The following is a 60,948-nucleotide window of genomic DNA, read 5'->3' on the forward strand; positions in this document are numbered from 1 at the left end:
AAAATTTTTTTTAATTTTTTAAAAGATTTATTTATTTATTTGAGAGCGAGAAAGAGCATGAGCGGGGGGGCGGGCAGCATGAGCAGGGAGAGGGAGAGAGAGAATACTCAAGCAGACTCCCCATTGAGCACGGAGCCCAACATGGGGCTCGATCCCAGGACCCTGAGATCATGACCTGAGCCGAAATCGAGTCAGATGCTTAACCAACTGAGCCACCTAGGTGCCCCTCATTTGCCCACTTTTTTTTTTTGTCATTTGCCTACTTTTAAATGAGTTATTGAATTGCTTTTTTTGTATTGATTTACAAAAGTTCTTTTTATATTCTAGATACAAGCCCCTCATCAGATATGTGACTTGCAAATCTTTTCTCCCCTTCTATGGGTGTCTTTTCACTTTCTTGATGATACCCTTTGAAGCACAAACATTTTTAAATGTTTATGAAGTTTTTTTTTTTTTTATGAAGACTATCTTCAAGGAATGATTTTATGGTATGATTTAATGTTTCATATGGGTGTGCCATGAATTTCTTACCTAATACCTGTTGTTGAACCCTCGAAATGTTTTCAGCTTCTTTGCTATTATCCATCATGTGAAGCTATATATCTGTAGGAATAAATCTTTTTTTTTTTTAATTTTTTATTCTTATGTTAATCCCCATACATTACATCATTAGTTTTAGATGAAGTGTTCCATGATTCATTGTTTGTGCATAACACCCAGTGCTCCATGCAGAATGTGCCCTCCTCAATACCCACCACCAGGCTAACCCGTCCTCCCACCCCCCTCCCCTCTAGAACCCTGCCTGCCCTTCAGAGTCCATCATCTCTCATGGTTCGTCTCCCCCTCCGATTTCCTCCGCTTCATTCTTCCCCTCCCGCTACCTTCCTCTTCTTCTTCTTCTTTTTTTTTTCTCAACATATATTGCATTATTTGTTTCAGAGGTACAGATCTGAGATTCAACAGTCTTGCACAATTCACAGCGCTTACCAGAGCACATACCCTCCCCAGTGTCTATCACCCAGTCACCCCATCCCTCCCACTCCACCCCCCACTCCAACAACCCTCAGTTTGATTCCTGCGATTAAGAATTCCTCATATCAGTGAGATCATATGATACATGTCTTTCTCTTTTTGACTTATTTCACTCAACATAATACCCTCCAGTTCCATCCACGTCGTTGCAAATGGCAAGATCTCATTCCTTTTGATGGCTGCATAATATGTAGGAATAAATCTTTGTGCATAATTCTTATGGTCTCCTTAGAACAGACTTCTAGAAGTCTAACTACTCTGCACAAGTGAGTGCTTTTATGACTCTTGGGCAGTTTGCTTTCCAAAAACTCCTGCCCCCTCGTGCCCTCCTCTCCCCACCACCCTCCCCTATAGTGCATTTAAGTGCCTGTTCACTGTGTCCTCTGGTGCTATTATTTATGAAGGAAAACTCCTTTACTGAAGTCAACGAATGTCACTGAATTGTGAGATGTGTGTGTTTTCTAGCTGGTCTGGGCTCTGCTGTGCTTGTCTGGGGAGAGCATTTTAAGGTCTGTGAGCAGGAAGTCCAGGTAGAAGGAATCCCAGAATGTCTTCCAGGAAAAGCAGTTTCAGTCCTTTTGGGTACAGATAACAGCGGTATGGGAGAAGAAAATCTCTCCTCCATGCGGTTCCTTGGGGAGGCTGCTTCAGTGCCCACAGCAGGAAAGGCCACTGCTGGCCAGTGTGCACACCCTCCACAGCCGGCGGCCGCTCATTCTTGTTTGTACCATTCATGTACCACTCCCTTCCTGCTGACAAAAAAAAAAGAATCCATTCACGTTATCCCCAAATTCCAGATGAGTGCGTTTCAGCTGTCCAGGAAAGCTGATCATCAGGCAGCTTGGTGGTTTGTAACTTCAAATTCAGTGATCGATTCACCCAGCAAAACTTTCTTGAGGACCTCTCCCGCACCCACCATTGTATTAGGCATTGGGGACGCAGATAGGGATCAGATTTGGGGTCTCATGTTTATAAACCATTTGTGGTTCTGGAGGTCGTCTGATGAAAATGTTGGACCCCCTCCCCAGAAAACCTTGTGTGCTCACATGTATAATGTCCTGTGTTTATAGCCTCCTCACAAACCATCAGTGGATTTCCCGGGGGCGGGGGGCTCAGAATCATTGCATGTTCTTTTTTTTTTTTTTTAAAGATTTTATTTATTTATCTGAGAGAGAGAATGGGAGACAGAGAGCATGAGAGGGGAAGGGTCAGAGGGAGAAGCAGACTCCCTGCCGAGCAGGGCGCCCGATGCGGGACTCAATACCGGGACTCCAGGATCATGACCTGAGCCGAAGGCAGTCGCTTAACCAACTGAGCCACCCAGGCGCCCTCATTGCATATTCTAACAAATGAAAGAAAGATGCCATCCTCATGTTCGTGTCATTACAATTGCGTAACACCTTGGAGCTCGACTCCTAACAGGATGTCCTTCCTCCCACAGCCGCATTTGTAGACTTAGACGTTTGCGCATCACTTCCTATGTGTGGGCTGTTTGGAGATTTGCAGCTTCAGCAGAGACCCTGACAGGCCTGGTCTCAGCCCTCACGGAGCTCGCAGTCCAGGGAGGAACTGCTGTTCTCACCTGATCTGGCCTGGATCTCCCTGACGGCGTGTCGGGAAGAAACAAGAGTGAACGACCTGAAGAGACAGGGCAGGCGGTGGTGATGTCAGGGTCCCTGGACGTCACCAGTCAAGACAGGGACTATGGGGGGCTGAGTCCAGCCTGGTCTTTCAGGGGACGTCAAGGCCCAATTCGGGTTTTGGGAACCAATACTCCTGGAATAGTGGAAACCATGGGACAAAGCCAAGGAGCATGGCCACCAGGATACTTAGGATCTGGGAGGTCCATAAATACCTTTTTGTGCTGTGTTGCATCCCCACAACCCAAATCCCATTAGGCCAATAAGCCAGGGCAGATTCTCCTGCCGAAGGAGGGAGAGAACCAGATGGGAAGACATCTCTCTGGGGTGGATAATTCACAGGTTTCCTTTGCTGAATTCCCGATAAGCTCTTGGGCACACCCCCACCCCCATGGCCTTTCTCTTGCCCCAACATCACACAAAAAGAATGTGAAGCGTCCCGCACCAGGAGGCAGCCAGCTGCTGGGCGTGGGTGCTAAAGCAGCATGGAGAGAAAGCTCATCAATGACCCCTCCGTGTCTGGGGGCCCTGGAGTGAGACTGTCTGAGAGAACCAGCAAGCCCAGGAAAACAGCGGAGGGCACTGATTTGGATGCAGGCCTCCTCCAGGGTTTATGCTCCTGCGCTTGTGGACTTCTCGTGGGTCACGGGTGCCTCTGGGAAGCCAAGGAAGGCTACAGACCCCCTCTCCGCACACTACTGTCGTGAATCATTTGAGGAAGCTTTGGGACCATTGAAGCTCAACTGTGGGTTGCTAGGGCTTCCTGGAAAGCAAATCTTAACTTGTGTGGTCTCCTGAGGGAGATGAAATGTCTCTGTACTGCAATTATTGCCATTAAAGGTCAAAATGATAAAAACCAGGCAAACTTTCTCTTCAAAGGCCCAATAGTCAATATTTTAGGCTTTGCGCGCCACACAGTGACTCATCAAAACTCCTCAGCCCTGCTGTTGTAGCAAGAAAGCAGTCACGGCCAATACGTAAATGAATGGGCATGGCTGTGTTCCAATAAAACTTTATTTACAAAAACAAGCAGTGGGCCAGATTTGGCTCATGGGCTATCGTTTTCCGACCCCCGGTAATAATAACAGTCAGTGTTTAGGAACACTTACCATGAGCCCGGAGCTGAGCTATGTGTTTGTATTATTATCCTCATTTTACAGGTGAGAAATCAGCATTAGGGACGTTTTGTAACTTGCCCAAGGCCACTCAGCTGGTAATTGATGGAACCTGGATTCTGGTTTCATTGTTTTGATCGCATAAGATGGTCACCAAAAGTGTTACGAAGGATTGGGGATAGGAGATGATGATAAACCTTTATTGAGGGGCGCCTGGTTGGCTCAGATGGTTAAGCATCTGCCTTCGGCTCAGGTCATGATCCCAGGGTCCCGGGATTGAGCTTCACATCTGGCTCCTGACTCGGCGGGGAGCCTGCTTCTCCCTCACCCTCTGCCTCTCCCCTGCTCATGCTCTCGCTCTCTCTCTGTATCTCTCTGTTTCAAATGAATAAATAAAATCTTTAAAAATAAATAAATAAATAAATAAATAAATAAATAAACAAACCTTTATTGAGATTCTGCTCTGGGCCAGGGGCTATCAGAAGTGCCTCATATGGGTTAACACTAGTCATGCCCACCACAACTCATGGTTACTAATAATACTTAGGAGAGGGAGCTGAGGCACAGAGAGGTTAAGGCGCTTGCCTTAGGTCATACAGCTGGTAAGTGGTGGGGCAGGATTCGAACCCACACTATGCTCTCAAAACCACCCCCACCACAGCCACATCCAGTTGCTCTGTTGAGGCCCATGGGCTGCGGTAATATCCCCTTTATCATCTGACAGGACGTCCCCGATTAGAAAGCAGTGCTGAGTCAGACTCCTGGGCCCCCTACTTGTCGGTTGTTACTCCATTAGCCCCTGGATCATGGCATGGTCCTAGGAGAGAGTCTTGTTTAGCTGGGGTTTACCAGCTGGTTAGATATTTACAGAGCTGGTCTGAGTGCCCCAGCGGGGCCCCTATAAGGTGGGGCTGTTCTGCAGAGGCATGTCAGGTGGGAATATGTGGGTGAGCACAGAGTGGATGGCCCGCGTGGTGACCAGAAGCACCAGGCGCACCAGGGTGCCTGGAGGACATTTCAGTTGAGGGGGATCAGAAGCTTGGGACCCTTGGGTGTCACCTGCCCTCGTCTGGGGCCATGACCCCCATGCCTCCTGTCTCTCCTCAGGGGCGGCTGACTGAGTTCTGGGCTCGCCTCTGAGTCAGAGGCCCCAGCAGGAAAATAAACTTTCTGTACTAAGACGAGGAGAGAGCAGCTCACTTTTCAAAAATAGGAGAGGCAGCTCTGTTGCTATGACGAATTTCTTGTGTTGCTCCATGTTTTTGAAATTTTTTACATTTTTTTTATGACCCACATAAAAAGGTACATACAGCCTCCTTGTAAAAATACATGGAAAAATCTCCATCTTATGCCTTATCTGAGTGAGATTCAAGGGGCTTTGGGGCCAAGAGAGCTCGTCGTAAAGCCTTTGAAGGCTCCAGGATCTCTGACATTTGGGGGACCCCACCCCACATCGTGGCAAACCTCAAAATGTCCCTACAGATCCCATTACACATATGCATTTCTTATAAAAATATCTGAAAAGGTTTTAAAAGAATTCATACAACCAGGGTTTTTTTTTTTTTGTTTTTTTTTTAAGAATAAATTATTCAGCGTGTTCTTGTGATTTGGGCTTTTCTATTTCTAAACACACGAGCACTGTGGACTAGCAGCTGACTCACAGTGTACTGTAGACAGTTCATCAGACATTTATTTATTTTGAGTTCTCAGCTGCCTTTCCATGTTCTGGGGTCGGTTTGCTTGCGATTTCAGGTTCCAAATATCTCCAGAGGCCTTTGACGAACTTGTGGACCACAGGTTCTGGGCCTCAGTCTTCCTGTATGCAAAATGGGAACGGTTTAGGAAGAGGCGTGCAGAAAGGGGAGGGGCGGAGAGGAAGAGGATGATAGAGCAAATGGGACAAAAGAGCAATAATCAGTGACTTTGGGCGAAGATTTAAGAAGTTCCTTGTCCTATGGTTGCTACCTTTCTGTGAGTTTAAAATGATATCAAAATGAAAAAAGAAAACGTTCTCCCTCCATCTAAGGTGGTGGTGGTGGGTGAGGGGTCAGTGGATTAATGGGAAGTTTGCAGAGCTTGGGAGGGGCAGCAGGGGCACCAGGGGCTTAAGGGGTGTGGCACCATGTTCCCTCGTCCTCTCTAGATGAGCAGGTGCTTTTTCATATGCCTTTATATTTTGGGGATCCCTACAGATCCTTCTGGAAGAAAGGGGGCTTCTAAAAAGGAAGCTAAAGACCTGTGGCCATGGAATCTAAAGACTCTGAGTCCATTGATCTTGGAGGCCTTGGGTTTTTCTAACAACGAAGGCAAAAGAGGCCAAGTCCCTGGTTGTATTGGTGGGTGGGGCAGTGGGAGGAGAAAGAGGGCGGAGGAAGAAGTGGCCCAGATGGCGAATTCGAGTCTTCCGATGAGCACCTTGCAAGCCAGCACTCAGCATTTGCCCCCTGCTGCCCTCAGGGCTTTACAAGCACGAACGCTAATTCCATGATACCCTGCCCAGCAGGTGCTGTTGCTATCGGCATGCTACAGAGGAAGAAACAGAAACTCAGAGAAGTGAAGTCGCTTTCTCGAGGTCACACAGCCAGCGCGGTGGCAGAGCTGGGATGCCCATCTGGGCACCTGGTTAGTGGGGCTTAACTTACTCCGTGTTAACAACGCAGCCAGAACAGGGACTTCGGTGAATGATGCAGGGCCAGAGCCAGGAGGCAGGGTCCGGAGCGATGGGCTTTGAGAAATGACTCACAGAGTTAGGGCAACAATGTATATAAAGCACTTACTCTGAGCCTTGTGTCATACACCCTACATGCATCATCTCAGAGAATCCTGCAAAGCAGCTCTGCAAGGTTGAAATTAGCATCTCCATTTTGCAGAAAGGGTAAGGGAAGCCCGGAGAGGGCAAGTATCTTACTCAAGGTCACACAGCAAGGAAGTGGCAGGGCTGGGATTCAAACGCAGGTTTTTCTGACCTTGAAAGTCTGTGTTGTTGTTGTTGTTGTTTTAAGATTTTATTTATTTATTTGAGAGAGAGAGAGAGAGAGAGAGAGAGAGCACACATGAGCCAGGAAAAATGGGCAGAGGGAGAGGGAGAAGCAGACTCCCCGCTGAGCAGGGAGCCCAATGCGGGGCTCCATCCCAGGACCCAGGGATCATGACCTGAGCCAAAGGCAGATGTAAACGTCTGTGTTCTTGACCATTAGGCTACACTGCCCTAAAATGCAATGGCTTTGGTGCTTCTGATCTGTTTCCAGGAGTTCACAGTAACAGTTGGCCCTGGGAAGGGAGGTGCAGGCATGAAGGCTGGCTCAGTTCATCCAACTTTTCCAGTATGGGTCAGGTCCAGCGCTGGTAGCTGGTACAACAGCAGTCCAGGGGTGGAGACAGATGTGTACGTGACAAAATGAAGAGGCAGTGTGATTTGAGAAAGGATGAATGTGTTGGCCGAGTACAGACCCCCACCCCAGGCAGATCAACCTTCCCAGGTAGGTGGGAAGAGGACGGGCAGCCCTGGGAGACTGACTGGAGGAGAGGACGTCTGCATCTGAAAGATGACCAGGTTACTGTGGCTGGATGCATGGTGGCGAGACAGGGTATTCCGGGCAGAGAGGGCAGCTCGAGCAAAGGCGCAGAGATTTGAAACCCCATGATGGGGTCGGAGTAGAAGGAGGGGAAGGGGTGGGCCATGTAGCTGGAGAGATGGGCAGGGCAAGGGCACTGAATACATCTGTGTGTGTGTGTGTGTAGCAGGAGTGGAGGAGTTCTCTGGGAACTGCAAGGATTGGCTGCTCAGAACTTGCTGTGTGGCTTTGAGCAGCTGCTAACCCTCTCTGGGCCTCTGTTCTGGAACATGGAAGCTTTCCGAGACCCACGAACAGCTAGCTTGGGTTTGAGGAGGGGTCTCAAACATGCTCCAAGCTCCTCCCATCCCCATCCTGGAACAATGGGGTGGAACAACCCTGCTGGCACCCCCCACTCCTCTCAGGCATCCAGGGTGGTCTCCCCCTACCCCTGCAAATCTCTGTTCCAGTGGGAGGAGCTGGGCTGGATGGGCAGGGTCCTGCTCATGGGAGGCGGGGGGTAATCAATGGGCCTCATCCACCCCCACCAGGAAGCCCCATCCCCTGTTAGGGCTTCCTCACTCCTGGTCGCATCCTCCCAACACTCCCTCTCAGTGCTGTTAACCCTTCCCAGCCGGGACCAGAGGCCAGGGGCCTGGATTCTTGCCAAGCAGACAAAATCGACTGGGCTGTCAGCACCCTCCTACCTCCTACCTCTTCCTTCTCAGTCCCCAAAAGTTGACTTCTCACCTCTGTACTCCTTCCTTCCACCTTCGACCTCCAGGAGCACGAGGAATCCTCCTTCCCCTCCCTCCCTGAGCCTGGTCTGCAGGACAGTGGGGGGGTGGAATTAAGTCCCCCCACTACCTGAACACATACCGCCCAGACACACATCATGTTTCCAATAACATTTTTGGTTGCAGGAGTTACAAATGTCTGATGACGCTTGGCACGGTGTTCCATTCTCCCATCTTGGTAACCCCGCAGGCATCTCCGTGGTGAAGAGCGAGAACTTGGCCGTCAGGAAGAAGTCTTTGGGAACATGGCCCAGCTGGTCCGAGGAGGTTGGTCATCCATCTGTTCATTCATTTAACAAATATTTATGGAACAGGTACTATGGGCCTAGCAGCAGTCCCAACCCCCGGGGATAAGGGATGGATGGTATATTCACAATACGAATGATCATTGCATTACACTTGGGCTCAGTGCTGTAGCACAGGAAGGGGTGCCGTGGGGATGAATGACAGGGGCACTGACCTAGCTTGGGAGTGCAAAGAGAGTGACATTTCAATCAACCTGGGAAGGTTTGGGTCCTCCAGCCCTCTTTCAGCTTTGCCATCCCTTTAATTTTTTCCTTCCTGGGAGATGAGGTTATGTACTAGGGAGCCATGGAATGTTGTTGAGCAGTGGTGTGACCTTGAACAAAATGGAACATCAGGAAGGTGGCTCAAATAGTGCCCCGGGGATGGTTAGAGGGCCTGCATTGGGGAATGCCAACCTTCTAATGCCCAACAGGACAGGAAAGTGATCCAACATTCATTGAATGCAGTGTGTCAGACTCTGTTCCGAGCACGTTGTGGGTATCAACTTCTTTCATCTTTCCAACGGTCTGAGGTATTTATTACTGCCATGTGCGGAGGAGAAAGAAAGTCTCCCTCTCTGAGACTCAGAGAGGTTAGGAAATTGTGCAAGGTCACACAGCTAGCAGGGGAAGCAGGGACTCAAACCCAGATGTGTCCGCCACCAAGGTCAGTGTCCTGGTCTCTAGAACAGCCCTTGTGTTAATTTCCTACTTCTGCTCTACAAATCACAAATATTGTGGCTTAAAATAATACATACTTACAGTCCTTCAGTTCTGGAGCTGAGAAGTCCAAAATGAGTCTTCTGAAGGGGCTAACATCAGGATGTCGTCGGCAGGGCTGGTTCCTGTTGGAGGCTTCAGGGAGAATCCATTCCTTGCACCTTCCAAGGGTGGAGGCTGTTTGTCTTCCTTGACTTATGGCCACATCACAAATGTCTGCTTCCTTCCTCATCCTAGTGCCTTCTCCCCCCAACGCCCCTGAGTCCTTGCCTTCCCCTTCTGAGGACCCTTGGATTACCCTGGGCTCACCTGGATAATCCGGGATAATTTCCCCATCTCAAGAGGCACAATTTCATCACATCCATAACTTAATCACACGAGCATCAAATGAACCAGAGATGAGAAATGACTTGCCAAGGCCACACAGCCAGTCAGCGGCTGACATGAAGCTCTCATTCCAGGGCGGTCTGTCCACATCTTAAACAAAGTCCGAAGTGGGCACAGTTTGGATTTATAGGGAATCCTTCATGTCACAGAAAGTATCTTCCCAGGCTTCCTGTGGTTTGAGAGCCTCTCTGGTGAACCTAGTTTCGCAACTGATAATCAGGGAGAACGAGGAAACCATTTGCTTTAACTAGAGTATTGGGGATCCATGAACACTAATATACCATACATATACCATATATATCCAGACATATACCAAGGGGTGTGGGAGTTAAGATATAAGTTTATCTACACTAGGGTTGGCCAATCCATGGGACAGGATGAAGCAGAGCTGGCACCGCCCCCCCGGCCTCCTAGGCCAATGGGTTGGACTTTTGTTGGAGGACAGAGTGGGATGAGAGAGGCAAGGCTCCTCCTTTAGGTCCAAGGCAGGCATTGCTCATGGGTCACTGTGCCCTTTCCAGCCTGACCTGGATGTGGCCTCAGATTTCCTTTAACACAGAGCTCCAGGGTTCCAGAGCCAACCAACTAGATTTGGGTATAAGAGAAAGCTTGATCCACCATCTTGGAACTACATAGCATTCTCGAGGGAATAAACAGAGTCTTCTTTGCCACCACCTCTCTTGCGGGTCCCAGTACCCCAGTGTTAGGCCTCGGGTTTCAGAATCCTATTTGAAAACAACAACAAACAACTCCCCCACCCCACCTGCAACCCTTTTTATTCCAAGGGAGAAAAAGCCAAACTTCTCAGCCATGTTCAGAATGGTGACCAAAGACCTCTGGCTTTTGATTGGCCGGGGCAGCCAGATTCTTGCTCTTCCTCACTGGGGGCGCAGGTGGGGCTGTGTGCTCTGACCTCTACCTTGGGCATCCAGGGGCCCTGCTGGCCTGGGCCTGGAGTCCTCACTCGGTCAGATCTCCTAGCCGATAAAACCCAACAATCATTACAGTCTTGGGTTGGCTTTGGAGGCTGGGAGTGGGGTGGGGGGCCTCCAGGAGACCTGCATTAATGGTATCCAACATTCAATGAAGGAGGAAGAGGAAATTTCCATAAATCCATCTATACGCTGGATTTACCCTGCTAGGCTCCCCTTGCAGGATATCCTGAGTGTGCAAGATCTTCCTCAGAGCTTATCTCTCTGTCTCCTCTCCCACCTCCTCCTCTTCCCCTCCCCCTCCATCTCTTTCTCCTTCCCCCCTCCTCCCCTCCTCTTCCTTCCCCCTCATCCCCTCCCCCCTCCTCCCTCCCTCTTCTCTTTCCCCTCCCCACTACAGTCCCCCTCAGTCCCCAGCAGATAAGGAAACTGGCTCAGAGAGGTGAGAGGACTTGCTCAGTCACACAGCTCACAGTAGGGGAAACAGGGATTCGGTCAAATCTACTCTGTCTGATGTCAGAGCCCCCAGCTCTTGACCACTATTCCGTGGACTGACAAGATAACTTGTTCCAGGATCCAGGATTTATTCCTAATGGAAATGTCTGTATCTGTGGTTTTCAAACTTGAGCGAGCATCAGAATCCCCTGGCGACTTTTGAACACACAGCTCACTGGGCCCCGCCTGCAGAGGTCTGGTTCCCAAGGTCTGCAGACGGACCTGGCTTAAGAGCTTGAATTTCTAACAAGCTCCCCAGCAAGGTGTCAGCGGCTGGTCCAGAACCCGCACTTTGAGAACCACTAGTCTCAATTAATGACAGACATTTAGATGGTGATGTTCATGATGCACAGGGTTTCTATAGCATTGTGGAAATATCCTCACCTTTGGACCAGGATGCTTTGGGGCTGCTGCCCGGCTGCTAACGGTGCCCTGGGATGTCCCTTGCCTTCTCTGGGTCCAGTGTTCCCATCTGTACAGTAAGGGCATGGATGAGATGCTCTTGGTCCCCTGGGCAAGCCTGCCAGAGCGGGGAGGAGAAGGGTTTAGAATCAGGCTGGGTCTGACTTCTGACTCTAGGGAGCTGTGTGACCTTGGACAGTGACTTAACCTCTCTGTGCTTCCAGTTAGTATCTAGGAAATGAAAGAGATGATAGTTTCTAAGTGTCCATCTCACTGGACTAACAGTTGAGCATGGTGGGGAAAAGAAGGAGAGGCTCTAAGGCTGGTCAGATGGTGAAGGACATGTTTCCACACCCACCCAAGCCCTTAGGTCTAAAGAAGAGCAAGTGACCCTCCCTCCCATCCTCTCTCCATTTGCCCTTCTCCCTTCTTCGCCCACCCTCCTCTCTCTCTCTCTCTTTCCTATCCCCTCTCTCCCCCTCCCTCCCTCTCTCCTCTCTCTCGCTCTCACCTTCTTCATCCCCCCTTCTTCCTTTCTACACAAGTTAGTGTTGGCAGCCTTAGCTTTGGAATGAGCCAGACCTGGGTTCAGTCAGGCCTCTGTCGGCCCCATCTGGGTGCCCTCGGCAAAAGAACTTCTCCCCTCATCTGTAGAACAGGTGAAGGAGACCTCCTCTGGTGTGGGGGGAGGGTCACGTGACTCATTCCGTGGGAAGCCCCCCCACCCCGGGCACAGGGCGATGCACACAGTGGCCCTTCGGTTAGTTCTTCAGTCTGGAGGCCGAGGGCTGGGCTCTGGAGCCAGATAGTCTGGGTGGAATCCCAGCCCTCCTGCCTATGGGCTGTGTGGCCCACGGCAAGTGACTTGACCTTTCTGGGTCCCAATTTCCTTATTGGTACAATGAGGGCAGAAATAGTACTGACTTTGCAGAAATAGTACCTCCTGAGGGTGAAGGAGCGAGTGGTCGGCCGGCACCCTGTCTGGGTGTCTGCTCTCATGTTTATTCTGCCTGTGATGCAATCGCGTGGATGAGCCAGGTACCGTGCTTCGCCCTGGGGCCAGAGCAGGGGACAGAATACAGTTTCCAGGGTAAGGGAGAGAGAGAGACTCTCACAGGAAGGGACGCCCCTGCTGCTATGATGGTAGGGCAACCCCGGGGGGGATCCGAGAGCAGTCCCCCCTCCAGCGGCCAGAGGGGAGGAAAGGCTTCTGGAGAGGTGGTCCCCAAGCTGAGACTTGAAAAGGGAGCAGGCGACCCTCTGAATAATAAAACATATGTTCATAGGAATTTTGTATAAGAAAATAGTTGGACGGAAAAAAAAAAGGAAATAATTGGACGAGCGTGAAATGGGGTGTTTATTATAGTCAAAATTTTGAAAAGAACCCAACCAGTCACCCAGAAAGTGTCGATTCAATAAATCAGTCCTTGCTGCCTATGTAAGTAATAAACTGCATCCATTAGGGAAACAAAAGTTCAATAAATAAATAAATAAACAAACCACTGCATCAATTCAATGAAATAATGAGCAGCTGTTAAAACAGGGTAGGGTGTGTGTATTCACACACACACACACACACACACACACACCTATCACTGAATGAAAAAGCAGGTTACAGTATGGGACGCGCGCGGAGTATGACTGAGCCATTTTCCATTTAGATATAGAATATATATGTGTGTGTATGTTCATACCAAAGTGTTAATGATATTTCTCTCTGGGGAGCAGGGTTTGGGATGAAAGCAGGATTTATATTTAAACAACACAGGGCCTGAATGTAGTTAAAGGTTTTGATGTATTTTGTCAGCTCTCCAGAAATGGTCTATCAATGTGTATTCCAATTATGCAGAAGATTTTTGCTTCCCGGTGACATTTACTAAAACCAAACATTATGAAACATTTTCATCTTTGTTCATTTGATACTTTATTAAAAAAAATCTCACTGCTGTTTTAATTTGCAAAAAAAAATAAGATAAAATCAGGAAAAGGGAGCACAACTAGGGGGCCAGGAAGGGCACCCCGGTGGAGAGAGGTGGCCCAGGCTGGTGGGATAACCAGCAGCTCCTGAGGCCCTTGCAGGGAGCGGCCGCCCTGGCACAGCTGTCTGGGGCTCGCACGTGCTCCTGGTTTGCGCTCAGAGGGTGGGCACAGCTCCCAGCTGGGCTCTGGCCGCCAGAGGGGCGGGTCGTCCCCGGCGGGCCTTGCCACCAGCCACCAGCCACCAGCCGGTCCCCGGCTGGCAGGCAGGGGCAGCCTCCTCTGGCGGCCCCCACTCCACGCAGCTGTCCGCCCCCGCCCTTGGCCAGCCCAGTTTCCTGCCCCTCCCTCCCCCCCCCCGCCCTCTCTCTCTCTCTCTCTCCTCCCTCATGCTCTCTCCTCCCTCCAGCTGTTTCTCTGGCAGAGTTCTGTCCCATTCAGGACAGCAGCCCCGGCGAGCGAGGAGCTCAGGACAGCACGAGGTCTCCCGGAGAGCCTCCTGAGGGCTGAGGCTGTTCTGGGGGGGGGGAGGCTGCAATCCGGGGGGCTCCAGAGCATCTTGAACGAATGGACGGACTGCCTTCTGGGCACACAGCCAGAGCACAGTGTGGCCGAGAGAAAGAAGTGGGGCCACACGGGTCCCCTGCACATCCTCCAGTGGCCTGAAGTCCAGGGGAACCCTTGGGAAGACCCAGGCGGAGACCAGCCACAAGGTATCACACTTGGCTTTGACATCGTCTGGAGGGGCCAGGCAAGGGGGATACTCGTAGAGAGAGGAGGCCTGTGGTTCTGCGTAACATTTAATGTTGGTCATAATGAAAACATGCTTTTTCAGATTTCCGAAGTAATGCATGCTAATTGTAAAAAACAGCAGGGTCACCCTATTTTTAAAAAGCAGCGAGCTCCGTGTTTTCCTTCATGACTCCACCCGAGCTCACAGCTACGAGGCAGGTGTTTCCCTCTCACAGGTGTCCTCGTTTTACAGGGGAGTGAACCAGGGCTCAGAGAGGGGAAGGCAGTGGCTCAGAGCTGCAGAGACAGTAAGCCGGGGGTTGGGGGGGGTGGTGAGGGGAGGTTGAGATTGGAACGAAGCCCACAGCCCACTGCTTTGGCCCCTGGGCTGTATCTCTGTACAGAGACTCAGGAGGAGGTCCTCACCCAGAGGTGGCCTTTCGGGGGGCTCTCTCCGTCGCCCCCACACTTGCTTGCCCACCAGTTTATCTCTGATGTTTCTTGAGTGCCTACAGATGGAGAAGACACATCTAAGTATGTAGGTGTGGACTCACGCTTCCAACATCTTGTTTGGCAGCCTCCCTTGTCTTGCACTGCAGACTGTGAACTCCCATCTATGTTCCTCCAGGATACATTTTAATGGCTGCATGGAAAGGCTATCTTGGGATTTATGTAACCATTCCTCATTGTGGTTGCTTGCTTCTTCCTCTTCTTCTTTTCTCCCCCATGATTACAAATGTGCCATGATGACCCGCTCTTGTACATTATCTTTGCATGTCTGACCTATGGATACTTTTCCAAAGGCCAAATCGCTGAGTCAAAAGTGTGCCTGTTCTTAAGGTTTGTGAGGCTTCTGGCTGCTTCCCTCTGCATTTCTTTATTAATGCTGATCATCCCTTGCAAGCTCGTTGTTCGTTTTTCTTTTATGATTCTACTGTTCAAATCCACTCCCACGTTTTTTCTGTTGGCATGTTTATCTTTTGTTGATTTTTAAGAGTTCTTTATATAGGAAGGATGGGAACCCTTTGGCAGTGCTAGCTGTTGAACATACCCCGCACTCCCCTCTGCTTCCGGCTAGCACCTGAGCGCTGTGCTACCGTTTAAATGAGTACACCGTAAAGGCTAGCCTTGAGCGAAGTTATACACAGCACATGATAATCCAGTAACTGCTGCTTGAGATAAGTCTGATCACTCAGACCAGCCTGTGGTTCAGATAGGCCAGTGAGGAGGTGGCCAGGTTTGGGGTCTGTCTTCTTTTTCCAGTAAGAGGCCTGATCCCCAGCCTCCCTATTGGCAGCCCCTGCTTCCTTTTGAAGAGTGATCTTCCCTGTGGTTCTTGCTGTCACTCTTCCTTCCTCCAAACTCCAGTGGTGGGAGGAGGGCTACTTGGCATTTTCTCAAGAAAGAAGGCTTAACTTAAACCAGGGATGCTCAGGCGGTGGGGTGTCAGGCACTGAGAAGCCCAAGGGGAGAGTTCTTTCTTGGTACCCAGGGACCTTCTCTGGACTCTGCCAAAACTTCAGGGAATAGGTAAAGTTGACTTTGGGCAAGTCACTCCCCTCTCTGGCTTGACCCTTTCTGAGAGGTCCCTGTCTCTGTGCCCAGTCTTGTCTGTCTCTCCTGCTGGCCTGGGAGCTCCTTGAGGCTAGACTTGGGGTACTTACTCTCCTCTCTGTATCCTCAGTGGGTGCTCGGTAAATGTTCATTGAATAAATAATCAGGCCTCGGTTTTGCCATCTGTAAAATGGGATGGGTGAGTCGGGCAAAGTCTCATCCCTTAGATGTTTCCTTAATTAACTCCTCTCAGTTGGCAAACCACTTTACTGCCATGATTTTCTTGAATCCTCACCATGGTTGCATGATAAAGATATTATTACCATGCCCATTTTACAGATGAGGAGACTGAGGCCCGGGGAGGGGTTCTGAAGTTAGACGTCCACGAGAGCCACCATCGTGGCTGCAGAGTGAGTTCGTTTAGGTAAGTTTGAACCCGGTCTGCCCCCTGCCAGCTGAGTGACATGGAACAAGGTATCTGTATGCTCCAGTTTCCTCATCTGTAAAATGGGAATATCATAAAGACTAAATGAGATCTCGCACGTGGAACGCTTAGCAGAGGGCCTGTCATGTCGTAAGGAGCTCCAGAAACATTAGCTGTGATTCTATGATCATTTCTATACCACCTGCCATCTATACCATTGACACCCATCCGAGCCAAATAGAAATTATGATTAATTTCTTCACCAGTGGGTTATTAATGCTCAGGTTCCCATCAGGGTACAAAAAACCCTCAGCGCCGGTCTCACTCGCTTTGAGCTACACTGCATGAGCGTGGTTATCACTGCCAGTAATCCCTGCCAGTTTCAAGGCTGCAAAGTAGACTCGGGGCTTCTCAAAGTGCGATCGTGGGCATGCTGGCATCGGAACGATCATGAATAATATCATTCATGCCGAATAACCATGAGTATTTCCTAAGGCTTCAGTTTGTGCCATCAGAATCCCTGAGGGCGAGGTGTGCGAGTCTGCATGTGGCGCCAGCTCCCCAGATGATTCGGATGCACCCCAAAACTTGAGGGCCGCTGAGCTAGAGGATGTGGACATCTTTTCTGTTTGCCTTTTGTCCAGGTTTCTCCGTTGCTTATTGCACACAGAGGTTGATTTTTTTTCCTTTCTAAGCAAATATCTATGTACGTCTGTGAGTCTGCATGTCCTGTGTCAGCAGTTGAGGCCAGGAGGTCTGGTGCAGAAGTGAAACTTTATCTTGTAGCACCACAGAAAGTCAGAGCGCGCTAGCCGTCACCCAGTGTGTGGGCTTTGGAATTATTTTAAGAAGCAGAACTCTTTTGTCCAATGAAAATATAGGGAGGATGGCGATTGGAAAACGGATATAAGGCATGTTATTCTAGTTGAAACAGAGGTGGAGGACTCTGGGCCGCCGTTCACGGAATGTCACTCTTAGAGCTCGGTGGGGCAAGTTGAAAATGGCAGATCTACTCCAGACTGATAAGAGACCAAACTTTTGGAGCTTTGTGGAGTTTGCTACGTGAGCTTAGGCAAGGTGTTCTCACTCTGTGGCCATAAACATCTCATTTGTGAACAAGGAGATTGAAGGTTGTATTAGTCAGGGTAGTAGCTGCAGTAACAAATAGCCCCAAACATGTATAATGGCTCAAACAAAACAGACGTTTAGGAGAAGGCAGGTGTTTCTGCATGGGGGGAGGTCCTCTTCCATGCGTGTCCCTACTGTCCCCTTGGACATCACTCCTAATGAAAGAAAGCATGGAAGTGTGGCACGTTTGCTTCTTCACTGCCCTCTGCCACATGGGAGAACTAGTCCTGTGGCCAGTCTAGTCGCAAAGGAGGTTGGGAAATGGAGTTCTTGGCCAGGTGGCTCTTTCCCAATGTCTGCTATATGCTGTGGAAGGGGAGAATGGATTTTTTGTGGACAGCTAGTTGTCTCTGCCACAAATTTGGTATCCTCTTGGGTCTCTCCCCTTCTCTTGATTTTAAGTCTAAATTTTCATTAACATGGTGTTAACAAGGTGATGTTGGATCCACAAATACTTTCCTATCCTCAAGATAATTCCCATCAGATATACTGAGTAAATAAATGCCCATGCTCCAGACCCGTCACCATGGGTTTCCCTGGAACTTAGGCAACTGCCATTCTCTTTCCCTCCTGGAACAAGCATAACAATTTTATTGAGCACAGCACACTTCCTGGAGCCCAAGGCTTTCATATCCAGTATCGCCCTACAGCCCTACCTAGAAAGGCTCCATGATTATCATCCCCATTTCATAGATGAAGAGAATGAGGATCAGAGAGGTAAAGGGACTTACCCAAGGTCACATATCTCATAAGCAAAAGAGCTGGGATTTGAACTCAGAAAATCCTACTCCTGTCCTAGGGTGGCATCGCACGTTGGATGTGTGTGTGCAAGCCCATATGTGTGCATGTGTGTGCATGCGTGTGTGCGTGCGTGTGCATGTGTGTGGTTAGGGTAGGGGATTTCCTTGGGCTGTATTCCCCTAGGGCTGGGCATGAGGAAGTAGAGGTGCAGGAATCATTGTCCATACCCTTAGCATGGGCCGAGCTTGCCGGTCATAAGGCAGCTGGGTGGTTGTCCTAGCCTGGGGGAGCTCAGTATATCTAAGTATGACAGCCACTGACCAGAAAAAAGGGAAGGGGAGTAGGACCTGGGCTCCTAGTTCTCAGTCCAGAACTCATCCTTGTTCCCCTGGGCCAGGTCTGGGATGCAGGGAAGGCACCCTCTGGGTTGGCAGTCACTTTGTGCTGCCTGTGGACGTCAGGACAGGCTGGTTTCCGGCAAAATTAGGAAACCCGTTAATTTACTTCTCTTTTGGAACTTCTGGAGTTTTGCAGTGATGGGCACAACAGGATCGAGAAAACAGAATTTCTTGCCCTGCTGGGTGGAATGGAGAGGTGGTAATTCTACCCAGTGCTGTCCAAGAAGGAAAGAATATGTGGTCACAGACTCCACAGCCAGTTGCTCTAGACTTTAGAGCCCATCTCTGCCCCCTAATCTCCTATCATCTCGTGTCCTCCTCTGTAAGGTGGGTGTGCTCTTAACGCCTCCTTCACGGCATCATTAGGGAATAACATGAGTTAATATACATAAAGCATGGCACGGCACGTGGTCAGCTCAGTGAAGACATTTCTATTTTTATTCTTAGGAAAGCAGGCATGGAAGTCAGCCTTTGCACATCTGGGTCCCTATGGCAGTCTGGCACCTAATGATTTTGGGGTCCCCAGGCAGGAAAAGGTCATTTTGGCGCGTCTCTTGGCTTCATGCTTTGCCCCGTGGAGAGTCCTGGGCTGGGGGTGGTGGGGGAGGCTCAGGCCTTGTCCCATCCCTCGTGGCCACTCTGCAAGCTTGGAAGTACCAGCAGCTGACTCAGCAGGGGGGTTAGTGGCTACGCAAGCAGCATGTCAGAATCAGTTCTGCTTTCTTGAGGTTCATGACTCGGGTCCTCTGATCCCAGCCCTGAGGGTGGCTCTTATGCAAGGAGATGGTTGGGCAGGGCAACTGGGGCAAGAGACCATGGCTAGCATGTTCAGGTTTTCCCTCTGGGAGCCTGGGGCCGGAAGACAAGAGAGCTGGGTTTGGCGCCAGCCACCTGGGTGAGCTCAGGTGAGCCCATACCTCTTGAGCCTCAGTTGCTCCCTGTCTCAGCGTTGTGGAGAGCCCATCTGCAGCACTCAGGAAATGATCAGGGGTGACGATGAAGGGTGGGGGAATGTTCAACACACACCCATCCCTTGTTATCTGGATTTGTTTGAACGGTTGTCAGAATCTATGAATTCTTGAGTAGGAGCCTCCTTTCAGAGGCTCCAGGGGAGAATCCACCCCCTCGCCTTTTCCAGCTTCAAAAGGCTGTTCAGGGGCACCTGGGTGGCTCAGTCATTAAGTGTCTGCCTTCGGCTCAGGTCATAATCCCAGGGTCCTGGGATCAAGCCCCGCATCGGGCTCCCTGCTCAACAGGAAGCCTGCTTCTCCCTCTCCCACTCCCCCTGCTTGTGTTCCCTCTCTCGCTGTGTCTCTCTCTGTCAAATAAATAAATAAAATCTTTAAAAAAAAAAAAAAAAGGCTGTTCACACTGCTGGATCCACGGTCCCTTTCTCCATCTCCAAAGCCAGCAGCAGTGTGATGAGTCCTTCTCACATGGGATCGCTCTGACTTTCCTGGCTTCCTCTTTCATTGACAAGGACCCATGTGAGGACGCTGGGCCCACCTGGATAATCTGCGATAATATCCCCCATCTCAAGACCCTTGACTCAATCCCAGCTGCAGAGTCCCTTTTGCCATGTCAGGTAACGTATTCTCAGGTTCTGGGGGTTAGGACATGGGCAGGCATTATTCTGCCTACCACAGTAGGGGACATCTCGAACACTGATCTGTGTCTGTTTCCTGAATTTGGAAATTGAGAGTTGAGATGGCCGCCGTTGTAGTGACAGCTGGCTCAGCAGGGCACTGACCAGTCAGAACCAATGTGAGCATGAGCCGCTCATGAGGCTGTCCTGGGGTGTATGGGTGACCATCAAGCCTGACCGAGTCTCCGGGCTTTGGCGTCATTTGGGCTGCATTCAAATTCCTGCTCCACTACCTACAAACCCTGTGGCTCTGAGCAAGTGAGTCTTCTCATCTGTGAAATGGGATGGCACTCTGCCTTTGATAAGGGTGGTGGTTAGGAAGAAATGAAGGTACCCAAGTTGAGTGTAGAGCATGGTGTCTAGAACCTGGTAAAGGACTCAACATGAACTAGTGATCTTCCTGGTGATTGGGCCTCTCCATCAGGCCCTGGTGATTTCTAGACAGGAGAACCCTTCTGTTTCTGCCCCGTGCTAGGGAGAAGTGCTAGCCTGGCTCATGGGCTGTGGGTACCCTCAAAGAAAGGGGGTTCATTGTTGGGAATGTGTGTGCCAACTCACACTTGAGTTGTGGGAGGGTGGTACCAGATGCCCAGCCAGGCTTGTGTTCAACTAGAAGGTTCTCAGGCTCTGAGATGGCTCCAGGGAGGGGCTATCTCATCCCCTCACTGCAAGACCCTGCAGCTCCCTGTTCTGTTGTTCTACCCATGGGGCTGTTTCCTCCAATTCTGTCTCTTCCTGAGTTTCTGTTTCTAGCTCTGCTCCTGACTGCTCCACCCTCTCTGAATTGTCTTTTGAAACAGCCCAAGTGGGCCCACTGGATTCATTTTGTCCTAGTGGGGTTCCGCTTTCTTCTGATGGATTAATCCCCTCTCAGTCTGGTACCTTCCTATCCAGTAGACCCAAGAAAAATCTTGAATTGACATTGAATCGAATTGACATTGGACTTGACATTGTCTAGTCCAGGGATGGAGCTCTACACTCCTCACTCACAAGCCACGGCAGACAGGAATCTGTTTCAAATATTTATCTCTGTGGTTCAAACCACTCCAAAATGTGGTGGCTTGAAATGACTTCTTTGTTCACATTTCTGTAGCTGGGCAGAATTCTGCAGGGATGGTCCATGTTTGTTCCACATGGTATCCATCGGATCCCTTGTGGGCTGCATTCAGCAGGGAGCTTGACCAGGGCGGGTCCAGTTAAGATGGCCTCATGGCCTGCTGGGACTCATGCTGCCTCTCCGCACATGGCAGCACTCCCTGGACTTCTCTACCTGGAGGCCCAGGGCTCTGGGAGAGTGACCAGGCCTCTTGAGATCTAGGCCTGGGGTTAGCAAGCATCACTTCTGCCACATCCCGTTGGTCACAGCACGTCACCAGCCCAGCCCAGACTCAAAGGGAAAAGCAAGAGAGTCCACCTCTTGATGGGGGGAGTGATGTGCATCTGTGGGAAGGGGGTGATATTAGGGCCCATCGGTGGTGACAAGCTATCAACCACATTTGACCTTAAAATTCGATGGATGACAATGGTCATCTGAGATAATCATGTGTCATTCTTGAGTGTCTTAGTCTGTTGGGGCTGCTCTCACAAACTACCAGAGACTGGGTGGCTTGTAAACGGCAGAAACTCATCATTCATAGTTCTGGAGGCTGGAAGTCCAGGGTCAGGGTGCAGACATGGTCAGGTTCTTCTAGGCTGCAGATGGCTGACCTCTCGCTGTGTCTTCACAACAGTGAAAGAGGTTAGGGAGCTCTCTGGGATCTCTTTTATAAGAGCACTAATCCCACTCGTGAAGGCTCCACCCTCATGACCTCCCCTCCCAAAGACCCTGCCTCTCAACGCTGTCACATTGGGGGTTAGGACATCAACATATGAATTGGGGTGCAGGGGGGGGCACAAACATTCAGACCATAGCCCTGAGTATGGGTTAGTCCACCCTTTCACTTCTCAAATGGAGAAAAAAGCTTGAGAAAAGGAGAGGGACTTGTCTAAAGGAGCCCATGAAGGTAATGAAAGAGTCAAGACAGAGCCTCCGTGCCCCCCCACCAATATTTACTGAGCACCTACTGTGTGCCAGGAGCGTGGGATCCAGGGAGAGACCAGCCCTGCCCTCAAGGGGCTCCCAGTCATGTGGGAAGACAAGTATGTCAACAGAGTGGGGTCCCTCTAGCTGGAAGTTTGGCTTTAATGGCCGGGCACACGGGGCCAATTGCTTCTGGGTCATGATCGCCCATGACATTTTCCTCCATCATCCGTTCAATACAGTAGGTGAACCCTGGCCATTTGATTGAAAGCATATTGTCGGGGGTTTTTCTGTGTTTTTACAAATTTTATGTATCTTTTTGAGAGAGAGCACTAACGGGGAGAGGAACGAGGGAGAAGGACAAGCAGACTCTGCGCTGAGCACGGAGCCTGACTTGGGTCTCGATCCCACAACCTGAGCTGATACCAAGAGTTGAGCACTCAACCACCGAGCCACCCAGGCGCCCTGAAAGTGTATTGTTAAATACATTCAGTGTGCAAAGTACCTACAGGGGCAAAGAGCTTTGCTGGGGGTGTCTTTGCTGGGGAAGTCCGGAAATAGCACCTCGAGAAGAAAGTGCGGATTTGAGCTGGTTCCAAGGATGAGTTGGTTTTGGACGAGGCCTCTAGTTGGCTAGAGCAGAAGTTGGCCAGAAATAAAAGATATTTCAGGTGGGGAGAGCAGCATGAGCAGAGATTTGGAGGCTTGATGAGCCAGGGGTGTCTGGTGTGGTGGGCGGAAGCAGGGAGTGGCCGGAGGGAGTCTGGACGCTCTGCAGGGTCTTGAAGATCCCACCCAATTTTCTGGGTGGTCCAAGGCTGCCCTATTTCACCAGAGCAGCATCCTGTTGTCCTGAGGCTCACTCTCTCCAAACTCAGTTGCTTTAAGCTCAAACGTTAGAACAATTGAAAATTCCAGACAAGCCCAAACTAATTGAGTTTGAGATTCCAGCTTGGCAGAGGGCCTGTCGGTTTGTGGCTCTAATCTCCTGGGTCGTCTGGTCCAGAAACCAGCTCGGAGAAGAGAATATTTCTTTGCACTGGTGGCTTTTGTGACTGAATGATGGGTCCCCTCTCCTCCCGTGCCCAGGACTTGCTGACAGATGTAGGCGCGGAGCTTGGGGGAAAACAAGGTGTTTCCTCCAGGGCTGAAGAAAGTTGATTTAGGCTGGCACCTGTGGTCAGCCTGGGACTTGTTTACTGCAGGGAGACTTTGCCAATGCCCTGTTAGAGCCGGACTGAGCCGGGCTGGGCACTGAAGGGTCCACGGGCCTCCCAGTGGCAGGGGAGGTGGAGCTGACTGGCATCAAGAGAGAGTCTTCGGGGAGTACCGGCCATTTGCAGTCTCTTTTATGGCAGAATTGACTCACAGGGGGCTTCTCCAACTGTCAGGGATTTGGGTCATGAAGAAAAAGGGCGTCCCTTGAGTCAGAATGGGATGGCCACCTGATGGGTAGAAGCAGAAACTCTGCCCGCTCACAGACCTGTTTTGAAACCCATTTCTGCTGCTCGCTGGCTGTGAAACCCAGGAAAGATCACTTAACTGCTCCGTGCCTCAGTTTCCCCCACTGTAAATTGGGGATCACCGGGGTGTTACGCGGCTTACGTGAGATCATGCGTGGCCCAGAGGTGGGGCTGAAAAGCACTGTGGCCTCTGCGTGAGGGGGCCTGGCTCCAGTGGCGCAGAATGGTGTGGGGTGGGGGGGACCGGAAGTCCCGAGCCAGGAGGGGCCGGTGCGGACTGTGCCAGGGTCATGCTTTGCCCCACACTTTCCCCCCCGCTTCCTGCCTTGGCCCGAAAACATGGCAACACTGGGTGGGGACCTTGAATCGTCAGCCTCTCTTCTCCTGGGGGATGCGGGGCCTGTCTGGCCTCAATGGGCCTTTTCTTTTTCTGGTTCCCCCTCCCCCACCTGTGAAAAACGTCAGCCATGAAGGAAATCAGGAACAGGGCTCTGGGGAAGGGCAGGGCGGCTGCCCAGAGCCTGGCTAGGCGATGCCCCTCACCTCGCCCTCACCGATTCCTGGCGGGCCTGGTGGTGAGGCCACTGCAGAGGCTGGGGCCCCGGGGCCTCCTCCCCATCCAGCCTGGCTGGCCCCGGCTCCATGCTCTCTGTTCGCTCCACATTCTCGGCCCTCTCCCAGAGCTGGCATCTCCCGTTTCTGGGGAAGCCAACATCACCCAAAGATCCTCCTTCTAAGAGTTTCCTGGGCTGTGTCCCCTGCCCTAGGGGACAGGTGGCTTCCACTGGCTGAGTCCCTGCTGGGCTTCTGCGCTATCCCACTTCCTGTCTTTCAGAGTGTCTTCTGGGGCCAGTAGGCAACCCCCAGCCTGTTTGCAGCCATACTTTCCCGTCCAGGGTGAGGCTCAGTGAGGTTGGTCGGCTGCCTAAGGTCACACAGCTGCTAGCCAAGGGAGACGGGCCCCTGATGCCACCTCCTCTGCCTGCCTGTACCCGTGACTGCACCCCACATGGCTCTTCCTATTTGCCTGGCCCCTTTGTCCAGAGTCTACATACCCTCCTCGTCTGTGATTTCTAGGCCTTTCTGCCTTACCTCTGCTGCAGACCCTCCCTGTTCCAGTTAGGCCTGTCTCTTCTCTCTTCTTCCTTTTTTTTTTTTTTTTTAAATCAAATGCCCTGTTCCATCAGAAGCCGGTTTTCGTCCAGATGTCCAGTTGAAAACCAAAGCAATCAATTCTTTCACACTGAGATATTTGCAACTGATGACAGCTGGCGGGAGCGGGGCTTTGTGAGCACGATGGCTTAAATCAGCAGAGAATGTCTGTGCTGGTGGACATCCAGGCGCTGTGGACACAAAGTGAGGGGAGCTTCTCGGCCAGGGGTTTTCCCGGAGGCAAGCCAGCGGCGGGTCCGTCCTGCTCCAGAGACCCGAGGACAGGCGGTTAGAGTCAATTCCATAGAAGTGTGTATTTCCAACTTCCTCACACCTCCACCAGAGAGGACTTCTCCATTCTTCTTTTTCTTGTAGATGGAGTGGTTGGAATTGAGTTGATTTTTTTTTTTTTTAATGTGACGAAGCTGCACTTTAGCATAGCTTGGAGAAACAGGACCGGCCTGGGAGGCCGTGGGGACAAGCGTCGCAATCTTGGCACACCCCGTATCTACCAGAGCCTGGGGGCAGAGGTGCTTGCCACGGCCGTGTCCTGGGTCCTGGATGAGGAGCCTGGTGTCCCTGTCACCCTTCACTGGACTAGGAAAACTGTCTTCCCCTGTGCGGGCGTTGGCGGGGAGTGGGGAGAGGGGAGAGGCCGGGTGGTGCCAGCTGGGCTGGTGTAGGGCGAAGCCCGTGTGGTCCAGATGTGTCTGGAGAGGCAGAGGGGCCTGGCTGGTGGCATTTCTGGAATCCTTTCCTTATCTGTAAAATGGGGGCGAGGATGACACTGCCTCATAGGGTTTTTGGGGTGGGGAGATGGATGTAGGGGAGGACACTTTTGTGTTTTATCTTTTTTTTTTTTTTTTTTTTTGGTATTTGCCACAGTCAGCTGTTTAAAGGCAAGAATCTGGAATGGGGCGTCCACACACTGGGTGCACGCAGCTCTGGGGCCCGGTGCTCACTACATGCACAGTATTTGCAATTTTGCCACTAGCGATCCGGTCCGGTCCAGTCTGTGTCCCTAGTGATGGGGGGCCTTGGTAAGAAGCTCTGCCCCTTTCTGCTTTCTTGCGGAGGGGCTTTGGGCAAGTTGCTTCACCTCGTTGAAAGCCGTGTTCTCAAAAACTCGGGGTGTGTTGCAAGGGGCGTTGCGAGGGTGCAGGGGTGAAGTCGAAAGAGCTCCTGGCGCCAGGGCAGCGATACGCTTCTGGAACCATCTGAAACCATCTCTCTGGGCATCACCTGGCTCCTCTGGGGTGGTGGGGGCCAGCTAGTTTCTCCCCTCGATGTCGTATGGAAATGCTGCAGGCATCTCGGGACATTCAAGTTCCTAAGGGGGCTCTGAAACTCGTGGGGTTCTGGGCTCTGTCCCCAGACGTGGGGTGCAGAGCCAGGCCACTGTGAAGAGCTGGGTCAAAGTCTGGCTGGCTCCTGTCTTCTCAGTGTACATTCCTTCTCGCTCTCCCTCCTCCCCTCCTCTCTTCCCCTCCCCCTGCCCTCTTCCCTTCTTCCTCCCCTCCTCCCCTCCCCTTTCCCTCCTCCCCTCCTCCCCTCCCCTTTCCCTCCTCCTCCCTCCTCCCCTCTCCTCTCTCCTTTCTTCTGTAGCCAGTGTTCTAAGTCTTCCAGAGGTTGAGCGGAGCATCTTTGAGCAAAAGCAAGCGCTTACCTCAAGGTGAGGGAGGGTCCCCGAGGTTCCAGGTGCCGGCTGGGCTCTCGGTGGCTTCTTCTCTCTGGGAGTTGGCTGAGATAAGATGCCATGAAGAAAAGGTGTGGGCCTCAGTTGTCCAGGAAACCTGCCCCGGGCACCCCGCAGCCCTGCGCCCTGCACATCGTGGGCACCCCACAGCTGTTAGTGAGGGGATGCCCAGGCGAGCCCCAAGAGCAGAGGGGCACGCCCGCACACTCTGAGGACCAGGATCTGGAGCATCTCCTGAAGACCCCTTCCTTCCCTGAGGGAAAACTGAACCCTCACTGAAGTTATTTTGAGGTTGTGTGCCTATTTTTAAAACGTAAAATTATGTTGAGGGCGTATGCTTTGTTTAAAAAAGAAAAAAAGCACGGGAATTTTTGCATTCAGTGCCGTAATATTCCCCTGCATTTAAAGACAGAAATTGCGGCCCTCATAAATCTTTGGGTCAGTTCCGCGGAGCGGACCTTCAATCTGTACTCTGGTTTTCTGTTTCTGTGGCTCATTCAGAGAAATTTGGGGCAGGAAATGCATGGACTGTCAGGTTTGAGGGGGACACTGGCAGACAATTGAGTCTTCTTTCCCACCCCCCCATCTCTCCACTGTGTATTGAAGAAAAAGGCACAGAGAGGTTAAGTGACCTGCTCAGAGTCACACAGCTGGTAAGCAGCAGAGCTGGAGTTTGAAGCCAGAAGCCATACAGCTTTAACTGCAACACTTGCAAAGATGCCACTTGGGTGAGTCCTGTTCCCCTCTACCCTGCTGTAGCTGGGGCTGGGCAGCTGGGGCAGTTTCCTGGACAACTAAGACCCACTTCCTTCCAGGGCATCACCTCTGGTCACACTAAGCTCACCTCTGGTCACACTAAGCTCCCAGACGGAAGAACCACTAAGAACCCAGCTAGCACCTGGACCGTGAGGACCCTCCCACCAGGCACAGGGAAGGTTTTGCACAAAGATGCAAACTTTAGGATTCCCCAGCTGGAGTCCTGGACCTCTGGCCAGGGCTGGGTCCCTCTAGAGGAAATAGCCTGTGTGCCTTTTGTCTGAGGCACTTGGCCAGGCTCTCTCTCCAGGTGGTTTGGCTTTTGCCAAGTGTCCAGCCCTTGGCTCCAGTGCCGCTCTCTGTGAGCCAACTGTGAGTTGGCAAGGATCTGAGAACTCATTTCCAGAAGAGGAAACTGAGGCCCAAACATGGTGTCAGAGAAAGAAGCCTGGTGTCCGATCCTGTTTCTCCAGCCGTGTTGGCTCACTTGCTCAGGCAAAACCTATGCCCTGAACCCAGCTTGGGCTGAGTCTTCCCGGCTGGGCCAGAGGGTGCCGTCTAGCTCAAGGTCGCCTGGAAGATCCACATGCTCGTGGCTCGGAGAGAGAAAGAGATTTGTGTAGGTTCTCAGAAATTTAGGAGCAGAGTGGGTCTGGAAGCCATGTCGCCTACCTCCCCCAGCACCTTGTTCATTCCTCAGTTTCCCCAAGGCAACATTCAAGGCTCAGGGTTTGGACAGGAAAGACAGAGCGGCTCTTTGAAAGGTCTCAGTTTCCCCTGATGTCCAGCAGAGAGATTGACAACCCTAGCCCACTGGAACCTGTACGTGGTCAAGATTTTTGTTTTTAAAGATTTATTTGAGAGAGAGAGGTAGGCACAGGTGGGGCTGAGGAGGTCACATGATTGGAAAACACTGGGCCCTGGGCATGGAGGGGAAAGTTCCAGCAGCTAGAGCCAGAGTGGGACTGCAGAGCAGGGAATGCACCTGGCATATTATAGTTGCCCATGATTACTCAGCACACAACTCAGAGTCAGGGCAGTGGGAGGGGAAAGAGAAGACTGGGTTCTGAGTTGGATATCTGTTTCCCCAAAGCAGAGCCTGAGGCAAGGATTTAGGTAAATGTGAGGTACTGAGTAAGTTCTCTCAGGCAGGGTTGAGATTAGGGGGAGGTGAGTGAGGCAGGTCATGCAAGTTCAAAGTTGGGGTCCATCTTTGTTTAAAATTGTGATATTTTGTTCATCATGCATTTTACGCATTAGTTTCAATTTTTAAAAAATATGGAACGAGGCACGCCTGGGTGGCTCAGTCTGTTAAGCGTCTGACCTTTGGTTTTGGCTCAGGTCATGATCTCGGGATTGTGAGATGGAGCCCTGCGTCGGGCTCTGAGCTGATCTGGGCGTGGAGCCTGCTTGGGATTTTCTCTCTCTTCTCCCTCTCCCTGCCCCCACCACTCGCATGCACTCTCTCTCTCCCTCTAAAATAAACAAACAAATAAATTTTAAAAATATGGAACTAAAATATTATTTATTTTGATTAGTGAATTTGGGAGCACAATCTTAAATTTGCATTCAAGGACAGAGAAGGGGAGGAACTCAGCAAGGAGGTGGTCTCAGGTGGAGACTAGTTTCAGCCTGGTCCCATGGGGGACTCTGGAGCCTGAATTGTACTGCATGCCAGCTGGGGAGAGGCAGCCCCTGCTTAGCTCGGGGCAATTCTCAGAAAGGACCAGCTGTGAGCTGTGAGCATCTGGTATTCTCTGTAGCTGTGGGACGGGTGCCCTCAGCCAGGAAAGGGGATCTGAGCTGGGCACCAACATCCACCACAATACTGTTTTTCTTTGAGGGATGGCAGTAAAAAAAATTGAATCATTTATAAGTGCTTTTGGCTGTTGGACTGTGTTTCTTTGGCTATGAGTATGCTGAAGCTTCCAGGACCCAGTTCTATTCCTGTTATAGACTGGATGAATGTGTGAATGCTCTGGGGCAGGGAGTGCGTCCTGAGTTGGGGATGGGAAGGTGGGTGGAGCTGGTGTGGATGTGGGCATGGCCCATCTCAGCTGCTGGCTCCTTTCTTGGGAGGGTGGGAGCAGGGGACAGGAAAGGCCAAGTGGGTTAAGTCTCTGTGATTCTGGCCAAGGAAGGAAAAGCAGAGGGAGGAGGAAGAAGAAAGGAGGAAGGAGAGGGCTTTGCCCCCGGAGAGCCAGGCATGTAGTGACGGTCCTGGGAGGTGGCCTGGCTCTTCCTAAACTGGAAAGCTGAAGGAGTGGTAAGCTCTTGAGGCCTGGGATATTTAGTCCTGAGTCCCAGGGCCCTGGAGACGGCTGGGCTTCTTGGTGGAACTCAGGAGAAAGTACCACCACCAAGTGTGACATGCATCCCAGGGCTCAGGGCGAGAGGCACGGGGTTGGCTCCCTGACCACACCTTCCCTTTGGGATTTTAAGGTGACAGCAGGGTCCATATGTTCTTGCTCAAATTCGGCTTCTGCTGCACACAGTGCCTGCATGTATACCGTCAAAATTTTAAAATCTGAACTCAATCTGTACCCGCCTACTCCAGCTGTGTTCCTTGAACGTGCAGAACTCTGTCCCGCTGAACCTTGACATCTGCTCTGCTCCGGCCAACCTCACTCATCCTTCCAGGTTCTCTTCTCCCAGGTAGCCTTGCCTGACTTGGCAGCTGCAGTGGGAAACACGCCCGCGTGTTCTCCCAGCACGCGGGGCTCGCTGCCTTGTGCTTTCCTCACTGTGTGCCTCCCCTGCCTGGCTTCTCGGGGTTTCTTAGGAGTGGGAACTGTATCTTTGTATCCCCAGCTCTTTGCCTGGTGCCTGGCAGATCAAGCGTGCTCAGTAAGGTTTACTGAATGTATAAAAGAGAAATGTGTCATCTGTCCTCGATATTTATACCTTAGCGTGAAAGAAGCTCTGGGAGGAGTTTTGTTGTTTTGTTTTGTTTTATCATCAGACTCCCTTATGACTATACCACGTTCAGATCTGGGGCAGTATAATCATATGTCATGTAATCATAAGATCATAATCCTATTCAATAACATACTCCTTCTCTTATTTAATCCTCATACCACCACTATGAGGTATGTACTATTACTGCTCCATTTTACAGATAGGGAAAGTGAGGCATGGGCCATTTAAGCCACGAAGAGTTCTCATGTGTGGTGAGTGGCAGAGCTGGAATTTGAACTCAGGTGTTCTGGCTCCAGAGCCTGCTCCCTTCCCCGTGGCGTGTGGAGCATGGGTTTGGGTTCAAGTCCTGGCTCTTCCATATTGTAGCTGTGTGACCTTAGGCAAGTTGCTTGGCCCCTCTGAGCTGCTGTTCCCTCAGCTGTGAGATGGGGTTGGGAATCAGGGCCGTTGGAAGGTGGGAACAAAGTAAAGGATGGGAAGGATCCTGAGGGCTGACTCGTGGTTCCCACGGCTTGCTTGTGGCTATGCACTGTGGGAGCCCTTGGAAACCAGCCCTGGTGGAGACGTTGCCAGGGTTCTTGGTCGACGGGTGAGGAAGCCAGGAGCAGGGAGACCAAGACCCCTCTGTCAGCCACTTGGGGCCCTCCCTCTGGGAGGTAAGTTGGGAAGAAGTGAGAGCTCCACGGAGGGAGATGAGGACTCCAGCCTGTAAGTGGGATGGGTATCATGTTGCCTGCCAGGATTTGTTCTTCATGAGCAATGGGTGGAAAATTACCTTAGATTCTTTCCTGAGGGGACAGGGAGGCTAGGGCCAGTCCATGGAGGGGAGAGGTTTCTCTACACCCCAGGAATGTGATCACTGATTTATTTTAAAATGGAATAAAAACAGAAAACAACTTTCAGTAGATCGTGGCTTGGGGCTGCTCATGGCTGCCCAGCCAGGTCCAGAACATGACTCCTCAGGAGCTCAGGCTCTAGCCTCTGAGATGGAGACAGCTCTGGAAGAGGTGCCAGTTGGCTTGTCACTGCCCGGTTCTCTGTGGAACCTGCCTCCTCCAGCCTGACTGGCTCCTTCTCTGGGAACCCACAGGGTCCAGATCTACCCTCTGGAGTTGGCAAGGGGGCTTTGGGCACACATCTGTCTCTCTCATACCGTGGAGAGTTTCATACATCTGCAGACCCGTTCCCGATCCCTGACTCCTACGATGGCCCTGTGCATGATTGCTCTCTCCCTCTGATATATCTGGAAACTGAGGACCAGAAGCTGGAACAGCTGGGATGGTTGGGATAAAAACCAAGACTTCCCGACTTCCTGTGACACCTCATACCGCAGACATGGCTTGGGCTCTCTGCAGACTGACAGTCTAAGTGGCTCTGAAGCATTTTCTTGGCGGATTAAAACACAGCCCAGCCAGGGCAAAAGGAGGGCTGAAGACTTGTTTGCTCATCATAAAAGACAAGGGCTGGAGAGCCCCAGACAGTATTAGGAATAAGTAAGAAATGATACACACACAACATGATTGATTATAATATTGTAACATGTATACAATAATGAACTATAGTAGTAAGAGACTAGAAACAAGTCAAATGCTCAGGCCCGGGAGATCGGTAAATGATGGTAAAACAACAACAACAACAACAACAACAACAACAACAACCCAAAATGGAATACTACGCAGCCATCAAAAAGGATAGGTACTTTTTCTACATACTGATGTGAAATGATCTCCAAGTCGTATTGTCAGGTAAGAAAGACAAATTGCAAAGTAGTGTGTGTAGTTTACTACCTTTTATGCAAAACGGGAGAGAAATTAGAATATACGTTCGTATTTACCCAAAGAAACCCTGGAAGGGGATATGAGAAACAAAGAAAAGCTGATAGGTACAGAGGGGACTGGGCAGATGGTGGCAGGGTGGGAGCAAGGATTTGCATCCTAACTTTTTAATAATTTTAGATGGTTTTGAATGTCACCAATCAGATGAGAGTTGTGTTGCCAAGTCAAAAATTTAAGTTACAAAATCCGAGTGACAATCGTGCACAAATGCCCATTAGACTAATAATGAGTTATTATGAAGTATTATTTAAACTGTAATGCTGGTGACTCTTTACCACCATTATCCCCTTGACCATCATATGAACACATTTGGGGTTTTAAACCTAGCTTTACCGACTCCAGCTTCCTCAGTGTCACAGGGAGAGGGTTCTTCTGGCTCACTTTGAACCTAGCCTGAGAGGGTCCTATTTGGGTTTTATGCAGGGCCCACCCTTCCCTCTAACATCCACGTCATCTTGGTGGCCCCCTATGGGGGGGCCTGATGCTAATATCCAATGTCCAGTCAGGTCGAGTGGTCGAGTCAGGAGACTTGCTTGTCTCATGCCAAGAGAACCCTTGAACTCTTAAACCCTTGGTGAAATGTTTATAGGAAAAAATGTGTCCTTGTGGGCTCTCCCTGATGCTAATATCCAATGGACAGAGAGACTCTCTAGAGAAGATAATGACTGAAAACCCCTATACTCAGTTGAGAAAACAACCTGATAGGGCTTTTAGCCAGTCTTTTCTCTGCCAGGACCTCCGCAAACACCGCTCCCACCCCACCACCAAACAGCCCGTGTGTTAAATGATACTTGCTGTTTCCTGGTAAAATTAGCCAAAGACACAGACGAGCTCCCATTGCATATTCTGATCAGCGTGTGGTCCCCAGTTGCCAAGTGGCTCCAGCTTTCCATCCCAGAGCAGAGGCCCCTCATGTTTCTATGGAGCTCACACCTTGCTCCTAGCTCTCTGATCTTTGGGAATTTTGGAAATAGCCCAAGGCTGCCCTTATTATACTCTTAAGCAGGTGCCTAAATACAACAGAAAACACCCGCATGCCCTCTACTCTCCCAGCTGCTTTGGACCACCCCCCAGAAGGATGGCTGTTCGTGGGGCCCCTCCTCGGCCCATTCTGGGTGTAGGGCCTTCCTGGACCTTCTCAGGAGTTGGGCAGAGGTGGCTTTCAGCCTATTCCTCTTCTGTCTGACTCTGAATCTCTGTATTTGCTCTTAGTCTTTCTCCCTGCTCTCACCTTTTAGCTGCTTCCATTACCCTCTCTGTCAATTCTCTGTCTCCCCATTCCTGTCTCTCCCTGTCCGCCGCCTCCCTGTTCCTCTGTGTCCTCTTCCCTCTGGGTATACTTGGCTGCCCTGCCCTCCTCCCATCTCCTTCTGTGTCCACCACGGTATCATCCCCTGCTCCCTCCTCCCCACTGAGATTGCCCGCCCCACCAAACCCCTGCCCTGCTGGGCCTGCAGTGGAGAGGACTCTTCTCGCACCCCTGCCCCCAGAGCAGAAGGGCAGGGCCAGCTTCATGGGTGGGCCACCAGGGCAGCCACACAGGCCTCAGAAGGGCCTGAGCTTGGTTTAACACCCTGAAGTTGCTGTCTTAAAATCCTTAGTCCTTTCTGAATAAGGGGCCCGTGTGCTCACTTTGCACAGGGCCCTGCAAGGTACACGGCCTGTGCTGAGGGGCGTGGCCTTCCTGGGAGGGTCCAGTTTCTGGGCGAGCGCGGCTGCTCCTTATCTGCCCGCGAGTAACCACACCCAGATGTGCCCCCAGCTTCCAAGGCGCTCCCCTCAAGCGGTTGTCCTGCAACAAGGGAAGGTAGTTGCCAGATTCATTTCCATTTTGCAGAGGAGATAAGCCAGGGCTCAGAGAGGCCAAGTTCCTTGCCCCTGGGCCCACAGCTCGAGAGCCTGCACTGAAGAGAGCTGCCTCTCAAATCCAGGCTTTCAGGCTGAGACTGCAGGGCCCCCAGCAGGCCCCCTTCTGTCTCTGAGCCAAGCCTCAGTCTCTACATCTGTGGAGGTGGTGTGAGTAGCCATCCCTGTGCAGAGCCAATGGGTACCTAAACCCCGGAATATTCTGGATACAGGTGCCTGGCACGTACCTTTTTACATGGTAGCCCCAGCCTCTTCGAACCTCTGTTTTCTGTCTGCCAAGTGGGGATCATGGGAATGTGAGGACCCAGGTAAGTGCACAGGGCCCAGCACAGGTGGGCGGGCAAGGTCAGCACTCAGAAGCTTCTGGTCCTCCTCTCTCTGGGGCGGGGGGTGATTTGTGAGTAGGACATCCACATTGTCCAAACTGGGGCACTTTGAGAGTAAAAGTAGCACTCTTAATAAGCCTGTTGAGTTAAGAGGCACAAGCCAGGATGTAGGCGGCGCGAGTGTCTTTGTCAGCATCCTGGGCATGGTAACAGGCAAGCAAGCATCGGGGAGTGAGCAGAATCACACCCCGGGCCTGCCTCCAGCTGGTAGGCAGCATGGCTGGGGTCTAGCATTTTCTCCCTGGGAGAAACAGGATCAGGGAGGATGCCTTGAAGGCCACATAGTTCAGGCCTGCTCCCACATATTCTAGAAATGTCTTCAGAGGAAGCCAGCAATGCGTAAACCTGGATGTCTAGACACTCCTTCCCAGGCCCGGCCGGGGAAAGGGGCTCTTACCGAACTGCACTTTGGGGCAGGGCCACCAACTTAGAGGGAGGGCGCCGTATTCAGGCCCTAAGCATTTGGATGCCTATCCTAAAATGCGCAGAAACTTGAGGCTGTGTCCACGGTCAGGGTGTCCATGAGGACAGTGATCACCATATCACACCTTGTCCTCTCTGCAGGTACCTCTGGAGAAAGTCCTTCTGCCTCCTGGCCGCAGGAAGGCTTGCCATCCCCCGGAGTGGATTTGTTTTTAGCCAGGCGCACGTGACCGCTGGGACTGGGTTTTCCTTTCCGAGACTGTAAGTCTGGGAGTCCGCGGTATGGCCCACCCAAGCTAAGCATGTAGGACATTACTTATCATCTGCATTTTTCCCCTCAGCCCTGGCTCTGGTTTCTGTCTCCACCCACGTTCCCTTCCTCCTTACACTCTCACTTTTAATTTATGTTCCCCTGTATACGTGAGTCTTTTGAGATGTTTTTTTTCCCTCCCTTCTGGACCAAGTCAAAATATAAGCAAACAAACAGACAAACCTGCGAGCAAAAACATCCTGTAGCACTCCTCCTTCTGCCTGGAGAGAGAACGGTCCCAGCTGGTGGGGGCCAGAAGGCAAGGGGTTAAGAACGATGCAGAGGAAGTACTGGCCCACATTATAAGTGAGGAAGTGGCCCTTGTTGGGGAAGTGGTGGGAAGGAGGTGGCCAGCTTATCCTGTGTGATCCTGGGGGGCTGAACCAGGCTTGAGGTGAATATGGCAGGTTGTTCAGAGTTCAGTTTAGTCAAAAAAGGCAGAGTTTTCTAATGACTTGATGGGTTTTTCTAGAAGGTCTGCCAGGGGGCGGGGGTGGGGAGGAGAAAGAGGAGTGACCAGCTCTGGAACATGGCAGAACCCAGGGCGGGTTTATTTCTGATTCTTTTATTCCTGAGCGTGGACCTGAGGGGAGGTCTCAGGGGCAGGCTCTCCCCATTTCTGGGCAACGCTAAGACTTAGGCAATGTGACCGGCCGCAGGGCACCCCTTCACGACGTTGCCTGCGTGCTGGTTCCTTCTGCCCCTCTTGTCGCCCCGCGAGGTGAGCTCTGCCAGACACGAGTCTTTGCGCCCCTTGGTCTCTGCGCCATTCCCACACCTAGCCCGGCGCCTGGCACACCACAGATTTGTCACAGTAATCGAATGAAAAAACAGCTTCTGGTGGTGGGGCTAGGATTCCAACTCAGTATTATCTGCCTCCAGAAGTAGCTCTCTGTAAACAGAACAGCCCAGGGGCATGTGTGTTGGAGCGAGGCTACCTACGGAGGTGGACCGACCCATCCCGATTTGCCTGGAATGTTTTGGAAGTCCCCTCTACACCCTGCACTGGAGATCCCACGTAGTTTTTACATCGACAGACCTTGCAGATGAGGAGATGGCTCCATGGCCCAAGGTTGCAGGGCAGGCGTGGGGCCAGGCTGGCCTGGGCATCTGGCTTTGCTGCCCCCCGGTGGGGCTTAAGCCATAACCTGAGGGTGGCAGACCCCTCCATCCTAAAGCCTCTCCAGGAACGGCTTTGGAGAGCCTGGAATTTCCTCTGGGCTTCAACCAGCTGTTTTTTCCGTTGAGGGTGGAGGGGCAGTTTTCCCAGCAAGACCCTTCCTTAGGGCAAGGCTTGAGCTTTGCCTTGGGAAAGGTGACAGCGCAGTGACGGGGTCGAGGGGGAGGGCAGCCCGTTCCTCCTCCCCCCACGCCTGGGAACAGGGTGGGATCTCATACTCCACCGTCCTGGCTGCCGGCAGCGGCGCCTGGCTCTTTGGTCAGCTGCCTGGGCTGGAGCCAGGGAATTCCAAGGGGCCAGAACCTGCCTAGATGCCCCAGGGCCCCCTGTGTCCGGGGCTGGCAGCCTGGGCAGGGTGCCACTGGGCGGCTCAGGGCTCCGGGATCTCGCAGGGCGCCATCCGGCTGGACGGGCCTCTCCAGCCCCTGCCTGCCTGCCCAGGAACCTGGTGAGTGGCAACTGTTGTCCAGAGGTGGGTGAGTCCTGTCACCGAGGGCTCTTGGAGGTGGGATTGGGGACATGTGAGATGCGGTGACCCTGCCAGCCCTGGGCCCGGGGGGGGGGGGGGCGGTAAGCAGGCATAAGAACACAGGACTCTGTGCCCAGAGGAGTCTCCAACAGGCAAGTCACACAACGGCAGGGACAGTCACAGGGACCCAAAATATGAGCCTCGTGTCAGGGCAGCTCAAGTTCAAATCCCATCTCTGTCCCTTCCTTCCTGTGGGATCTTGGGCGAGTGGTCTTGCTTCTTATTACCTCAGTTTTCCGTATCTGCAAGATGGGAATGAAAAAGCCCACCTGGATGGGTTGTTCTGAGTGGAGGTACTGGGTACCCAGTTGGCACCTGAGACGTGGGAGTTAATGATGTCACACCAGCCTCTTGGTTTCTGTTACTCTTGGCCCAGGGCTGCGCCCCGAGACCGGAGACAGGAGAGGGCTTCTGAATCCCCATCGAGAAGCTTGCTAGTGAGATGTGAGGGAAGTCGGATGGACAGGAAGCGCTCGTCACAGCCCTGCAGTGGAAGGGCCGTCTGCCCCTCCGGATGCCTGGACATGCTGTGACAGGACAGAGGGACATGTTAACCAGCCTTGTGGATTGCTGCCAGGATCTGTTAGAACAGACCCAAGTTTCAGGTGTGGCTGGTGATCCTGATCCGGTTCCTTTCAGAGTCCAAGTTTCAACACCTGTTAAGTGGGGATAGTAATCCCCCCCACCCCACCCCCGGGGGCCTTGTATGGAGACGGGGAGATAAGGAAGGCCAGGCCCAGCCAGACGCCTGGCTGTCCCAGCATGAGTGTTCTCTTTCTTCTCGTTATCACTGCTGGCTGCTGGCTGTTCTGCCCGGATTCCTACAGAGTGCCCAGTGGGGCTGGGAGGAGCAGAGGGAACGAGACAGGGCCACCCCAGGCAGTAAGGGCCCCAGAGGCCTTGAACACCATGCCAGGGGGCACTGGGCTCCTGGTGTACAAGGGAACGGGTGGGTTTGGAAGGACTTGGGCTCCGCGATCCCTCCCCGCTCCCCCGGTAGCCCTCCTTGACCCTGGGCCCTGCAGCCCTGTCCTGAGTCAGTGACCCTAGGTTGCTGACATTGCCCAGGCTGGCCAAAGGGAACAGATACTGGTCTCACACTCAGGGGCCCTCTCTTCCTCTCTTTGTGGCTTTTCTGCACCTGGTCTCCTGTCCTGTGCTGCCTGGCCCCCCTCGGCATCCCCTCCCTGGAGCTTTGTAAGGTCAGCACTCCCTGCCAGCGGAGCTCCCACGTCTCCCTGTGTCCCGCCTCCCTGCCTTCCCTCCTGCTGTCCCCTGGACTGCCCTCTGCGATTTCCCCCTCCGCTGGCAGTGCTCCTTACAGATGTCTGCCACAAGCCCTGTAAGGTCCAAACTGCCCCCATTCTAATCCCACTTCTGCAGCTTCCTGGCTGGGCAGCCTCAGGCAAGTCACTTAACCTCACTGAGCTTCTCCTCCTTCATCTGTAAATGGGGCTAATAATAGTTCTAGCCTCCTGAGACTGACGTGGAGACTGAGCTAGTAACAGGTAAATGCCACACACGTAAGAAGCCTTCAAATTTATTGAACAAAATTTTTATGGAGCGCCCACCATGTGTCGCACACGATTCAAGGGGTTGGGGTGCAGCAGTGACCAGAACAGGCCACAGCCTCCGCCCTCAGTAAATGTCAGCTCTGATTTAGGGATCTATTTGCATGACTGCTTTTCCCACCTCCCTGCAAGGATGGGGATGGTGTCTAATTCTCTGCGCATCACACACCCAGCTCAGGGCCTGGTCTTGCTGGTGAAGGAAGGGCAGCTCTCCGATTTGGGGATTCCCTGGAGAGTTTAGTGCACCTGAGGGAGCCTCTTCCTTCAGCAGTGGACCTTGTAGGGTCAGGCAAGCAAATCTGTGAGGCCTCAGCCTCCCTCTCTCTCTCCCAAGCTGCTGCCATTTTGGATGGCCCCAAGCACTGTTTGCAGTGAGGTCCCTCCTCAACGTTGGGATATCAGAGCTGGAACAGCTGCGTGTGAGGCAGGGTTCCCTCGGTTGCAGGGGACAGTATCCCTACTCAAACTGGCTAAAGCAGGAAAGGAAATTCATTGGCTGGGGGGAACTCATCTGTCCAGCAAGGGTTTCAGGCATGGTTGGTCTCGCTCCATCTTTGAGGTCTGCTTCCTTCCTGTTGGTCTCGTTCTCTGTTAGAATCTGCCCAAGTGGTGGCAAGAGTCTCAGGGAAGGCTCTCATTGGCCCACTTCAGGCCCCTGTGCCCAATTCCTGAAGCAGTCATTGGTGGCCAGGGGGATGGGGTATTTTCATTGGCCAGGCTCAGAGCAGGGGCGAGGTCATCTCCTTCTAAGCCCCGCAGTCTGACGAGGGTGGGGAGGGTTGGCTTTCCACAAAGAAGAGATGTTCAGGCCACTCCCCAGAGGGACACATGAACGCGCCCCACCTGGGAGCAAGTGGAAGTCCAGAAGGTGTCTCTGGATTCCAGGGGCTGCTCATGGAAAGCTTGGGGTTTGCGGAAGGCTACCAGGAAGGGGTGCTTCTGGAGAGAAGGCCAGCATTTCTGTTGTTAAGGGAGTGATTTATATTTGGATTCCTTTCTGGGATCATACACCAGGAAGGAAGAAGGGAACAGACGTTGCTGGGCCCCTATTCTGTGCCACACACTGGATTAAGCTCTGTGTGCTTCATAACGCCAAAAGCAAGCATGGGTTTTGGAAGGAAACTCCGGAGGTAAGCAAGGAGGAAGAGAGTGGATGCCCACATCCCAATCCTGTTCCGCCCCTTCCTAACTACCTGGCCTCAGGCAGCTTGCTTGACCTCTCTGTGCCTCAGCTTCTTCATCTTAAAATGAGAGCAGTAATACCCACTGTGCTGTTATGGTCTAGATTATATGAGCTAATGGGTTGAAGTATTTAGAACAACGTCTGGTGCATTGTAAACTTCCAGTGAAAGTTAGTCATTGTTTTAGTCTGTCTTGGTGGCTCTAACAAAAATATAAACTGGGTGGCTTATAAACAACAGAAATGGACTTCTTGCAGTTCTGGAGGCTGGGAAGTCCAAGATCGGGGTACTGGCAGATGTGGCTGGTGAGGGCCTGCTGCCTGGTTCATCGACGGCTGTCTTCTCGTCGTGTTTCTGCAGATGGTGGAGCTGGGGATCTCTCTGTGGGGTCTCTTATGAAAGCACTCATCCCACTCATGGGGCTCCACCCTCAAGACCTAATCACTTCCCAAAGGCCCCGCTTTCTCATACACTCACATTAGGAATGAGGCTCCAACATATGAATTTGAGGGGGGACACGGTTTGCGCCACTCATTATCATTACTACTTTTACTGCAATTAATTGGGGGAAGGGGATAGAAAGTAGAACTCTTATGGTGGAATTCAAGGCATAGCAGCAGGGTTTACCAGGCGTCAGTTTGGGGAGGTAGGGGATGCCTTTCTGGAATCCAAAAATCAGACCCAGAGGCTGCTCCTTTAGCTGCATCCCTGCTCATCTCCTGGGGGGTCTTCAGACTTACCTGCCTCGCACACCTGTCCTAGGATGTGCATATTTTATAAGTTGCTGGTTCTGGCTGCCACTTGGCATTGCCTCTCTCTCTCTCCCCCTGCCCCCCATGCTGAAAGGCCCCAGGTCAGTGAGGCCCAGAAATGAGGAATCAGCATTGTCATGGCGACCAGACTTCATCTATGGCTTCAGGGGCTCTGGGAGCAGTAGATGAGTCTCAGTCCCTGGGACTGGCCAGTGTGGGCCCCTCTCCATGACCTGGCTTCTCCCATGAAGCCTCATCTGGGTATCTCTGGTCCCCACTTGTCTGCCCATCTAAGACCTTTCTTAGAGCGTTGGCAGTTGCCATGGAAACAGCTCTTGAGGCAAAACAGCCCACTTGGGCTGAGGAAAAATTCCTCAAGAAAATGGGGAGATTGCCAGATTCCCCAGCTCGCTGAGGGGGCCCCAATTCCTGGAGCCTCCAAAGACTGCTACTTCTGAATGGACCTGGAACTGGCAGATGGATCCTCACCCAGCTCACAGGGCTCCTTGCCTGTCTCCTGCTTTCAGTCTCCCCTCCTTCAGCACAGCCCCCGTATCAGCCGTATGAGTTAGAACTGGGGTCATTTCAGAAAGATGGACACCCCTCTGCTCAAAAACCATCCATGGCTCCCTATTGCCCCCAGAGGAAAGTCGGTGCCTTGCAGGGGTCTTCTTAACAGCCCTGTCTCCTGCCATCCCATTCCACACACTCTCACACCACACTTGATCAAGCCTCTGTGCCTTTGCACACAGTTCTCTCTGCACGGATGCCTCCTCCTTCCATGGCTCCACTTAGCAAAGGCTTTGCACCCTCCAAGCCTCAGCCCAAATGTCACCTCCGCCAAGAAGCTTCCCCTGATATCGCCAACCAGCTTCTCTGTGCTTTGTACAGAGCCAGGGTCACAAACTCGGCTGCCAGTGACCAGGAAGGGGACACAGTGAGTAATGTAGGGACTATGTCGTCACTTCTGCAAAAAGATCTGCACTCTCTCGTTACAGCTAAAAGTGAGAATGAATTGGCCCATCTTTCTTACCAGATCGCTCTGATTTCTACACCAGCAGGACCCAGGGCACGCTCTGTGGTGAACTGCCACTGACTCATGGCCCCACAGTCAAGGGAGTATTAGGGAGAGGTGGAGACGGCAGATAACCCCATCCTGTTTGTAATGCAGGCCAATATGGCTGGTTCGCTGGAAGTCTGGACTTTAGGTGCTCTGAGGAGGTGCCCCTCCTGGGTGCCCCTGCACCCACCTCCCCTACATGAGGGCAGAGACTGGGCCATCTCACACCCACAGCTTCTAGCAGGGAGTGTGGCACTCAGAAGGTGTTTGCTAGCAGCGTTCTGAATAGATGTTTGAATGCACAGATCTGTGCTCTTTCCTGAACCTGTCAAACGTGCTCCTGCCACAGGGCCTTTGCACTTGCTGTCCATACTGCCTTCAATCAGATAGTCACATGTCTCCCTCTTCCTATATTCAAGTTTCTGCTGAAAGGTCACCTTCTTAGAGAGGCCTTCTCTGAGCACTCAACCTAAAATAATACCCTCTCCCCCATCTCTGTGCCCCATTCCTCTTTATATTTTATCTGTAGCATATCCCATCACCTGCCACTGTAATCATTCTATTTTCCCGGCATTTACATAGTGCTTCCAATGAACCGGGCATGCTTCTAAAACATCAGCAATGTGAACTCATTTAATCCTTCGAACAAACAACCCTGTGAGGGAGGAGCTACTGTCCCTGCTGTTTTTCAGATGAGGAAGCTGAAGCACAGAGAGGTGTGGTGACTTGCCTGAGGTCACATAGCTGGTGAGTGGCAGCGCAGGGACTCAGACTCAGGCTCTCTGGCTCCAGGGGTGATGGCCTTATTCGTCCCGCCTTTCTTTATCTGTTTGTTCCTATCTCCCCCCACCTCTGGAGAATGCCAACCCCCTCAGTTCCCAGATCCAGGCCTGGGGCCTAATAGATGTTTAATAAATATTTCTTGGAAGGATAGAGCAAAGGAGATGGGAGGATCAGAGAACTGGAGGGAAGAATCCCTGGCCTTCAGAGCTTTCCGGTAGCCCAATGTCCAGGCCATCTTGCCGGAAGTTTCTCAGCCTCCCTGAGGGTTTGAGTCAGCCTGTCTGGGAGAGGCCCCAGCCCAGCCTCTCTCACCCTCCCTCGCCCTCCCTCACCCTCCAACAGGGCCTCTGTCTACTGACCTCTCCCAGGCAAAGGTGCCAAAACCGCACTCCTGGAACCCCAGGCCCATGCTGAGCACACTTCCTCCTGTGACAGGACCACGGAGGAGAACGTTCCAGGCCGGAGGCAGGAAGTCTCGGAAACAAGGTGGCCTGGAGCGGACGGGGCTGTTGGGCGGCCAGTGGTGGGGGCGGGCAGGGCTGTCCTTGGCCAGATGTGCTGAGAGCCTCAATGTAGCTCAGAGGGACAAGCAGACAGGACATGAGGAGAAGGCTGGAGAGGGGCCCGGCTTCCGACGCTACGGCCTGCCAGTGCCCGCGATGTAGCCAACATTACCCGTCATCTGACCCTGTTCTGAGGGGTTCCAGAGAAGGCCTGCGCCCTGCCAACTTCTCCGTGGACCCTCAGATAGTAGCTCTGCCGAGGGAGCAGTGGGAATGCATTTCCTAGGCTCTCCCTTGCTGGTAATATTCGTAAGTTGTCGTGATTGGGACAGGCACTCTGCCCAGGCCCTCGCCAACCGTGTTTCACTGAATGCTCACAGCCCCTGGAGGCGGATGCTAGGGATGAGGAGCCTGAGGCTCAGAGAGGTGAAGTAACCCGTACCAGGTCCCACAGCCTGCAACTGCGGGAGCTGGGATTCAATCCTAGCTCTAAGTGGTAGGGAACCAGGTTCCGGGAAAAATCAGAAGAGAAGCCGAATTCTACCCTTGGCTCACTTGTGGGGGTAACCTGGGGAAAGATCATGAAACTGGTTTGAATTTCAGTTTTCCCATCTGTCAAGTGGGAATAAGGGGGAATTGCATCGTGTGAGACCCTTCGAGGGGCTGGCTGTTTTGCTAGGTGCATCCGGTCGGTCCTTCTTGATCTTCATAGCCCGCTGGGCAATCCCCACATCCCAGAAGCAGAAATGGAGGGTCAGAGATGTGGGGAGTGGGTGCGAGCCCTCACAGCCGGGGCCACCTCCTGGTGACGCCGTGCGGCTCTGTGTGGACAGAGGCGGGACCACAGCCTGAGTTCAGCTGAGGGATTTCACTAAGTGGAAAACTGCTTTGCAAAGGCTCCTACGGAGGATGTGGGGATGCGGGAAGGGAGATGGGGCCGAGCTGAGGGCAGGCATGGCAGTGGCCAGGCAGCGTCTGGTATGGGAGGAGGAGGCTCCGAGGAACCCCTGGCTGCAGCCTGGCTTCCGTCCCTCCTCTGCCCCCAGACACATTCCAGGCTCGTCTTCAAGTTCCGTTGGTTTCTGGAAGCGCGGCTCTTTGCTTTGGTACAGAATCTGCTAGCTGGATGCCACCCAGCTTTCTCCTCACCCGGGACAGGGATGCTGCTGGTTCTCCCAGATAAGTCACCATCAACGTTTGCTGAGCACCTACTGTGCGGGGGGCACTGTGACCGCCCACATCATTGCTTCGTGACCTGCTCGTGAGAACTCTAGGAGGGAGGTCGTAATAACAGCCCCATTTTACAGACAGGAACACTGAACCTTGGAAAAGAGAGAATTTGGTTGCTTAACTAGGAAGGGCCTTTGAACCTGGTGGCTTAGCCGCTGGGTGGCTTGGAGTGGGGCAACGAGCCTGAGACCACCTTATCACAGTCAAGAAGGACCCCAGACTTGCTCTCGGGTTGTGGGGTGAGAGGCCTCTACATCAACCTTCAATCCCTGGGCCAGAAATCTTAGAACTGCAAGGGGTCCCAAGAGATCACTTTATCCAGACTCCCTGATTTTCTGAAGGGAAGGTTTTATTTTATTTTTGTTTTTAAGATTTATTTATTTGAGAGAGAGAAAGAGAGAGAATGTGGCGGGGAGGGGCAGAGGGAGAGAGAGAGTCTTAAGCAGACTCCATGCTGAGCGCAGAGCCGGACGCGGGGCTCGATCCCACAACCCTGAGATCAGGGCCTGAACCGAAACGAAGTCAGACACTTAACCGACTGCACCACCCAGACGCCCCTGAAGGGAAGGTTTTAGTATTGCCCTTTCATAGGCACTTCAACCACGGCTCCTCAGAGCGGTAAAGTGATTTGCTCGTGGTCACACAGCATGGAGCTGAGCCACCCTGTCTTTCTGCTGGTACAAGACTGGCAATAGACAGACACATGGCCCGTTCAACTATGGCATTTTTTTTAAAGTTGGAAGGGAGGCTTTGACACCATCAACTCCAACCTTGTTTTTACAGATGGGGAAACTAAGGCCGCCAAAGTGTCCGGGATTTATCTAAGGACATGTGCCAAGCAGAGCCTGTGAAAGTATAAAGACCTCTGCCTCTCAGTAGCCCTGTGACCTTGGGTAGGACTCAACTTCGATGGGCCTCTGCTTCTTCAACTCTAAAATGGCCATAATAATGCCCGCCATCCCCTGGAGTTTGTGTGAGGGGATGTACGTAAGTGCTTCTCAGCATCCTGGCACACATAGGTGCTCAATAAAATATCATTGTTTTGATGATTATTATTAATACTATTTAATAATAGCCCTGACGGGGGCACCTGGGTGGCTCAGTTGTTAAGCGTCTGCCTTTGGCTCAGGTCATGGTCCCAGGGTCCTGGAATCGAGCCCCACGTCAGGCTCTCTGCTCTATGGGAAGCCTGCTTCTTCCTCTCCCACTCCCCTTGCTTGTGTTCCCTCTCTCGCTGTGTCTCTGTCAAATAAATAAATACAAATCTTTAAAATAATAATAATAATAATAATAATAGCCCTGACGTTCTGGGCTCCAGAGCTCCTTACCAGGATGGTCTGCTGGTCTCAGATATCTGGCCTGGGGCTCTGGTGTGAGTTTCAGGGGCCTGGTAAGGTCCAGTTCTCATGCATCCAATGGAGCTATAAAGAAGGAAGGAGGGACCAGAGCCTGGGGGTTGAAAACAAGGGCTCCAGAAGCAGGAGCCTGGGGCTCAGCTTGCTTGTTCTTCTCTCCCACAGCAGGTTGGGGCCCTGCTGATGGAGAAAGTTCCTTTGGCTGCCAGCTCTCGGGGGTCTCAAGGAGGTGGGGGAGAAGCTATGCTTGGGGCTGATGTAGCCTGGCCCTCGGGGCTGAAGGTGAGCTGTGCTGGCCTGGACTAGGGGCAGGGGTTGAGGGGGGCAGGGGCTGAGACGATGACTTCTTAAGTAGCACCCAGGAGCCCCTGGGAGTCTAGGCTCCAAGCCCACACTGTGAGCAGGACCCTGAGCATATGTCACCGGCCGGCGCCTGGCCTGGGGAGACGGCGACCACCGTTGGCAGCCCTCTCAGACCACATCCTGAGCAGCTCATGTCAACGCCCCCAGAGCTGCTGCCTTCTGGATAAGCTATGTACATAGCTCGGGGATTGCTTGCGTGAGCAGACTCAAGGCTGACTTTAGGGGATTAGGCAGGTCGGGTGCTGGGCCACGTAGTCTCGGGGGACCTAAGCAGGGGGGAATTTGTTTACAGGCCACCTCCAGGGGCTGGGGCAGTGTTTATGGGAAGAGGCACAGGCTATCTGCCTGGGGGCTTTGGACACGAGCTGAGTGCTTGGGAGGACACGCAGTGTTTGTGCATCGGACACACCAATGGGGCCAGATGGCTTCTGAGCTTGGAAAGAAGGACGTCCACCCAAACGCTCTCACTAGGGGCCTTATGCGGCCGGCCACTGTTGCTGGGTCTGCCATATAAGAGTGGGGCCGGGTTTGCAAGGAAGTGTCCATGCTCTCCCTGGGCCCGGGAACCTGATACCAAGCCAGGCTCTCATCTGGGGCTGGGGATCCAGCCCAGGCTCAGTCCCAGCGTCTCCTGCTTCTGGGCCCTCCTCACTGTTGGAGGTTTCCTGGGGCCTCTGGTCTCTGAGCAAGGGGCTCGTCCAGGTCCAGGGCTGTAAGCTCCACGCTGTGGCCCGCTCCTACAGGTTCCTAAGCTCAAACAGGGCCCCATCCAAACCCAAAGAAAATGGGACAGGCTGTTAGGCAGCCAGCACTTTCTAGCTTCATTGCAGTGACTCAGTGTGAGCTCCTAAGTGTGGGCGTGGGACTAGGGAGGAAATTCTCTCCCGACACAGAGCTAATTCTGTCCCGGGGCTGGCGGCCAGCCTGCGGTGGGAATATCTGCAGTGCAGTGTGGTTTCGAGGTTCCTGAGTCCCTCCGAGCTGGGGATCCAGGGATTGTAACCCCTAAGGTGTGTCTCTCGGAGAGCGATCTGTCGGGCGGTGGGCAACTGGCGGGCGGGGGCAGCCAGGGAACTCTGCAGCAGACAGACGTCAGAACCTACAGAGGCTGCCGGGGCCGGTGGGAGGCGAGCATGCGGCTGAGGAGGGCCTTTTGTGAAGGAGGAGTGGTGCGTGGAAGGCCTCTTTACACTTCAGTTGCGGGCCAAGGCTGTGATCTTGGGCAAGGAGAAATAGCACAGATTTGGGGGTCAGAGCATCCTCGGTTCAAATCCTAGGCTGAGGCTTAAAGGCCACGGGAGCCCTGCTCGGCCACTTCACCTCTCTGAGTGAGCCTCTGTTTGCAGATCTCTGCAGGGAGGCTCCAGAGGGGTGAGGCGTGAGGGGGGTGTGACGGGCCAGGCAGAGGTCTGGGCTCCGGGGACACACTACACACAGGACAGACTGAGCCCCTCTTCTTCTCTGTGGCTTAGGGAGGGTCACTTGCTCCGTCTGGACCCCAGTTTCTCCAGTCACAAAACGGGGTGCCCGCGAGGGAGAGGCATCCCCCTTCCCGAGGTTGCAGGGAGCTGGAGGAGAGGCCTCCGGGGCTGCCATCTGGCCCGTCAGGGTGGGCCGTGGGGGAGGTGGCAGAGGAGGACGTCAGCCAGGCCAGACCTCCCCCTTGAAGGAAAGCGCTTCCTGCCTTGGGCCCGTGGCCAGGAGGTTAGTGGCAGGCCGGCCGTGGCTGGAGAGGCAGCGGGGTGGGAGAGCGAGGGGCCGCTGGTAGCGGGGGGCCGGGTCAGCGCAGAGGTGAGTGAGGGCAGGCGAGGTGCCGGCTGAGCCTCTCACGGGGGAGGACTGGGACTGGGGGCGGGGAGACAGAAGACAGGGAGACTACACGGAGGAGAGAGAGACACGGAGACGCACACGCAGAGCTGAGGAGAAAGAGAGAGAGGGGCTGAAGGACGAGAAGCAGGGAGAGACCCCGACCGACAGACACAGACGGAAAGGGAGCTGAGTTCTTTGCAGCCTTAGGGCACCCGTTTAGCCGAGGGGCATGAACAAAGACACAGAGGGGAAGCCGGAGGCACACGGCTGCTGCCCAGATGCCTCCCAGCCCTGCTGTCCCCTGAGCCCGTGGGGACACAGGCCAGCAGGCAGTAGCTGGGGAAGGTGGGGCCTTGGACGCAGATGGACCAGATTCAAATCCCTGCACTGCCGCTCGCCAGATGTGTGACTTCAGGCAAGCAACCCCACCCCCACCCCCTCTGGCCTCAGCCGTCTCCTTGAGAAAGCAGGATTGGTGACAGCCACCCTCGCAGTGTTAGGGGGAGGTCCGGGTGGGGAAAGGCCCCCGTAGTGCATCCCAGCCTCCAAGCCTGGGCCGGGGGCAGCAGGCTCCACGCATGCCTGCAGGATGGATGCACGGATGCACCCCCATCTCCAAAAGACTTTTCCTGCAGCACCTGGGATCGTGACACATTCCCGTTCGGACCATTCACTAGAGGCAGGGGGGCCCAGCAGAAAACTCGCGGGGAACCTGGAAACTCGTTTTGCCCCATCTGTAAAATGCACACCATGAACCCTGCCAGATTGACCCTGGTGGGGGCTCTTAGGTGGTTCCACTGGAGCAAAGACCAGAGAATTCCAGAATGTTCCGGGCAGGCGAGGTGGTAGACAAGGAAAGAGAGTGGGTTTGGCAGTTCCGGCAGGCTGAGTTTGAAGCCCAACATGACACCTACCTGCCTGGAGCTTCCTCCTCCATCCACAGTGCCTGATTTGACCTACCTTGCTTACCTGAGCGATCTGTGTGACCTTGGGCACGTTACTCACCCTCTCTGGGCCTCAGTTTCCTCTTCGTAATAGTGCCTAGAAGGTAGTGAGGGCTAAATACATGTTTGTTTAATAAAAATGAAGCCAGTAACATCCGCCTGAGGTTTTTGCTCTCTGTGGCAGGAGGAATCAGATGTGACCTTGAGCCCCCATCCGTCCTGGGCAGGAGCTGGGCTCGCCAAGGAGGTACGAGGCCTTGGGTGCCACGGAGCCAGCTTACTCTGGGCCAGGGCTTCCAGTGGCGCATCCAAGTTCATTCCCAGTCTGAGAGGAGGCTTCGGGGTGGGGCACCGAAGGGCCCTGGGCCCGGCCAAGGCTGCTCTCTTGGTCCTCAGCCGGCCAAGCGTGGCTTCATCAGGGGTTCAGGGATGCAGGCGTGGGCTGAGCACTGCCCAAACATGAACACCAGCCAAGGATTCGGGGTGTCTGTTTGTTTGCTCTGGGTTTTCCTGGGCCTCAGGAGATGAGAGAGGGCTGACACAATGACACCCCTGCATCCATCCTCATTCACATCGCCAGCCTCCGGAAGCCCCCACACTTGACCTCTCTTTCTTCACGGTGCTCATTTCCCCTTAGCCGCATTTTCTGTCCTTCTCCCTCCCACCGCGGCTCCCACGGGACCATTGTAAATCTGTTCGGTGTGCATCTTGTTATTTGGCGGTGTTCTTGCAAAATGTTTGTTACTGTTTTGTGTGCATCGCTGCTTTTGCGTGTGTGTTTTCAATGCACTTAAGTGCTGTTATGGTTAGGTGGTTTTAAGATGCTCCGAATCCTGCTGCTGTGTATACCCTGGATGATCTGTTGCTTTTACCAGCTGCACAGCATTCACTGGTTCCCTCTCCCACAATGGACATTCAGGGGCCTCCAGCTTCCAGCCATCAGTGGACGCCTCTGTGTGCTTGCCCCCCCCAGCCCCCCGGAATCTTGATTGTTTTTGTGCACACAGTCTCCCTGTGGTCTCTTGCCCCTGACAGCCAGACCTTCACTCTTTGTTGGAGGATTGACCTCAGGGGCTGGGAGTGCCTGGGAATGCACATGGGCAGGGCAGAGGGATACAAATATTCAGCCTCCTGGACCATGACCTCCATTGTTCCCTGAGCGCAAGCAAGGGCCAAGGGCACCTTCTGCACCCTTGCCCAGCCTCCTCCCCTTCCGGATCCTATTTCTCCACTCCCTTACTGATTTTTCCTGGAACATTTCCTTGATAAATCACTTTTGCAGGGATCCTCACTTGAGGTTTGCTTCTGGAGAGCTAAAGCTAAGTCATGCCCCCCCACCACACACACACCCACACCCACAAATACTGCACATGAGCGTCCTGGTGTTTGGTGCCTCCCGGGGCTGGAAGGTGCACAGGGGTTCACGGGTACCCACAGTGTGGCATGAGAGCCGTGCGCCCCCACCCTGCCAGCCTGAGGGGTAGACATGCCAGCTTTGTATTCGTGCCATAGTCCAGTGGGCACGAAGTGTTATCTGGCCGTGGTTCTCATTTGCATGTCTTCAAGCAAGAATTTGTCATATGCTGACCTTTGGAAGTTTCCATCTGGTAAATTACCTATTCATATCATTTGACTTTTGTTCTGTTGGGATTGCTCTCTTTTTGGATTTGAAGGAAGGAGTTTCTTGTACATTGTAGATGACAATCCCTTGATGGGTTTGGAGATTATAAATATCTGGGAGGCAGGCAGCCCTGGAGGCAGGGCCTGTGTGTGTGTGTGTGTGTGTGTAACCCATTGTAAGGATGGGACTTGGGCCCCAGCGTGGGTGAGGCCATGGGGCAGAGAGCTGGGGATAAGACCCCCCCACACTCAGTGTGAACCATCTGGAGGAACCACAAATAACAGTGCTAGGTTATAACAATAATGCCAACGTGTAGGTGTTATAGATTGAATTGTATCCCCCCCACCAAATTTGTATCTTGACGTCCAAACCTCCAATATCTCAGCATGTGACTGTATTTGGAGACAGGGCCTCTGAAGAGGTGGTTAAGGTAAAATGAGGTCATTAGGGTGGACCCCAATCCCTCCTGACTGGGCTCCTTATAAGAAGAGATCAGGATGCAGACCCACACAGAGCGAAGACCATATAGGACGCAGGGAGGAGGTAGCTGTGTATGAGCCAGGGAGAAGGACCCTCGGAGAAACCAATCCTGCCAACACCTTGATCCTGGACTTAGAGCCCCCAGAACTGTAAGAAAATCAACATCTGTTGTTTGAACCGTCCAGCCTGGGGTCCTTCGTTACAGCAGCCCGAGCCGACTGCTACGGTAGGCAAGACGTGCCATGTTCCCAAAGCCTCGGGGGAGAAGGGCACCTGCCTCCTTGCAGGACTGTTGCCCGGGACAGCATTTCTAACGGGCTTGGCCCCTGCCACACAGAAGTGTCCGGTAAATGACGAAGCCGGTAATGAATACCACACGTACCTCTTAAGCACTTGGGCTGTGCCAGGCACTGAGCTGGGGACTGGTGAAGATTGAGCGTCTGCCGTCCGGCAGGCCTTTTCGGGGTGCTGGGGGGGCAGCAGGTAGGACGTGGTCAGCATCGCAGGGAGAGGACTGGGCGCTGGCCAGAGTGGAGATGAAGGGACCATTGGGGTCAGAAGCGGGTACCGATAGAAAACTCTAGGGGATGCTGATTCTGGCCACCCCCACCCCCACCCCACAAACACCAGCAACAGTGACAAAGACTACAGTGGCCTTAGGCTCTACAGGGTGTGTGTACAGTGCTTCACAGACCTTACTTTACCTCCCTGTGCCTCTGTGTCCCCATCTGTAAATGGGTACACTCATGTCCCGGCCCCAGAGGGCTGTCATAGGGGGGTGTGAAGTGTGTGGCCTGCTGTCCAGCACACGGGAGGTGCTCTGTTACTTACAGTGGTGAGCTTTCGTGCCCCAGGCAGCGCCCAAGTGCCCCAAAACACACCCCACCTACTCAAGCCTCACAGCAGCCTGGGGATTAGTCCTCGGATCGGCCCCGCTGCGCTGGGATCGCAGTGGAGCCGCCGAGAGGGCTCAGCCCCCATCCAGGCTGCTGTAGCAGGATGCCCGAGACTGTGGGGCTGAAGCAACAAACCTTCATTCTCACAGTTCTGGAGGCTGCGAGGTCCAAGACCACACCTGAACAAGTTGCTTCTCCTCTGGGCCTCTGTTTTGGGACCTGCCAAATGGGGATGATAAGAACACTTGTCCTGCCTGCTTCTCAGGGCTGCTGGGAGGGTGAGCTGAGGCCATAAAGGAAAAGAAAGCCATCCTTTCCTTCGTGCGCTTCCTGTAGGTCTCCAGGAGGGGATGCCAGGGAGGAGGGGGCGCCGAGGCAGGGTGCTGTCTCCGTGGCCTGGGCAGTCTGTCCTAGCGGTCTCAGAGCAGCCCAGCTCAAGGTGTTCCAAATGGGTGTAAGCTCAGGGTCACTGGTCCTGAGAACTGGGGAAGGTGGACTCCTTGAGGGGCTAGGAAAAGGAGAGCAATGCGTAGGTGCCCGGGAAGATGGAGCTGGACGCCCTAGTGCATGAGGAGGGGTGAGGACAGATGTAGCAAGAGGTGCTCCACCTTCTGGAAAGCACAGTGGTTAAGAGCAGGGCTCAAGGTCTGATCATCCTGGGTGTGAATTGGTCACCAGCCTCAACAATAGCCTCGCTCCTTCGCCTTCACATGGGGGAGTCACAGCAGCACCACTCCCGGGGCTTCCTGGGGACATGTGAGCTAGTGCAGTGAAAGTATTTATATAGCGTTTGGGCTCTTGTGTGCACCCAATCAATCATTATTTATCACCCGGAAACCAGTGGAAAGTATAACTCGCCGCAGACCTAAGAAGCAGCCGGAACCAGTGCAGAAGGCTGAGGGGAGGCAGCAGGGTGGATGCCGTTGCTGCCTTTGACCTGCAGATGTGACTCTGAGCTTCCTTGTGGCCACGTCAAAAAGGGAAATGTGATCAGTTGTTGAACTTGAATTATTAAGAATGAGGAAGCAGTCCAGTGTCTCAGGGGAAGCAATGTTGTTCTTTACCCTGAATTCTCCTGGGCATTTCCCACTGAGCAGGGGCCTTCACAGAGGGCACCCGAGAGAGGCAGTGGGTGGGCCATGGCTCATGGACTGGGATACACATGGCATTGCAGGTATGATTTTCACGTGGAGCCGAGTCTAAGCATCTTGAAGGAAAGATGAAGGGGAACCTGGCAAGGTGGCTCAGGGAAGGCAGCTCTGTAGGAGGATCAAGAATGTGACGAAGGTCTGAGCTCTCGGGCTTCAAAGCTAAGGCTTAAAGAGCTCCAAGGGGTAAGTGGTGGGACTGGGGACCGCTTAATCCCTCAGGGAAGCAGGGGGAGCCCAAGACACTGCTCACTTGGGGTTCTTGGAGGTCCGAACTTCCCACCTGTGTGGCCTTGGGCAAGTTGCTTCACCTCTCTGAACCTCCATTTTTTGCACCTGCAAGTTAAAGTTATCCCTTCAGGGCTGTCGGGAGCATTGCATGGAGCCTGGCCGAGCAGTGTTGGGCATATAGTGAGCACTCAAATAAATATTGGCTATGTGTATATACACATACAATGGATCTATAGTTATACTTTCTTCAGGAGCTTCCTGATTACTTGTTTAAGGAACACAAATAACTAGAACTTTATAGCTCTTTTTAATTTACAGTTGGCCAAGGGTTCGTTGTCGCTTCACCTGACCTTCCCAACAACACGAGGGAGGCATTCTTACCCCTATTTGAGAGGCAAAGAGATTAGAGGAGCTTAGAGAAGCAAAATCCTTGCCTGTGTCACCCTTGATCCGCCCTTGAACCCAGAAGTGGGGAGATAAGTGGGCAGGACTCACTGGTCCTGTGGCCTTCCCGGCCCCTCCTCCCTTCCCAGGCCAAGTTCATTTTAGGCGGGCCTTAAGAGTAGAATCCTGGGGCATAGCAAAAATGGGAACAGCATAGTGCTTGCCCTGTTCTAAGAACTTTACACGTGACTTTCAAGCCTCACAGCCATCCCATGAGTTAGAGACTGTGAGGATCACACCCATTTTACAGATAAGACAACTGAGGTGCAGAGAAGCTAACTGACTTGCCCGTGCTCACAGGAGTTTTGTGCAGACCCAGGATTTGGGAGCTGGCAGCCTGGCCAGGCCCCAGCATCTGTGTCCTCTACCCCTCCGCTGTACTGCGCAGAAACGGGCTCAGGCGGGAGGGATGTGGGTCGGGACCGGCCGAGGGCGGGCGTGTGATGAAACGCTGTCCCGGGAGGGCCGAGGGGCTCAGGGGGAGGGCACAAGCCAACTGGGGACACTGACTCACTCGATTCCTAGTCGGCTGAGGGGGTGGACGGATGGACACGACCAGAGGATGTCAGCGCCACTTTGTGCTGCCTCATCCTGCCCACGCCCCGCCCTGCTCACAGATGAGAAGACATGGCCTCTGACCCCGAGCTGCTCCCGGCCCAGCCAGAGAGCCAGATGTGACGTTATCTGTGTCCAGGGCATCTCTGCAGACGCTGTGCAAAGTGCTGGATCCCCACTCCTCTTCACTCTCCTCTTGGGGCTTAGACACCCCCCGACCCCGCCGCCGACGGCCAATGAAGGAGGCATGCTGGGCCCGGGGAGACTATCCTGCCTGCCCCAAGAAGTGTAGGACTGATGCCCAGGCTGGGGGACACCCCTCTCCAGCCTGCTTCGGGCTTCCTGGCCTTGCTCCGGCCCCAGCACACCTCTGTCCTGTGCCTTGTGACTGGCTGTGAGCTCCTATGGGAAGGGACCCTAGGGAAGCCATTTCCTCATCCCTGCGGCCTGCACGGCCCAGCGTAGGGAATGAGGACATGGTCATTTTGTTCTCAAGGAAATGCTTGGTGCCTGTCATCGGACCATGATTTTAGGGGCAGCACGTAGGGATGGTGAGAGCCCTTGTTCAGCAGACCACCAGTCATATTCCCCCCCAGTTATGGGGGTGGGGCATGCTGTTCCCATGTGCTCTCTGCATTCCAGGGGCCACAGGAAGCCCCGGGGGACCCCTCACTGGGCACGTTGGGACTATCTTCCCAGCCTGCAGAAGTAGGATGATACCCAAGTGGGGTGACACTTGAATTCTGGTCCCTTGAACCCAGAGTGATGCTCAAGGGGCTTGTCCAAGTGGCTTTTATTTAATAAAAGCGAAAGATGACTTTTCTGCCATAAAATACAACCTCAAGCCCATTAAGGACCAGCAGTGCATTTCCACAGTGGAAGTTGAGTTATTTATAATGAAGCATTGATTGGCAGTCTCGAGAGCTGAACGTCTGGTTTGGAGCCTATGTGTCAGGATGGGAAGAGCTTGGGTGCTGGAAGGTGCCTGGACGTAGGGCTGTCAGAGCCCCGTGTTCAAATCCCATCTTGGAATTCAGCGGTTTCCGCCCCCCCCCTCCCAACCTGGGCCCTAACGGAATCACTAATACTTTTTGAGGGTTTATTATGCGCCAGCACGGAACCGATGCGCCATATTGCCAGGGCCTGCGATTTTTACATCCATTCTGCGAAGGAGTGAGTATCCCCATTTTATTGATGAGGAAGCAAAGGCTCAGAGAGGAGTCATGGATCCAAAGCCACATAGCTGGCAGATGGTCGAGGTTGGGTTTGAACCATGCCCGCGGGCGTGCCTCCAAGACCTCCCAAGCTTGCCAACTCCCCGGAATCTCAGTGCGTTCCTCCTTAGATTGGGAAAATCCCCAACAAGGTGGTTCTGGGAATTGGCCCAAGTACCACTTAAGTTGCCTGGCACACGGTAGGTGCTCAGTGAATGTATTCGTGTCCGTCTCCTCCCCAGGCTGTCGCGCCGGTGGGTCTGCATGTGATCCACAGCCCCCACGGGGCCCGGGCAACGCCCAGGGGGAAGGAGGCTTCTCTCTCTGGGCCTCGGTTCCCCAGATCCAAAACGGGAGTCACCACGCCTGCCTGAAAGAGGCCCTGGGAAGACAAAACGAGGGGCGTAGTGGGTGTTCAGGGCCGTTCCTCTTCTGTCGTCCCAGTTACTGGAATGGTGCTTTCTGGGGCTGTCCTGGCAGCAGACTCGCATGGAGCTATCCGCACACTCCCCCCCGCCGCACCCCCCTTCCCCCCATGCCTTCCTCTGCCCCTGCCCCTGGTGCAGGCCCTCCTCTAGATGTGCTTGGGTGGGGCGGGGGTTGGGATGAAGGCGCCGGCAGTTCATCTGGGTTCGAGGGGCTCCACCACTCCCCAGCCTCTGCCCTTGGGCATCACTTAGCCTTTCTGAGCCTCTGCTTCCTCCTCTGTAAACTGGGAGCGGTGACAACAGATCCGATCTCTGGCTCTATCCCTGGATCCAACCACTACCTCTCTATCCTTTCCTGCAGGTGTTTCTAGCTGTGCCCAGGGACTGACTGGCCAAGGACCCCCATCGGAGAGCCTTGGACACCCTAACAGTGAACGGTGAGGGGCTTCTGTGGTCTCAAATGTCTCCAAAGGGCACTGGTGGGGGACCCGTGACGAGGTGGGAGCACTTGGAGAATGCCAGCACAGGGTTTGGGAAACATGGCCGGAACCAAGTTCCCAGCACTACCGCACCCCTCCTTCATTACACCGAGCATCACTGCGATTTTACCACGAGTTGAGGAATCTGACGAATGTTCGTTTCCCTCACTAGACTATAAGGGGAAGGGGGGCGTCCCAGAGAGGCAGCAAAACAGGGTTGTCAGGAGAACAGACTCTGAAGGAGGGGTGTGGCTCCTGCCTCCGCCTCTTCTCCGTTGTATAATCTCGGGCAAGTGACTTAGGCTCTCTCCACCTCAGCTTCCCCGTCTGTAAAATGGGGTTTGTAGTTAAGTAAGTACTTAAGCCGTCAAGATACCAAACTGGCCTGGCTCAGAGTCAGGCAGAATCCTGTCTGCCTTGCTGGTGTTGGCCAACCTCTTAGAGCCAGTCCCCTCATGCTTCCCCTACTGACCCCTGTCTCCCTTCGCAGAGAATGGGCGACGAGGATTACAACACCTCCCTCGCCTACGATGACTACTCGGATGATTTTGACCCCATCATGGTCTTGGAGGAGTCTTCTCCCCTGGAAGGCAAGGTGGCCAGGATCTTCCTGGTGGTGGTCTACAGCATCGTCTGCTTCCTCGGGATCCTGGGCAACGGGCTGGTGATCATCATCGCCACCTTCAAGATGAAGAAGACGGTGAACACTGTCTGGTTCCTCAACCTGGCCGTGGCGGACTTCCTGTTCAACATCTTCCTCCCGATCCACATCGCCTACGCCGCCATGGACTACCACTGGGTCTTCGGGACGGCCATGTGCAAGATCAGCAACTTCCTGCTCATCCACAACATGTACACCAGCGTCTTCCTGCTGACCGTCATCAGCTTTGACCGCTGCATCTCTGTGCTCCTCCCCGTCTGGTCGCAGAACCACCGCAGCGTGCGGCTGGCCTACGTGGCCTGTGTGGTCATCTGGGTCCTGGCTTTCTTCCTGAGCTCTCCGTCCCTGGTCTTCCGGGACACGGCCCACGTGCATGGGAAAATATCCTGCTTTAACAACTTCAGCCTGTCCGCGGCCGGCTCTGCCCCGTGGCCCGCTCACACCCGCCTGGACCCCGTGGGCTTCGGCCGGCACATGGTGGTGACCGTCACCCGCTTCCTCTGTGGATTCCTGGTCCCCGTGCTCATCATCACAGCCTGCTATTTCACCATCGTCTGCAAGCTGCGGCGCAACCGCCTGGCCAAGACCAAGAAGCCCTTCAAGATCATCGTGACCATCATCATCACCTTTTTCCTCTGCTGGTGTCCCTACCACACGCTCTACCTGCTGGAGCTCCACCACGCCGCCATGCCCGGCTCCGTCTTCAGCCTGGGTCTGCCCCTGGCCACTGCCATCGCCATCGCCAACAGCTGCATGAACCCCATTCTGTACGTCTTCATGGGCCAGGACTTCAGAAAGTTCAAGGTGGCCCTCTTTTCCCGCCTGGTCAACGCTCTGAGCGAGGACACGGGCCACTCCTCCTACCCCAGCCACAGGAGCTTTACCAAGATGTCGTCGATGAACGAGAGGGAGACCAGCATGCTTTGAGGCTCATCTGGGAAGCCCGATGGACAGACACTCCGGCCTTGGAGGCCCGGAGCTCTGCCTTCTCAAGACTGCGGCAGGAACCTCTTCAGGACCCACTGATGCCCGCTGTAGTCTGCCCGGGACTGACCCGTGTTTTGAGCTGGGAGCCCAGGGCCTGGAACTCCTTTCTTCGAGTGGCCCAGTGGACAGGGCATGCCGTGTCCTCTCAACCATCTGGACTGACTCTGTGAGGACCTGGGGCCTGGGGGAGGCGGGGGAGGGAGGCGAGCTACGGCCCTCAAAGGAGGCAGCCTGAAGGTGCTCACCCTCGAACTTCCCAGGGTGATGGTGCTTTGGGGGTGGTGGCTATTTGGGGGATGGGGGTGGTGCCAGCCCCTCGCCCCAGGCCCCCGCTCTCCCCTTGCCTTTGTTGCCTGGGGTCTGGGTCATGGCAGGCAGCGTCACCCACAGCTTCCACCCCGTCCCCGGGGACTGTCCCTTCCTTCCCTGGTCCACCGGCTCTGACTGCCAGTGCTCAGAATTAAGCACGCCAGGTCAGGGGGCCAGGGAAGGAGGGCCTGTCCTCCTCCTCAGCTTCCTCAAAGCCTTGCCAAAATCAGCTCCGGGAAGCAACCTGGGAGCGGCCTGCAGGTTGAAGAGAAGGTCCAAGGGCTCCGTCACTGAACTCAGCAGAGCCTGCAGGCTGGGCCCTTGTCGCATGCCGCTGAGATGCAGGCCGTGGGGACGCCACGGGCGTGGAGCCCCTCCACATGCAGCCCTGTTGCCTTTTCTCAAGGAGGACTGACACCTTCCTGGGCTGCAGTGTCATTGTCCCACTTAGAGATGACAAAGCCGAAGCTCCGTGGGGGTGGGGCGGGGAGTAACTCACCCAGCGCCGCGCGACTAACCAGAAGCAGAGTTGAGATGTGAACTCAGCTCTGGCGCCAGATCCTCTGTTTTTTTAATGACGAATGTATCCATTGAGAATATTCTAGACTCATGATAGCCTGCATTTATTAGCATCCCCTACTCTAAACACTGTCCATGTATTATCTCGTGTATTCCCCCTGGCAGGCCTGAGTTCCGTACAGTTAGTACTGCCCTTCTACATATGAGGGATAGCTGAAGCTCAGAGAGGTTAAGTAACTTCCCTGAGGGCGTCCAGCAGGCCTCTGCCAGAACCTGGATTTGAAACTAGGTCTGCCTGGCTCAAAGAAAGCTGCAGAATCAGGGTTTTGAGAGACGCTTGGGGTTTTGACCATAAACATTGATTCCTCGGCAGATTAATATAAACCTCTTAACTAGCCCATAAGCCAGCCTTGCAAATAGTTTTCCAAAATGACCCAACGTGGCAAAGAAAGTACACTTGGCCTCCAGTCCCCTGATGCCTGTCCACTCGTGCCCACCATGTTTCCCATCTGCTGCACCCCCCCTGAGACCTCCAGGGAAGGCAGTGGGGGGACAGAGGCTGTCACTGGTGGGCCCTCTGGCCCTCCACATTCTCTTGTCTTCCAAGTGTTGTTGTGAAGCCAATTCCGTGACAAGACGCAATGAACAGATGTAATGTCTACACAGCGCTGGGCATGTTCCCGAGGCCATGGGCTATTTGGAAATCACACCTCATTAAGAGACAGACTGTTCCTTCCCTCCGTGGGTCATTGTGCTTATGATGAGGCAGCTCGGAATTGACCCCAAGTCTGGGCGTCCAGTGGCTTCAGGAAATCTAAACTTGGGCCGTCGGAGAGCAAAAAACGGAGCTTGCAAGATTGCCCAGTGCGCCTGTCACCTCCCACCACAGCGGCAAAGGTGAAGTGGCTAAGGCACGAGACTGCGTGGGACGTCAGGCCCCAGAGACAGTCCTCAGCCACCCAGGCTCTGACCCCCAGGTGTTGCTCGCTCGGGCTCGGGCCCTCGCTCCTCCTGGGCTGCGTGCCGGCCGGGTCGGGCCGGGGAGCCAGGAAATCATTTTGTCCTTGGAAAAGCTGATGAACAGGAGTAAAATTCAAACCAGCTGTTTCCTCCTTAGGGTCAGGCCTCTTCCTGGCTGCCCCGCCAGGAGTTTCTCATTAAATACTGAAATGCAACCATGACATCCTCCTGAATCCTGTCCCTGCAGCTTCTTCAGAGGATCTCCCAGGTCCACGTACAAAGGTCCTGTGGTTCACAAAGAGTGTGCACCTGCATTACTCCACAGGCAGCCAACGTGCTTTGTGCCTGAGAGGCCCCCCCCTTCGGGGCCAGGACCTGGCTGATGGGGCGTCCAAGTGCTGCTTCCTGGGTGGGGTGGGTGGGCCGAGGGCGGATGGGGAAGCGGGCCCAGGGACACGCAGAGAAGGTGGGGTTTGAGAGGGAGGGGGGAGGGAAGCACAGAGGAAATGCAGAATAGAGATAAAGCAAAGGGGTCTGGCATTTATTAAGCAAGTGCTATGTGTCAGGCTCATGATCCCATCAGACCCTCAAAATGAGAAGAGGACTATCAGAGCTGCACGGGTGATGCAGAAGGAGGTTCTGACTGCAGACCCCACCTGCTCTGGGTCACACAGCCAGTAAATGGTGGAGCTGGGCTTTCAACCTGGTCTGCTGCCCGAGCTCCTAGCTTCTTCAGCCTATGGGAGGAAGGAGAGAGAGAGAGGATGGGGAAAGGGGGAGGGGGGCAGCAAGGGGACAAGGGGGAGGGGCTCAGGAGGGGACAGTGACCCAGATGAGGAAGGAGTGGCTTAAGCCTGCCCCCAGAGTTGGCTCTGGCAGGGTTAGGGGTCAGGCTGGGTGGGAGAGGAGAGAACCCAACAGTGAGAGCCATGAGGGCCGTTCCCATTTTACAGATGAGGGAGCTGAGAGCGGCCCTTTGGGGCAAATGGACTCGGTATTTGCTTGGATGGAAGTGATCCGTGGTTCCCTGGCCCTCCTCTCTCCTATTCCTCCCTAGCATGTGGTGCTCTGGGGGAGCTGGGGTGCCCGGGGCCTGTGGTTGCCAAACCCTGAATTTGGAAAATTCCTGCTGGGGCATGGTATCCAGGACCAGGAGGAACCGGGAAGCCGCCTGTCCAACCACGAAATAATTCAGGAGGGGGGCTTGCTTGCTTTCTCCCTTTAAGGACAAAGTTGCTTTTGAATAAAGAGACTGAGGTGAGAGTGGGGCGCTGAGCTGGACGTTCCTGCCCCCCAAAACCCCTTTGCCTTCCTCCACCTCACAGAACAGCAGGCCAGGCTCAGAGAAGTGCAGCGTGCTGTCCAAAGTCACACAGCAGTGCTGGGAGGCAGCAGCAAGAAGAAGCCCGAAACTCCCTACAGTCCCCAAATTTAGGACTTCAAAGAATCTGCATTTTTTTTTTTAAGATTTGTTTATTTATTTGACAGAGAGAGAGAGATAGCCAGAGCAGGAACACCAGCAGGGGGAGTGGGAGAGGGAGAAGCAGGCTTCCCGCTGAGCAGGGAGCCGGACGCGGGGCTCGATCCCAGGACCCTGAGATCATGACCTGAGCCGAAGGCAGCCGCTTAACGACTGAGCCACCCAGGTGCCCCAGAATCTGCATTTTGAAAAGCATTCCCTCCACTTATTTCAATTTCTTAGCCGCCAAGGACAGCAGGTTGTTAGTAACTGACTCAAGATAGACCCCACCCATCCACCCCAACATCCATCTACCCACCCGCGCATCCAGCCATTTACATAACCATTTCTATACCCACCCATTCATCCATTCCATAAAAATCTATTTACTACCTTCTCTTTGCCGCTGCTGTGGTCGGCACCGGGAATGCAAGGGTGAGCCGGGCATACACAGCCTCTGTCCTCGGGAGCTCCTTCACTGGTTAGTGGGAGACACAGCCAATAGTTTTTTAAA

General features: G+C 53.4%; 1 protein-coding gene across 6 annotated transcripts; it reads left to right on the forward strand.

The window, feature by feature from the left end:
- The first annotated feature begins 13,756 nt into the window (after positions 1–13,756).
- On the forward strand, positions 13,757–59,364 carry CMKLR1 (chemerin chemokine-like receptor 1). 6 transcript variants are annotated; one of them, XM_035017229.1, is made up of 4 exons: positions 13,757–14,048; positions 15,961–16,045; positions 55,422–55,497; positions 56,030–59,364. In XM_035017229.1, the coding sequence occupies exon 4, from the start codon at positions 56,033–56,035 to the stop codon at positions 57,125–57,127; it is 1,095 nt and encodes a 364-aa protein (XP_034873120.1). In that variant the 5' UTR covers positions 13,757–14,048; positions 15,961–16,045; positions 55,422–55,497; positions 56,030–56,032; the 3' UTR covers positions 57,128–59,364. The 6 variants fall into 6 exon arrangements, with proteins under 6 accessions (XP_034873120.1, XP_034873119.1, XP_034873118.1 ...); XM_035017228.1 differs by lacking the exon at positions 15,961–16,045 and adding an exon at positions 34,615–34,734; XM_035017230.1 differs by lacking the exons at positions 13,757–14,048; positions 15,961–16,045 and adding exons at positions 33,784–33,972; positions 34,615–34,734.
- Positions 59,365–60,948: the final 1,584 nt, after the last annotated feature.

This window comes from Mirounga leonina, unplaced genomic scaffold, assembly GCF_011800145.1.
Source record: "Mirounga leonina isolate KUSES-001 unplaced genomic scaffold, KU_Mleo_1.0 Mir_171, whole genome shotgun sequence".
In the NCBI taxonomy this organism is placed as follows: Eukaryota; Metazoa; Chordata; class Mammalia; order Carnivora; family Phocidae; genus Mirounga; species Mirounga leonina.

Coding starts and splice junctions, on each gene's coding strand:
- CMKLR1 (XM_035017229.1), top strand. CDS start 56,033: ATGGGCGACGAGGATTACAACACCTCCCTCGCCTACGATGACTACTCG.